Here is a 72,089-nt window from a genome sequence, read left to right as displayed (position 1 = left end):
CGATCAGCCGACATGAACAATGTCGGCTGATCGTTGCTGTCGTTTGTCTTTCAGCATGTTGAAAGAGAAATAACTCATACAGAAGCGATCTGCTGCCATGGCTTCGTGGCAGCTGACCACCACTATCCCCTTTGGGTTGCCCGGACGATCTAGCGATCACCCGGGCAGGCCCCCCCTGCACTTACCCACTCACTGCCGCCACATGTAGGATTTGAGGCAGCAAGCTGGGAATGAGGAACAAACAAGCGCTGACAGCGCTCCTTTGTTCCTCACAGTCGCCCTGTTTAATAGGGGCTTTACTGATAGCATGTGAATGAACCACAGCCACTCCCAACTTATCCCCACAGGGATTAAAGACAAACAGTATCCTCCTCCACTCCAAGACTGGTAAAACAGGCGCAGGTCCAAGTGGTAATAGTTATATAAAATATCATAAAATTTATTAAAAGAATTATGCCAGCGACACAACACGCTTCAAGACCGGTTTGGTCTCTTTATTGAGTATCTTTATTAAGCAGTATTGGCACATACTGAGTGAGGCACATCCTGAGGTAGCGGAGTTTAAATCTCCACCAATCATGTGCAACAAACATGCCCCAAATTTAAGGGAAAAGTTAGTGTAGGCTGCCATAGGACAAAGAAGTGAAACTGCAAGGATTCACTCCCTCCGGCAGTTCCGGACGCAGAGTTCTGATGCTGGCTCATTCCGTGCGCGCCCGCATCAGAACTTCCCACTGCACACTATGGAGCAAGCGGCTGGAGCCACTCCCTCCACAGTGTGCACTGACAGGGTTTTCTACAGCTGCTATTCACTGAATAGCGGCCACAGAAAACTGACATGTCAGTCTTCTACGGTGCTGCTAGGGATCCCGGAGGAGTGTATACTATGTATATACACTCCTGCCAGGATCCCTTCAGCCTGCAGCACTACGTAAGTTCCGTGGAAATCACGGCTGTTGAAACAGCAGCCGTGATTTCCACAGAACTTACGTGGTGTGAACATAGCCTAATTCTGTTATATTACTGCCTTATTGACACTTTGTTAATTGACACTTTTCGTTACAGGCACAAAAAATATGTTAATACGGGTTAATGCAGTCTTCATACACGTGAGACTTTAGGCTGATATTTTGTCAGTCAGATTACTTTGTCTCAAGTTACTGTATTTCATTTCAAGTTGTATTTAAATTTTTGTTATACATATGTATCGCTGTACATCTATTATACTCTATGTTGTATGAAAATGGTTTTCCATTGCATTGATATCATTCTGGGTGACCCCCACCATCTATAAGTGGCCAGATGCAGTATGAAAGTAAGCCCCGGGGCAAATGCCTACACCATTGAGACATCGGTGCTACTTCTATAACTATCCAAAGGATTGTAGGGATATTAATGGAAAGTAAACTCAACTTTAGTGATCAATGCCAGGCAGTGGCTGCCAAGGCTAATAAAATAATGGAATTCATCAAAGAGGTCAGGATGCTGAAGATGAGAACAGTTTTGCCTCTTTATAAATCTGGCCAGATCACATATGGAAAACTGTGTACAGTTTTGGGCACCGGTAAATAAGAAGGACACAGCTGAACTGGAGCGGCTGCAGAAGATTCATTAAGGTAATTGGTGGGGTACAGGACCAGGACAGGTTATCAAGCTTGGTGTTATTTAGTTTAGATTTTTTATTAAGGGTGATATAATCACAATGTACAAATATATGAATGAAGGCCTGTAACCATGACAAGGGGGCATCCTCTACGTCTAGAGAAAAGAAGGTTTCACCAAAAGCAAAGACTCAAAGAATTCTTTACTGTAAGGGCAGTGAGACTATGGAACTCTCTGCCACATGATGATGTTATGGCTGATTCATTAAACAAGTTCAAGAGGAGGCCTGGATTTTTTTCTTGAAAAATATAATATTACGGTAAGATATGGGCATTGGATTTCTGGTCATAGGACGGTGATCTAGGGATCTATTCTGATTGCCATATTTGGAGTCGGGGAAGAACAAGGCCAAAACTTTGCATTGATGGGGTTCTATGAATATGTAAACTACACACACAGTATAAATGTAGAGGAATACATGGTTGAAAACATCTAAATAATTTCCAGGTATGTTCATCAAACAATTGCACACAAATATGTACAGTCAGCAACTCTACTGACAATACCATCAGTAACACACAACATCTGGTGCTGGTAATATATTAAGTATTTCCAGCTCTCCTTTCAATTTGGTTCACCTGGAAGGAATTTAGAGTATATGAACATTTTACTTCCTTTACCCCCTCCTGTTTCCTGTTTCTCTCTTCCCTTGTTCTCTTTCTGTCATTCATGTTACTTGTTGCTGTTTTTCTCTCCTTTTGGACACTAGACATAAATTGCAAAGCTCACGTTATTCTCTACCTCCATGTATACCACTGTTATAACAGAATATATTTTAAGCATGGTGGCATGGTAATTTGTAGGCTCTCGCTTCCCTTATTGAGCTCCCTCCATGGTGAACAGCTATTCAGAACTAGATTGGCAGTATTACTCACACCTGAAATTTCTTTACCTTAGGTGTCTGGCCAATCACTGGACAGCACCCAGTCTTCCCTCCTATACCATGACTTAGGGTCCTATTACACAGACTGATGACGGCCCGATCAATACTATAAACGAGCGCCGATCTCCTAGATTTGTACTCTTTTACTAGTCCTATTAAACGATCCAATAATCGTTTAGCAAAGGCTATACAGACATCGTTAGCAATGTCTGTGCAGCCTTTGCCCAAACAGTTTACAATACCTGTCCACGTTCCTGGTGTTCTCCTGCACTCTGCTTACCCTCCAGTCCCATAAGCTGCAGCTTCAGAGGGGCCTGTCTGAGCTGACAGGCCGCTCAGCCAATCACTAGCCAGGACCACCTTGGCCAGTGATTGGTAGAGCGGCCTGTCAGCTCAGACAGGCCCCTCTGAAGCTGCAGCTTATGGGACCGTGGAGGAAGCAGAAGGCAGGGAACACTGTAAACGTGGACAGATGATGTAAACTGTTTGTTGAATCTTCAGCCATTGGCCGCGCATCGCTATTACATGTGCGGTCGGCAGCCAATGATTTTAGGTCTGGGCCTAAAGAAATGGCTAATCGTTTTTGTAATGGCAATAATCTCTCTGTGTAATAGAGCCCTTAGTATTCATAAATGCACTGAACTAAATAGTTTGGAACTGTGTCGGGGGACAGATTCAAGATTTAATTTAGTGCCCCCCCCCCCCCATCTCCTATGTGACATTTTCTGAGCATTGAGTGTGGATCCTTATTTATGAGACCCACACTGTACCCTCTGAATATATTACTGCCACACACTGTACCCCTGAATATAATACTGCATCACACTGTACCTCTTAATATAATACTGCCATACACTATACCCCTGAATATATTACTGCCACACACTTTACCCCTGAATATAATACTGTCACACACTATACTCCTGAATATAATACTGCCACACACTATACCCCTGAATATAATACTGTCACACACTATACCCCTGAATATAATACTGCATCACACTGTACCTCCGAATATAATACTGCCACACGCTGTACCCCTGAATATTATACTGCCACACACTGTACAACTGAATATAATACTGCCACACACTGTACCCCTGAATATAATACTGCCACACACTGTACCCCTGAATATAATACTGCCACACACTATACCCCTGAATATAATACTGCAACACAATATACCCCTGAATATAATACTGTCACACACTATACCCCTGAATATAATACTGTCACACACTATACCCCTGAATATAATACTGCCACACACTATACCCCTGAATATAATACTGCCACACACTATACCCCTGAATATATTACTGCCACACACTGTACCCCTGAATATAATACTGCCAAACACTGTACCCTTGAATATAATACTGCCACACACTGTACCCCTGAATATAATACTGCCACACACTATACCCCTGAATATAATACTGTCACACACTATACCCCTGAATATAATACTGCCACACACTATACCCCTGAATATAATACTGTCACACACTATACCCCTGAATATAATACTGCATCACACTGTACCTCTGAATATAATACTGCCACACACTGCACCCCTGAATATAATACTGCCACACACTGCACCCCTGAATATAATACTGCCACACACTATACCCCTGAATATAATACTGCCACACACTATACCCTTGAATATAATACTGCCACACACTATACCCCTGAATATAATACTGCATCACACTGTACCTCTGAATACTGCCACACACTGTACCCCTGAATATAATACTGCATAACACTATACCCCTGAATATAATACTGCCACACACTGTACCTCTGAATATAGTACTGCCACACACTATACCTCTGAATATAGTACTGCCACACACTGTACCTCTGAATATAATACTGCCACACACTATACCCTGTGGTTATAGTGCAACACACTATTTTTAATTTACTTCTATTTAAATATCACATGTCTTCCAGTACTTATCAGCTGATGTATGTCCTGCAGAAAGTGGTGTATTCTGGTATGACACAGTACTTTCTGCTCCCACCTCTGTCCAAGAACTGTCCAGAGCAGTAACAAATCCTTACAGAAAACCTTGTCTGCTGTGGACAGTTCCTGACATGGACTTGGTCTGAGAGCACTCTGTCAGACTGGAAAGAAAACACCACTTCCTGCAGGACATACAGCAGCTGATAAGTACTAGAAGGCTTGAGATTTTTAAATAGATGTAAATTCCATATTTGTATAACTTTCTGACACCAGTTGATTTGAGAGGGAAAAAAAATTGTACTTTTCCATGACAAACATAAAGCATTTTATATGCCCATGATTTCTGTAGGTCTGGATAGATCTGTACAGGTTTTCACCGGTGGGGCTCATAGCTTCATAATATCTCCAGGCATGTGTTGTGAAGTCAGTCTGAGTGGATACCTTTCCAGGGTGAGCATATAGGTATGGTAATGTAATTGCGCATGGCTGTAAGTTCTTCCATGGATACGTTTCATGAATTTTTCTTTAAAAAAAAAGTGAACATGGGTTAATGTACTTTTCCACTTAAATCCTATTCGAAATGACATAGTTAACAGCCTACCATTCATTATGTATATACAGACAGCAATGATCCACAGCACGGCACGTATCACATGAAAGGACATAGGAAAACTATTAAAATGTTTTATTTAGATGATCTTTACGTTAAGTTCTGTGGAAAATCCTACAAGGTTGCACGGAGAGCTGTGAAGCCTGTCTAGATAGATATCTAGGAATCTGTTTCAAGTTTTGACTTCTACAACTTGAGCCCGGGCAAATGGACAAGTAAACGCATTGATTAATTCCACCAAAGAGATCCTGACACTATTTGTTCAGCATACACAGGTATAGGTTCTGTATATTTTTCCTGCTCATAGATGGCTTGGATCACCGCTCTTTTAGTTTGACACAAAAGGCCCAAACTGTTATGGTCGGTTGGCAATAAGGTTTCTCTGGTACATAGATGACACATGTTTTTAGTTAGTTGAAAAAGGAAACCTCAGATGCATATGGCTTTAACTTTACCAAATATCACTTTCTTTTTTTTTGTCAGGAAAATGGCTTAGACAGCTGTATCACACAGGTGGTACGCTATGCAGTAAATTATAAAGGGCTTTATAGATGGCTAGAGACGTACGGTCTCCGAACAATTAATTTTACTAGAACAGTTTTGACCCGGGCTCACTTCTGTTTTAATCACTGCAAAAAAGTCTTATCAGTTTCAGATGTGCAGGTGCAAGATGGAGGTTTTTTATATATGGGACACAAAGGATGTGGACAGATAGAGGTAGATAAGCGGAGGTAATGGTGGCGCAAGGTGAAAGCCTCTGAAACATTTAATCAATCAACCTGATCCCATTGAGCAATTGCACATCCTTTCCTATAGTCCTTCCTCCGGTGCAATACGGCTTCTCAAGAGGAATGTAATGAATGAGGTGCAAACACTAAATGAAAAATGATAGTTATGAGTAGAGACAAGCAAACTTTTCAAATATTCCGTTATGCAGGTTCTCCAAACTATCACGTAAACCGAACCTTAAACAAGCAGCAGGCATGATTGCAGGCATTTAGCTGTTTTAGTGCGGTTAACAAAGTTTGGTCGCCTATACTTACCTGTAAGTGCTCCCCCAGTGTCCTTCTTCTTTGGTCTCCAGTGTCCCCCGCAGGCACCAAAATTCCACTTAAGAAATCATTGACTGAGATGGGACAGCTCCACGGCCAATGATTGGCTAAGAGGGTTGGCACTCTCGAGAAAAGAGTGACAGCCCACTTAGCCAATCACTGGCTGTGGAGCTGTCCTGCCTCAGTCAGTGATTGGCTGAGCGGGCTGGAGGCAGATGAAGACTCCTTAGATACGGAGGAGGACATCAGGAGAGTGTGGACAGATAAGCATTTCTTGTTTTTTAGATGTGGGGCCACCTTCTTTACGAACTCATTCTGAACTTTGCAAAAAAGTTTGGTTCAGTTCAGAACAGTTCAGGTTTTGGAAGATTCTGTTTGCTCATCTTTAGTCATGAACATCGCTCCATCATTTGTTTTTTCATTCAGGAATAGAAATGTAAATATTTGTGATTGTGGATTGTGTGTTATCTTAAGGTATGTCCACACTTTCAGGCAGACATGCCACTTCTAAGAGCGGAGAGCGGCGGCAGCGGAGACGAGAAAGCTCTCCCATAGACAGGCTATGGCACACTGAGGCAGGCAGGATTACGCCTGATTTACTTAGTGTGAACATAGCTGTAAATACACCCACAGCTAGTTAGGGCTTGCATCCACCTACCCCATTTGACCAAAATAAATTACCAGATAAAGAGGACATGGGTTGGAATTGTTGGGGAATGTCCCCTGGGCTTTTGAAATTCTTTTATATGAACTACTTATATAGATAATTTAAGAGTAACTCTACTCTAGTTGTCTGTCTGCTGTATTTTTGTCCTTATCAAAGTTGCTTAGTTTCTTAAAGGGTAACTTTTCTTTTTAATCAATAGAAAACATTTAGAATAGACCCATAGAAAACCTCTCCTGCTTAGGTCAGTTCCTGACATGGACAGAGGTGGCAGCAGAGAACACTGTGTCAGACTGGAAATAATAAAACCCGCAAGACATAAAGCGGCTGATAAGTACTGGAGGTTTTTAAATAGAAGTAAATTAAAAATCTATATAAACTTTCTGGCACCAGTAAATGAAAAAAAAAGTTTTGTCGGAGTTGACCTCTCTAATGAAAAAAAAAAAAAAAAAACACCCCACAACATTTAAAGGGGTATTCCTCTCAGGTATATTACATGTTGAATCATCCCCTCTCCTGGAAACTAACAATTCATTCCATACTTGTTTTTAATTTTTCAGTCTCTGTCCCCCAATTCTAAACCTTCTGCTTTCTGCTAAAGAAAACTGTGTGTGAGCTGTTCACTCATCCTCCACTTTGAACCCCCTCCCTTCAGATATGGCTGTGTCCTTGGCTGGCTGTCTCTGCACTCTGTAATGCTGGGAGAGTTATCCTGACGTCAAGTTGCTGGTGACTCCACTGTAATTAACCCTCCTTGCATTACAGAGTGCAAAGAGAGCCGGCCAGGGACACTATTTACATAAGCCGCCTCGGAAGGAAGGAGGGGGTGATGATGGGGTGAACAGCTCATGCACAGTTTTCTGTGTCTTTAGCAGAAAGTAGCAGCTTAGTACTGGGGGAAAAAAGACTGAAAAGATGATAAAAGGTATGGAATGAATTGTTAGTCTCCAGGAGGGGGATGATTCAACTTGTATTTTTCACTTGCGGAATAACCCTTAAAGTACTCCAGAGGTCGCAATTATATACAGTGTCATAATATTTTCAACATAGTGTGAATGAGGCACAAGAGATATGACAAGTATCTCTTTGGGTATAAATGCAGTACAACAAATAGAGAGCTTAGGGTCTAGCAGCTAGAGAAAGCTCATCTCCTCTCTGTAAACAGACTGCTAGCATTTATCATTCTATCTATAGCAAAGGGGAAGGGAATATATATAAAAAATAATATTAATAACGATAGTAGTTCAGTCTAGGATACTGATACTGGTAAGTAAATCCTTGAATGTTTAGGACAATCCGATCCATTGAACGATTATTTCTTTGACGTCCTTATGGTATAATATTGTATTCGTTCCCAGACATACAATGCATTTACAGCTACTGGAACTGACAGTATATTTCACCCACCCGACTGATTGATGAGTAAATGAAACGAATCATCCAATGACAGGGTTACCAGTTCCCCTGTTCCGATACTAGCACAGTCAGTTTATAAATCATTGCTATTTTTGGACACATAAAGACGGTACTATATAATATAATAAAAAAAGACCGGTGACAGATTGCACTATAAATGTATATACTTCTACCAGCCACCTCCCGGGATCGAGAAACGCATAAACATGATAAAGTGACTGCTTGTTAAGTGCAGCAGAGAGGATACAACATGACTGGAAAAAGACATTCAATGCCTATTATGTCAGCCAGGCCTCTGGGCTAACAATAAATGGCTATGGAGAAGAGGGAACTGTAAAGATACACGTATGAATCTGATTATACAAAGTATGGATGGAGTTCTACTATACTGGACGCTGATTTAACGGCAAATGATTAATTTTCCATTATTTAATCAATACCAAATGCTGAGCTCTCTGCAGCTGTGCAACATGAGCTGTGAGATGTAGCTGTGTGCTCCAAATACCAACTCCAAGAGCTCGGCCACACATGCTGGGAAAGGGGAAAGCACTGACCTGGTCCTCAACACAGGACAAATACTAACAAAAGATGAAATGTCACAGGGAATAAAGGTTACAACATAGTGATTAAGGGGTACTCCAGCTAAAATAACCTTCTACAGAAAATTATACACATTTGTAAATTACTTTTATTAAAAAAAAAAAAAATCTTCCAGTACTTATCAGCTGTTGTATGTCCTGCAGGAAGTGGTGTATTCTTTTCAGTCTGCCACAGTGCTCTCTGCTGCCACCTCTGTCCAGAACAGGAGAGGAAAGAAGTAATTTACAAATCTGTATAACTTTCTGAAACCAGTTGATTTGAAAACACTTTATGACTAGAGAATTCTACAATTGTAGCCAATGGCTTATATACCATTAAAGGTTAAGGCTATATTCACACACCCGTAGTGAAGCCCGCACTACAAATGTGCATCTGTAGTGCTCCGTGCTCCACCGAGCACTACATTCACACTTCATTACCCTAGCAATCCGGGCCGCAAAATGCGGTCCGCAATACAGCATGTCCTTTTTTTTGCAGCATGGATCGCGGTCCAGTACACACATACAGACGTACGGACGTGTGAACAGGGCCATTGAATACCATTGGTTCTATGTTCTGTCCGCAATTGCGTGCCCGCAATTGCAGACAGAAAAATGGATGTGTGAATGTAGCCTAACTGTGCAGCTTCTAAAGTGTCTGTGAAGAACGGGAACTTCTATACGCTCTACAAAAAGCTGCATTGTTCTCAGCAAAAGGGGAAGAGAGGGGAATAAGCCTAAAGGCCCTATTACACGAAGTGATTATCAGCCGTTACGGCCGATAATTGCCTCATGTATAGACGACAACGATCAGCCGACATGATCGTTGTCTTTCAACATGTTGAAAGACAAATGACTAAGACAGCAACTATAGGAGCGGCGGTAGGAGACAGCTGCTATCTTCTATGGGCTTCTATGGGCCCCCCCACAGCTCCCCACCCTGGCTCTTACCTGCTTGCTGCTGGCGCGTGTAATAGCAACAGAAGCGAGTGGGTAACGAGGAGCAAGCGAGCGCAGGACAGCACTCGTTTGCTCCTCTGCATCACCCAATGTAATAGGGGCTTAAAGGGGTAGTGCAGCGCTAAGAAATTATTCACAAAATAACACACATTACAAAGTTATACAACTTTGTAATGTATGTTATGTATGTGAATCGCCCCCTTCCCCGTGTTCCCCCACCACCGCACGTGGACCGGGAAGTGTAGTGTACCATACATACCTGATGCGTGTCGCCCCCCGTCCCCGATCTTCTGTCAACTACGTAATCTTCGGGCCGAATTGCTGCAGCCGTCCCTGATGCCGGCCCCCCTCTGCCACGTCATCTATAAATCTAACCTGCTGATATCCCCCTATTGATCAGGAGACGTCAAGGATGAAAGTAAGTCTTTTATGTACTTAGTCTCTCATGCACTTAGTCGTTTACTCCTCAGTCCGATTAGACTGTTTAAAGCACTGCCTCACCCCCATATCGTTGATCTGCCCTCAGCCAGCCCGCCCCTTCTAATGATATTGAATAGAGCGCGTCCTCCTGGGGCGCTGCTGTGAGCGCGGAGCAGTGCTCCTAACAGTTTCCCCGCACTGAGGAGAAACCGACTTGATTTGTCTTACCTGCTAATAGTATCCCTTTAACCAGATAAACCCTAAGTGCTTTTAAAAAAAACTACACCCCCCAGAGGGTGCACAGCTGCACCCCAAGTGTGATTCCAAGAAATACACACCCCACAGGGTGCACAGTTACACCCTAAATGCAATTTCAAATAATACACCCCCCGCAGGGTGCACAGCTGCACCCCAAGTGTGTTTCCAAAAAAACACCCCAACAGGGTGCACAGCTGCCCCTCCATGTGCGTTCCAAAAATAGGTGCACCCCAAGTGCATTTCCAAAAAATACACCCGAGCAGGGTGCTCAGCTACACCCTTAGTACTTTTCCTAAAAAAATATACCCCCACTGGATGCACAGCTGTACCCCAAGTACATTTCCAAAAAAACACACACACACACCCCACAGGGCGCGTAGCAGACTTTTTATACCACCCTGTGTGTTGTAAGCATCTTTCCAGGTGAGTGTCTATAAGGCTATACATTTACCATGTCTGAATGGAGCAAAAGTTGTTTACATCTAGCATACACAGAAAAGTATTCCGTGGTGATGTCATCAAGGCTGTGATGTCACATATAACTGCCAGGCAGGCAGTCAGACACTGTAGTTGTAGCCAGGCAGCCAACCAGGTAGGTAGGTATGTAGGTAACAAGGAAAATGCAGGTAGGTACTGTTCAAACTGTTTAATTTGGACTTTTGGGGGCCAATCTATGCTTTTGCATACCGCTAACATTGTGAGAATTAATCATAGTTTTTTTTTGTTTTTTGTTTTTTTTTAATAGTTAGTTACTTATTTGTAGTTATCTATAGCTAGATAGATAGATAGACAAACAGACAGACTGGCAGGCAGTGAGAGAGAAATAAATGCATTTATGTTGTCCATACATGCCACCGCCAAAGAAACTCAAACATGTATGACGTGTTGTCTGATTTGGCTTGTGTGGCGTCCCCTCAGCGGCCGCTCCCTTATTGCTTCTTGGCTTTTTGGCTAAGATTAAGTGAACTCCCTCTCAATCTCATCTGCCAGTTAACCGGGTCATCTGGTTGGGGCAGCTCCGGCACTGCCAGGCTGGGATTCGGCTTGGCCTCTTCCTTCTCCACCACCGAATGACAGAAAGATGCTGAAGCATCTGGGAAGAAATCTAGAGGCAGCTCCTGCAATACCTCCGGCTCATACACCAAAGAGTCACTGTGGCAGGGGAGGCGTGAGTGGGGGGCGTCCATGAGGATACTTCCATACCTCTCGGCCTGGGGGCACTGGTGTAGAAGTTGAGTCATCAGCCACCAGATTTCTGCAGCGTCCTCTGCCCCATCAGAAGATAGGAAATATGAAAATGTCTTGTTTTCACCTTCTGGTTTGAGGGACTCGAAGTAGTCGGAATCGTAGTGGGCGTCTGCCTGTGGAGGAGGCTGTGTCGCAGGAGGACTTAGCGGCTGCACCAGACTAGCAGCCACAGACTCCAGAGGGGTGTCTGTGCTTGTGGAAGTCGCCGTTGATCAGTGGGGCAGGAAGTTGACAATCTCTGTGAAGGCTTTGGCTGTAGCCGACACCATGTCCTGCTGCTCTCCCTCCGCTGTCTTGTCAGCATCTGGCGTGGAGACGTCACTTCTGGTGGGCGGAAACATTAGGTACATTGAAAGTCTATGGGAGCCAGCCTTTTCCAAGATGGCCACTTCGGTAACGTTGGCGGAAGTGTGCGGCACACTCAGGGGTGACAACTAGAAAATTTTTAGTTCCTCCAGTGGGCGACGCTGTAGGCATGTTCTGGACTTTGGCGGAAACACTGAAATCTTTTACCGCACTTCTGCAGATGGTTTGTTAACCCTTTGCTGTGTTAGTGGCCACTCGGTAGCTCAGCAAGACAACCGAAATAGTTGCACTGACAGTGTAAAGCACACTGAAACAACCTTGGTTGAGGCAACACTTTTTAGGTAAGGGCACGCTTGACAAGGCGGTCAGAGTACATGCAAGTCCAGTAATGTTTTGGGGCAGCAACTTCACTTGGACAGTCTCTTCCCGGTTACCAGGCGTATTGCACCAAAAATTGCACAAAAACTTCACCACACCACAGAGGTAAAAAAAAGGATTATTGTAGGACAGTGATACGCAGCAATGAGGTTTGAATCCTGTTCATGACGCCACTTGCGGCGTAGCAGAGGCATGTTGCCTGTTGGTCAGGGTAGCTTAAGCAGAGGGGAGGGTGCCTGGTATACCACTAATGTGTCTTGCAGAAAGGTATTGCATTTTTTCATTCTAATCTTAGTATATTTCGTCCCTTGAAGGGATGTGTAAACAAAATATACATAAATTAGAATTAGTATTTAATTAGTTTCGGAGCTCTCGGCATCATAATGAAAGATGATGCTGGGAGCTAAGAAAATGTTTAAATATTCACACTTGTTTTGCTATACAGTACAGTAGTATGAATATTTAAACAGCACCCCAACCACAAGGTGCTTGGTCAAGCACTATGCTCGTTCAATGCTATTAACGACAGCAACTCGACTACTCTACGACTTTAAAATCAGGACTCCAGACCTTAGACAGGAAAAACTGAATTTAAATAGGAAGCTAGTTAAGCTAATGACTGCCTTTTATCAGAAAGTTCTAGGCTACTTTAAAAAGATGCTGTCACAAAGGACATGCTGTGTCCACAAGGTGGAAGCATAGAGCACCAAAGTGTGTGTGTGTGTCTAGCTAACTCTTTTGGTACCATCTGTCAACACTTTGTAAAGACAAAGATCACAATCCATAAAATCTGTAAAAAAATATATATATATTTTTTTTAAACTATTTCCTCTTATCACCTGCCCCTTTTTTGCTGATTCGCAAAAAATATGGATTACAGATGCAATATGGATACATTACTGATGTTTTTTTTGCGGATTGCAGACAAAGATTGCAGAATATTGCTGACATCATAAAACTACTGAACGTGTGAATGTAGCCTCACTTCATTATTATGAAGTTCTCCTTGAGGGTGCGTTCACGCGTACAGGATCTGCAGCAAATTTGATGGCGCAGATTTGAATCTGCAGATTCAAAGCAAATCTGCAGCTTCAAATAAGGACAAGGACATGAAGCAAGAAGAAATTAGATGAACCGAAAAAGCGTGACAAGAAATATTATTATCTGCAGGTACCTATGATGTTGGAAAAAGGGCACAGTCTACTAACAAGCTAACCAAAGATACATGGAATCAATAAAATACATAATGCATGTGACAATCATGACGACATTATCTAAACCAATCAGTGTCACTGGTAATTTAGTACTATGCCATATTCACATACACTGGAAGCCATGTGCCCTAGGCTGTTTTTAATTTGTCTATAATTGAAAAGAGCTAAAATTCCTAAGGAGAGAAAGGGGTGCACTGTCACACTTTCACCTCTAGATGGTGCTAAAAGCCCATAATTGTCATTTACTATGGATGAAGCAGATGTGCAGAGATGTTTGGAATTGTGATATCCTATAATAATACCAGTAGTAATAGGGTTACTTAGTGTTTCATGTTATCATGTGGTAGGAGGACTCTGCAATCATATTAGTACAATGAGAGGGAAAGACGTCACCTCCATTGTATACACATCATGTGGTAAGAGCTGCAGCTGTAAGTTGTAAGTAACAACTACCTACGTCTAGCCAAATCGCTGCATCAAAATGTCCCGGCAGCAGAGAGCACCGTGTCATACTGGAAAGAATACACCACTTCCTGCAGGACATACAGCAGCTGATAAGTACTGGAAGACTGGAGATTTTTAAAAAGAAGTGAATTACAAATCTCTGGCACTTTCTGACCCCAGGTGATTTAAAAGAAAATGTTATTGCTGGAGTTCCCCTTTAAACTATTTCAGAGCATCATAATGAATGATAATGCTGTTAGTTCCGAAGTCCGATCCATAGCAAATCATCCGTGCATGAACAGTAAATATGGAATGTGTAAAGGTCTATGGCGATGCATTATGTCAAATAAAAAATATTACAAATGTACAAGCATTTCTTAAAATGTATGGTGTGAGAGCTATAGACTAACTAATCCCCCATGTCTGCCTGCAGCCACAAGAGTGAGTTACAGGGGGGAGTTAATGGTTCCCTCTCTGTCAGTGCTGCTGTATGTAACTATAAGCGCTCATTACGAGCGCTCATAGTTACAGTGCAGGGCGGGCGAGCGGGGGCAGGATAGATGGGTAAGTAAACTAATTACCCATCCAGACTGCGCCCTACTGTCGTTTTTGTTCCGTAGGCCATCGCCTACCCCTGCCTACTCTTTATCCCGACCCTGCACATAATCACCATGATTTACCTGCATGGTGCACTAAGTTAGTGCTCACTATGACGTACAGACATTAATGGTATGATCCCCTCCATTGCTTCACTGACTGGGCTCAGGTCTCTTATACTTACCCCTTCCTGACTGAGGCAGGTAAATGTTTGGGATGTTAAGATGTCACCAGGGCACAACAATGGCAAGGGACTGGGCAGGTGGGTACCATTTAGTTTTTATTTGTAATGCACTCTGACACATATTGGCACACAACAGGGGTTGTACTTACTGAGGAACCTTGGTGAAAGAGATTGTATATACAATATGGACACTATGTAAAGTACTCGAGACTTTGATATAATACTATAACAGCTTTGAGTAAAAAAGGAATTATTTAAAACAAAAAAAAAAAAAAACAATTTCTGGTCAATAAAAGGGGAATTCTATTGGGGAGCTTGCGGTGATTAATTCTGCAAAGTTGGAGACAATTTAGCTATTTCCCTTATCTAGAGGTAGAGGTCAGCCAACATCCAGGCCCATGCCATAAACCTGCATTATAATTTAACATCATGTCACATCATTTACAAGAAGAACGAGTAGTATACAAACTGTTCCACCTGTAAACTTAGCCAAAACTTGGACACCTTGTGGATATACTAATGGATTCATGCATAATCATCTTTACTTTCCGGCTGGGACTTTGCCAACACACCAACAGTACCGATTCTGTCAGGTCAGTAAAGCCAGCAGCACACACTGAAATTACACAGCATCAGATGTAGCAAAAATGCTGCAATATATTATGTATTGATACACATAGTAGTAGTGATAATGTGGAATCCCTTCCCATTAGTGTATTCTATTCAGCAGAATGCAGCAGCTCAGAACTGGGGGAAGGAGACTAAATAGATAATCAAAAGTATGGAATGAATTGTAAGGCTGCATTCCCACGTTCCGCGATCCTGACGGATCACGGAAGTGGAATGCATGTACCGGAGTCCCCCTGCGCCCGGACAACATCTGTAATTAGATGCTGGGAGCGGGGGAGACTGTATTCATAAGCGCCGCGCTGTAGTAACAGCACCGTGCGGCTGATTCATTACAGCACGGCGCTTATGTATACAGTCTCCCCCGCTCCCAGCATCTAATTAGAGATGCTGTCCGGGCGCGGGGGGGCTCCGGTACATGCATTCCACTTCCGTGATCTGTCAGAATCACGGAACGTGGGAATGCAGCCTTAGTCTCACCATGGTATGGAGTGGAATACCCCTTTAAGATGTTTCCAGATGCATCTATGTATGTTATGTGACAGATCTTTGAAGATAGATATAGATGTATTTTTTTTCTAATTACACAGGGAAATCCCCAGTGGTAAAAAAAACAAAAACAAAACAATCCTCATCGCTCCCCAGTCCCTTGCTTTTGCCCTGGTCTCTGGTGGCTGGTTGTGTAAAACAGCACGCCCACCACGGGCAGTGATTGGCCAGCATGTAGAGACAAGAGATGGGGGACAGAGCACACCCTGGACAGCAGCAGCAGGGAATTAGGCAGCTAAATTTCTTTACGGTCATTATGCTCCTGCTCTTTACTAACTTTCATATAATGTACATTCAGTAAGTAAACATCATTCAAATCATATTTTATTTTGTAAATTCTCTTTAGAAAATGTATTTTCTGTTTTCAGAGGCTGAATACAAATCCCCATTCTTTCTATGGCTTATGGAGCAGTAGTATATAGGATTGCACAGAGTCTATTCCCTGTAGACCACTTTGTGCCGGCAGTTACCAGCAGTGCAAAAATCTGGTTTACAAATAGAAACTGGTCCCAGGTTTCTCACAATCTCTCTCCGATTGATTACAATAGCCATCATTTTTCCATCCCATGTGTCATGATATTCTCAGTTCCACACTTCTGTCCATCTTCCCCCATTCTAATAATCAATACTTGCACTGTAATTGTGTGACAAATGACCTCCAATTACTCCCAGCTACGATATATTTAATTGTACCAAACCTACAATGATGGATCTCCTGCCCACCCAATCAATACTGATCTTTTAAAGAACCACTCTCTATTTTAGGGGGATTTGCTTACATGTGTCATGATCTTGCTAACAGCATTATTGGAGACTCATTTATAGTATGCTTATTGTATTGTTATCACCTTAGATTGATGGAAGAAGGAATACTTTGTGCAGACATAAAACATTACGGTAATAGCAGAGATCAGCGCAACTCGAGCCCAATTGCTCGCCATTTGAAGAAGTTTGATGTAGCCCTAGGGAGTCCAGAAAAACATAGATACATCCTATGGCCTATGGCTGTATCCATGTTCTCCTGGACTCCCTAAGGCTGGTACTCCAGAGAGTAAAAGTTTATTATATTATTCTAAAAAAGTTATAACTTTATTAAAGCATACCTGGCAAAAAAATGTGGGGGGAAATCAACAGAGGTTGTGATCACAAGCAGTTTTGCAATATACAGTAATCTTTTTGTTTTTGTTATACATACGGGCAAACTGTGCTCCATGCTCCCCCTGTGCCAATATTTGGTCTTTTCTCTGCTCGGAAAAAAAAAAAAAAAAAAGACCAGACACAGGAAGTCCCAGTCCTTCCTGTCCATCATGCAGGTTGTATATCAACTGAGGGCAAAAAACTTTTTCTATTATTAACTTTTGCCAATTATTAGTTCTGCAGCTTACCAGCAGGCAATGCTTTGTCATGTATCAATTCAGTCAGTATAATGTCACTGTGTGGTTACAGAGGTTTTAGTGCTGTGTGACAGGAGAGCTGACCATACAATGCAAGCCCCCCAGGATTTTCTGCAACTGATGTGGACTTGCAGTAGCTGTACACATGTGCAGAGAGAGACACCTAGTGGCCATATGTATAATCATTTAAATATAGAGGGGGAGAGGAGAATATATTGCAAAACTGCTTGCAATCGCAACTCCGACTTTAAAAATAAATGTAAACTTTTTGTTTTATATATCATTTACTCATATCATATCAATTCTCTCAAATACAAATTTGTTAAAAAAAAAAGAAAAAGGAAAAGAGTCATTGTTATACTCAATGTGGTTCACTTTTATTTACACTTCGTGTCAACTACATAAATTATAAATGGATTTTAGAAGTCAAAATACATTACAGTTATTTACAAACACACGCTTGCCTGCTTTGCCAATTTATGGAATATGCGCCTTCACCTAAGTACCTGGTGTAGGACAGTATCTGTGCAGAGTAAACCAGGGACTACTACTATGCAATTTTCAGTGGTCACATTACCAGGAAATGTTTCATTAGCTATACCTGGTATGGTGACAGACTATCATACCTTTATTTATCATATCATTCTCTCCACAACCTGTCCAGAACCCCTCCAAAGGGGTACTCTGGTGGGAAAAAAATTCTTTCAAATCCCCTGGTGTCAGAAAGTTATATAGATTTATAATTTACTTCTATTTAAAAATTTCCAGTCTTCCAGTACATATCAGCTGCTGTATGTCCTACAGGACCTGGTGTATTCTTTTCAGTCTGACACAGTGCTCTCTGCTGCCACCTCTGTCCATGTCAGGAACTCTCCAGAGCAGCAACAAATACCTACTTAATACAAATCCTCTCCTGCTCTGGGCAGTTCCTGACATGGACAGAGGTGGCAGCAGAGAGCAGCATATCAGACTGGAAAGAATATACCACTTGATGCAGGATTTTTAAATAGAAATCATTTACAAATCTATACAACAGTTCATTTTAAAATAAAACATTTTTCCTTAAAGGGAATAGGTCACTGGGGCACGGGCATTAAGGATTTAGTATGGCTCCTCCAATTCTGTAGAGCCAGAGGAAACAGACTGCACTCATAGCCTTATGCTTTGTCAATCATCGGTCGAAAATATACCTTTACTATTATGCGCCCATATTAGATACTTCCTTGCTGCTCTAACTCCTTCTAGGCCCTAAAAGTCATATTTAGTCAATGAAGCATTACTGGGTTCACTTTACACACAGCATCATAAAAAAAACACATATCACATATAATATTGACCCCTATAATGAAGCCAATACCCTTCATTATATGACATGACGTAGATGTTGGTGTACAGTCCATTTGATAATTATGCCCAAGTCATAACATCACAAAGGATGCAAATACCTATTGTTCTAAATCATAAGACTATATTACACTGATCTGCATCTTCTCTATTGTCATGTCATTGGAGAGCACTGATAGCATGATGTTATTTCCATGCACATAAAGACATCTCAGCCATAAGGAGTATATTATTCAGTAAGGATGGACAGATATCCCACATCAGAGACTGGAAAATAAGTGTCTGATGTGTTTCTCTCCAGGACACAGGCATGTCCTCCTCCTCTAGGGATCCGCTAAATGTATTCATGCAGAGTAGTGTGGAGGTGGCCGGTGTCTCAGCAGCTGCCTGTCAGAAGATTCATTTCCCAGCAGAGGGAGAGGTCTTAAAAACTGATTATGCAAATTCCGACAAATGTCTCCGGAATATCAGAGTGTAAGTCATTGTGTAAATGTGATGTTATAGCGAGCAATAGGAAAACCTAAAATACACAGCAACATCCGTTAGTGCATACACCTTTTATTGAAGCAGATTAAAGCTACAGTCACACGTTCAGTAGTTTTTCGGGACCATATATATGATGTCTGCAATTGTCCGCAATCTGCAAGAAATTCACCACTGTTGCATCCACAATCTGTATTTTTCGCGGATCAGCAAATCGTAATGCATCCGTATTCTTTGCAGATCAGCAAAGAAGGGGTGACCATAGTCAAATAGGTGCGAGTGGTTTAAAAGGATTACTCGCCCCTACTTTTTATGGATTATGGACGTTTCTTCTGCAAAAATTATGGCTGCTCCTATAGTGGAATCTATGCCGCAATTATGGTCCGTACTAAAACTTGTCATTTATTTTTTCTGATGGTGGATCTGTAAAACTAGGAACAGTGTGAACAGCTCAATTGAAATCAACAAGCCCCAAATCTGCAGATCCGCAATTATGAATAAACTTACAGAACATGGGAATGTAGTTTAAAGCTGAGCCTTGTCTCAGGGTGTATTATCCAATCTAGCCACCCCCCAACATTCATTGACTTTGTTAAAAAAATAAAATAAAAAAAAATAAACCATATACCACGTTTTGAGACTGTATACCTATTTTGGTCTGTATCATATAAATAAAGCCCTATAGATGCTTTTAGTACAGGTGCTGGGAAAAGCCCCTGGCATGTGTGCCATAAGGTAACACTTGCACTTGGATAAGCTTCATTCGGCAATGACCTATAGTAAATTATTTCCCTGTAATAAAGGAACTAGGTCATCATCTATAGTCACATAACAGAATTCATGAAGGAGCCCATCCGTATTTCTTGTCTAGTGAAGGCTTCTGCTTCCCCACAAGATATATCTGGAGCTAAATGCGTTAACCCCCTGGCCTTATGATCATCACAAAACACATCCATCAGTTTTACACCCATGTGTATTATCATATATTTATTTTCAGTGTCTAGTTCACCGCTGTTGGCATTCCTATACAGTACATGCACAAACGTAACCTATCCTAACAGTGAAGTGGAAAATTACACTGAAAAAAAAAAAAGTATACAAGGAACTCCAATGTCATGATGCCTCTGCACACTGCAAGGAGAGCTACACGAGGTATAAAAAGGTCTGTTGTCCTTGTCGTCAAAGGACCATCACATCAAAAGAGGAAGACTGGTAAACAGAAGAGATCATTTAAATACAAACCTGCATTATTATTGAGAACACTTACAGTTCATAGCAAAATAGACTTTTTCCTTTACGAGAAACTACAAATGTCTCTTCACAGCAGTTAAAGGGGAACTCCGGTAAAAAAAAAGAAAAAAAAAAAAGATTTAATCCCATTCTACCCCCACCCATAATCTCAGATTGTGTGTAATAGGTTTCTATTAAATGAATTGGTCCATTTGTAAGCAGCACATGCCTCACTGTCTGTCTCCACTCCTCTGTCCTCCCCCTCCCTTCTGAGACAGAGGTCACATGATCTGTCCCTTCTGTTGCCAGGCAAACTGTAACACCTCATCTGTCACCCCGTCCACCACTGACATCAAACAGTGGCCAAAGGCAGGGAAACAGCCTTTCCTGAGTAGTATAGGGGACAGGAGACATTGTTGTTTCATCTCTCTCTCTGTAATCTATATATGTAGATTAATAGATAGATACCGTGTTTACTGTGCAAAGCAGAACCAGATTGAGCCAGTGGTCGGTAGATACTACAAGACGGGCTAGGAGATGGGGCTAGGAGCAGCATAGACAAGTGGAAAAAGTTTCAAACAATCGGTGGGGGATCGGTAAGTGCACCTATATGCTTTTTGTGCATTTAATTTTTTTTTATGGAATAACTGGAGTTCCCCTTAAGCACTGAATCTGTGGCGAGCGCTCGCAGGCCAGTTTATTTATGAAAACATGCATATGTATTTTCCAAAATGTTGGCGCCTCTTTGCAGCCTCTGATGTTTGCAACACAACAGGAGAAATGGTAAAAAGCCTACTTATAAAAATGCATTGATACAAACTGGAAAAGAAAGGGAAAAATATATTGCTTCTTCCCAATATACACTTAGTGCACAACTTGGTGTGTACCAAAAAGGTTCTGTACAGACCTCGTTGCAATAAATAAGAAAAATCACATATACAAGCACATCACAAAAACAAGGAAAGAAAATACTGTAAACGGCTCTATGTACACAAATACTGTTACGCTGTGGCCTATATTCCAGAAATAGGCTTTAGCTCAGGACCATCACATAAATTACTTCCAAAATGAATACTTATATTTGTCCATTGCGTTTACCATCCAGCGGTAAACTGAAGCTTTATACCACTAATCTGCCGCTTAGCATCAATGGGTTAAGGACACCCGGCCAGCGAGTGGTCGTAAGTTTTAGTTTTGTGTTTTTTTTTAGATTTTAGATTACTTTCACTCTTCTCCTGGTTGACCAGCACTGTACTTGGTGATACTTGTAATGTGAAAGAAACAGCTGGCTAGGATTGATAAGCAGGATGTGAAGAATCTATATGCAACTGAAGAAATAAAACTCAGCGCATGGGCGATTGGGAAAACATCAAGTCATTGTCTGTATTAAGCAGGCAAGGCGGACAAGCCGGCTGTGATTCATTTAATCTGCCTGCCCTTGAGCGCTCTTGATTCACGTCCGCTCGGCTGGAAAGCCTCAGCTGCTTGCGATGCGCCCATCATTCAGATCCCACAGCGTGCTCATAAATAATGGCGGCCACTTCATACATTAGACTCTGCCTAAAAGTGCTGACCTAGAAGGAAGAAACAAAAGGAGGGTAAATGGTAGAAAACACAATAAGACGGTGCAAGAAGAGCTGCACTATAGGAATATACACAACAATACTCATTGATATAAACTGAAGACTCCACGCAATGAATCTGACAAATATAAACATTTAATGACACAAACAAGTATATAAAAACAAGTTGAATAATTTAATCATAAATAACAAGTAGAAAAACAAGCATTAGTCACTGAAACGTGCAAATATGTTTTTGGATGTGACTATCCAGAGTAGCAGACATGCACCCTTGATGGATGGACGGCACGGCCTTTGACACGCACCTCAGAGTTTTCCATCTGTCTTTTTCAATGTGATTCTCAGGACTCTCGTTCTCATAGGAAGCCAGATAAAGACCTACAAGCAAGAGGGAAAGTGAGGTGATTAGTTCCAATGATATTAATTCCTATTTATTTCTATGTATCCATCTATGCAAACACACTAAAGGGCCCTATTCTATGGGATGATCATCATTAAAAAAAATTGTTAAATCGTTCGTAATTGAACAATAATCGTTTGGTGGAATAGCAGACAACGAATAAACGACTAATGAGAAAACGTTGATTGTTTGATAGAATTCAGATCTATTTTTTATCATTGATCGTTTTCAAATCGTTTGGACGTTCACAGTAGCGACAACAGGACTACTGCAAGAACAATCATAAGCAACGATCATTGTTTTGTGTAGTTGGGTGAACGATTTCAGGTAGTTTATCTTCGAAAAATCGCTTTGGGGAATAGGACCCATAGGGGGAATTCACACAATTCGTGGACGGTCTATAAATAAGGACGGAGTGCATCGGAACGGCAGCTATGATCATACAGCTGCCTGCCATTAACCGCTTGAACGCTGCAATCTATAACAATTGCAGTGCTTAAGGGAGTCAGAGACAGGAGAAGTACCTGTCACTAAATGGGACCCCCGCCGTAGCATGACTGCGGGGGTCCTGATCACTTTCCCTGACAGGTGGAGGAGTAATACTTACCTCCATCCAGTCAAAACAGTGATCTTCTCATAGTCTCTCTTAGGCAGAGTGCAAACACTGATCAATGCTATGCAATGGCATAGCATTAATCAGTATATGCAATCTAATGATCTAAGTCCTCTAGGGAGAGTTATAAAGTGAAAAAAAACAAGGTTTAAAAAAGAAAAAAAAAAAAAAAGTTCAAATCACCCCATTTCCCATTATACAAATATAAATCTGTAAAAAAAAAAAAAAATCCAACCTAAATACACCACAGCATTTAAAATGGTATGGAGATTATTTTAGCGGAATATAAAACATTCCTAATTGTAAGAGATGTTGCCACAAGCACATACCATCTTCACTGAATATAGGAGCAGTCAGGACATAATGCAGAATTTTCCGATCTTTTTCAAACGGACATTCAACTTGCTTCCAAGCCATAAATTCACTGACTTGCCTCGCCAGCTCCCAAAATTTCTGAAAAGAAAGACGACATGACAAACATCATAAACAATTATGCTTATACATTACAGGGCCATAATGTGCAATACACATGGCGATAAACCAGAGCATTTAAAGGCATTTACCCCACCAAAATTTTCTTATTTTCAGTCAACCGGTGTCAGAAAGTTATATAGGTTTGTAACTTACTGCTATTGAAAAATCTTCAGATTCCCAGTACTTATCAGCTACTGTATGTCCTGCCAGGAACTGGTATGACACAGTGCTCTCTGCTGCCACCTCTGTCTGCGACAGGAACGGTCCTGAGCAGTAACAAATCCCCATTGAAAACCTCTCCTGCTCCAAATAATTGTTGGCATGGACAGAGGTGGCAGCAGAGAACACTGTATCTGACTTGAAAGAATACAGTACTTCCTACAGGACATACAGCAGTTGATAAGTACTGGAAGACTAGAGATTTATGAGGGGGTACACACATAAAAAAAAAAAAAAACGGTATATACCTCAAAATTGACATGACCATTGGGAAGGCGACTGGTACATCCCTCATTCAGAAAGTAGATGTCTTTAATGAGCAAACTGCAGAACGGGATCACAATCTACAGAGAAAAAGACAGACATTAGGAATGATTCCTCCCTAAGGGTTATTAGTTGACATAACTCTTCCTCCTAAGTAAATCATGCACTGGATTTTAATAGCATTATTGACAATTCTGCAGCTATAATTCTAGAATCTAGAAGTAACACAGTGCAAGCTATAAATTGCCTATACACTCCCAGCATCCACATGTTACAGTCAGTAATGTAAACCCAAAAGATCAGCCCCAACAAGAGGGGAGGAGAATTCCTACAGACTAAATTAATACATGGAAATGAACGAAAAATTGTGGATTTGTGATAACGAGATAACAAAAATTCCTGTACTTATGTAGCATCAACATATTCCGCAGTGCTGTACAAAGGTTCTCATTGCTCATACTGGTCTGTCTGTGCGTACCCTCACAATGCAGCGAGTCACTAGTGTGCTCCATCACTGAGCGGCTCTCTTCTTACATGGATAGTAAAGTATTTGGCTGCTCTCCAGTACCGGAATGGATGGACGCAGCAGTTTTGTAATTATAAAACCCATTTTGTAAAGGAGGACACTTTATTTATAAGCAAAACCCAGAGTCGCCAGCTTGACATGCTTGTTAATTTATAAGCTGTGAAGGTAAACAGGTCTATGCTTTATAGGTAGTATTGTCAGCAGAAAAGATGCTGGGTGTCGGGTTTGGTCCCAGCACTTTATATGCATGTCTGAACAATGTGTCCTACATTTACATACTGGTATTCAGCCATTATATAATCTGTGCTAAATGTATCCAATGGAACACTTGCCAAGCTTTGCATTTAAAGGGGAACTCCGGTTAAGATATAACCCTGTTCAATCCCCACTGATAATCTAAGCTTGTGTGTAATAGGTTCCTATTACAGGAATTGGGCAGTTTGTCTGCAGCACATCCTGACTTACACCCTGAAGCTGCTAAATATCCTCAGTGCCTGGTCCACTCCTCTGTCGTCCTCCTCCCTTCTGAGAAAGAGGTCACATGATTTCTCTCTTCTGTTGCCAGGAAAGCTGTACCACTTCATCTGTAACTAACCCCACCCACCAGTGACATCACACAGTCATCACCTGGCAAACAGCAGGGATACAACAGCCTCTCCTGAGTAGTATAGGGGAAAGGAGATACTGTTTCTTTTTCTCTCTCTCTAATCTAGATAGATAGATAGGTGTGTTAACTGTGCAAAGCCAGCAGTGGGCAAATACTACAAGACAGAAGCAGGTACCTGGCAGTTTCTTCTGAGGTGCAATGCATGCTGGGAGATGTAGTTACCCAGCCAGGTGCCATGATGTATAATTTGTAAAAGTTTGAATCTGGGGCTAGGAGCAGTGTAGACTGGTGGGGTGGGCCATTATTATTATTAATAATAATAATAATAATAATAACTTCAATATTTTGGTATGACAATTTTTTTTATCCGAGGTGACCCAATGTATATTGCAGCTCATCCCATTCCCATCACACAAATACCTTTCCTGAATTTATTCTACATGCAGGAAATTACATGCTGGAAAGTTTACAGACGCTCAACAAGCTGAAGTTTCTAATTATATTTCCACAATTGTGGCGCTGAAATTAGAGCAAGACGCTGTTAGGTCACTGTAGCGTTACTGGCACGCTTCATTACAGCTTGTGAATAATGCAGGCTCTACAGCACTCATAACTCAAGGATGCAGAAGCTTGGCTAATGAGCTTGTACCTATTGGTAGTCAGGTCGAGGTTTCTCATCTGCAATGGATGTGTCTGGTTGGAAAATTACGTCAACAAGTGCAACAGCACAAGTTTGATAACTTCATTACATGTGGAAAGTGTTACTCCTCTCTTATTGTACTACTGTATAAAGGACAGATGGTTAGGGCACACTTTAAAGGGGTACTCCAGCAAACAAACAAAAAAAATCTTTCAAATCTGGTTTCAGAAAGTTATATAGATTTGTAATTTACTGCTAATTAAAAGTCTCCAGTCTTACAGTACTTATCAGCTGCTGTATGTCCTACAGAAAGTGGTGTATTATTTCCAGTCTGACACAGTGCTCTCTGCTGCCACCTGTGTCCATGTCAGGAACTGTCCAGAACTGTAGCAAATCCCCATAGAATACCTCTACTGCTTTAGACAGTTACTGACATGGACAGAGGTGGCAGAAGAGAGCACTGTGCCAGACTGGAAAGAATACATCACTTCATGCAGGACATACAGCAGCTGATAAGTACTGGAAAACAGAAGTTAAATTACAAATGTATATAACTTGCTGAAACCAGTTGATTTAATAGATTTTTTTTTTTTTTAAACGGAACACCCCTTTAATTAGATTTTCCAGAATTTTTAAACAGACACAAACAAGAATTTTAGTTGTGTATTATAAAAAGAAGGTTAGAAATGGACAAGTTATATGGAAAATTCACAGTAAACTTTCCCTACCTCCTGGAAGGTGTCTATCAGACGAATTGAAAACAAAATTTATACAACCACTATTCCTTTGAGGTTACAGTACATTAGCGATGTGTATTACCCTGCCTATGTCCACACTATATCCATATGCCACCTGCATGTCCTGTTTGCTGAGCAGTATGGCCGACGTACCTTTTCTCTGTTGCTGTGAGCAGTTAGAGACCTTTGAGCCGCCCCTCGCAGAGCTGTTCTGTAATTGTAAAAATTGCTTGAAGGATCCATTTGATGCTGCAGGACAATAAAAATAAAAGCCAGGATTAACAGGTTGTTGGAATTACAGTAACAAGTGGTGAGAAGCAGGGGGCCGGAAGGAGCTGGGACAAGAGCTGCAGGAGACCGGGGATTTTTTTGACTCAAAAGTTTTATGAAACCAGATAACCTCTTGAATAAAGTCATGGCTGCATCACTTCCAAAGGTGACCAGCTCTGTAGAATTCATATCAAGCTCAGATGATATTTTATTGGGAGACTAGAAAACAGCTTGATCATTCTTTCACTGGTCCATAAAAAAACCACCATGTTCTTTACTACTATAATGCACACATACCTCCAGAATATCAAACTTGGCAGTCTTCACTTTTGCCCATGTTTTTTTCAGCCTTGACACAGGACTCATGTTCATTCCAGCTGTTTCAAGTAGAAAAATAAGTCATATCATATACACTGGTATGTACAAAGTATATAGCATAAGTATTACTTATTTAAAGGGGTACTCCAGCAAAGAAAATTTTCTTTCAAATCAACCGGTGTCAGCTGATTTGAAGCGGCTTCTACTCTTTGTACCAAGGCCTAAGCAGCAAAGTTCAAGCTAAATATATTCAGGGATAAACATAACACCTTGTTCTGAAGCCCGGCCAATATTACAGAATGCCAGAAATTATACTCATCCTTGTCATACAAACAGAATAACTGGAATTGCAGATATTAGAGCCTATTTTTATTAATTCTTAATAATAAAGGAGAATCTATCCTCACCGGCCACTTTATTAGGTACACCTGTCCAACTGCACGTTACCACTTAATTTCTAATCAGCTAAACACATGCCGGCAACTCAGTGCATTTAGGCATGTAGACATGGTCAAGACAATCTCCTGCAGTTCAAACCGAGCATCAGTATGGGGAAGAAAGGTGATTTGAGTGCCTTTGAACGTGGCATGGTTGTTGGTGCCAGAAGGGCTGGTCTGAGTATTTCAGAAACTGCTGATCTACAGGGATTTTCACGCACAACCATCTCTAGGGTTTACAGAGAATGGTCCGAAAAAGAAAAAACATCCAGTGAGCGGCAGTTCTGTGGGCGGAAATGCCTTGTTGATGCCAGAGGTCAGAGGAGAATGGGCAGACTGGTTCGAGCTGATAGAAAGGCAACAGTGACTCAAACAGCCAACCCTGACAACCAAGGTAGGCAGAAGAGCATCTCTGAACGCACAGTACGTCGCACTTTGAGGCAGATGGGCTACAGCAGCAGAAGACCACCCGTTACTAGCATGGTGTACCTAATAAAGTGGCCGGTGAGTGTATATAAACATACATACATAATATATATATATATATATATATATATATATATATATATATATATATATATATATATATATATATATATATATATATATATACACACACACACACACACACAAGATGGTGCCAAAAAGAAAACAACTGGTGTCAAACATATATCATACAGATTTGTAAATTACTTCTATTTAAAAATCTCAAGCCTTCCAGCACTAATCAACTGCTGTATGTCCTGCAGAAAGTGGTGTAATCTCTTTAGTCCTACACAGTGCTCTCTGCTGACACATCTGTCCATGTCAGGAACTGTCGAGAGCAGGAGAGGTTTTCTATGGGGATTTGCCACTGCTCTAGAGAGTTCCTGACAGGTCCAGAGGTGGCAGCAGAGAGCATAGTGTCACACAGGAAAGAAAACACCACTTCACCAGAACATACACCAGATGATAAGTACTGGAAGATTTCATTTGATTAAAAAATTAAAAATACAAGTAAACTACAAATCTGTATAACTTTCTGACACTAGTTGATTTAGAAGATATATTTTTTTTAGTCAGAGTGCCCCTTTAAGAACCCAGGAGCCAAAGGCTTAACACACTTACTAGCTAGCAACAAGGGTCCTAATGATAATCTTTTTGGGGGTTCTTAATACTGGAGGCTATGGATGTCCCTATAGCTGGGGCACTAAAATTTCTGAACTGGTCTGACCACCTCCTGCAGTCTACCACACTTTATCCTAAAGGAGCTTTCGGCCTATTGTGAATACTTACATATGATTGCCATCAGAGAGTTAAAATTTCCAATGTTGAAACACTCCCGAGCTACGTCGATGAAAAACTCAATCATCCTTGCTCTATGCTTCTTCTTAACAGGCTACAGAGAAAGGAGGTAACATTAGTTCTGCAGACTCACCCTAAGGAGAAGATAGTCAGTAGCCTCCCGACCTGGTTCTTACCATGCAGATCTCTGTAGCTACAAGGTAACTAAGCCGGTTGAACCACTCCACATAAGCTTCTAGATTCCGAGTCTTCTTTCGGTCACTGAAACAGTTCTTAAAAAATGAAAAAAAAAGGATCAATTACTCATTGGCCATGTCTTATACTACATCGTAATAGAATGGTGACTAGATGCATTACCTCATTGTTATCTAATGGATCCTTCTGCACAAAGGCTTGCACAAACTCTTCTGGTCCGATATAGCTTAGCCTCTCCTGTAACACAGGCAGCCATATTAATACTACGTCAGATGCACACGTCACTAAGTCATTGCATGTACACGTCACTCACCAGCTCTATGTGGGTTAGCTGCTGAGCCAACGTGTAAGGATCACTACAGACGCTGATGATATCCCGCTGTATGGACTGTGGCTTGCTCTTTAGGATGGCCATACGATCTGCACTTTGGGCGTTGATTTTGGCAATAAGTTCTTCATACTGACTTAATGCTGCTAGCTTCCGAATGAGATTTTGTATGATCTGTTGAACAGTTTTTCTGTACATCTGTGGAAAAATAAAAACACAATGTAAACTGGGCAATAGGCATCGAAAAGTCAATGAACATAAATAGGTGTTCCTCTTAAAGGGGGTACTGTGATAAATTTATTTTCAGATCAACTGTTTATGTAGATTTGTAATTTACTTCTATTTAAAAAAACTCCAGTCTTCCAGTACTTATCAGCAGCTGTATGTTCTGAAGGAAGTGCTGTATTCTTGACAGTCTGGCATAATACTCTCTGCTGCCATCTCTGTCCATGACAGGAACTCTCCAGAGCAGTAGCAATTCCTCATAGAAAATCTCTCCTGCTCTGAACGGTTCCTGACATGGACAGAGGTGGCAGCAGAGAGCACTGTGTCCGACTGGAAAGAATACACCACTTCCTGCAGGACATCCAGCAGCTGATAAGTACTGGAAGACTGGAGATTTTTAAATAAAATAATATTACAAAATCTATATAACTTTTTGACACCAGTTGATTTGAAATAATGTTTTTCCTCTCCGGAATACCCCTTTAAAGTAAACTGAGGAGTGGGGAACAATCTGAAACAAGGGCTTCTTTCCTTTTAGACTGGTGGCTATAACTTGTAGATGAATAGCAATGCAATAACAGATGTGACAGCCTGGTGACACTTTCTTTGTAAAAGTTCTCTCTTCATAGTAAATGTGACACTCTGCCAGCTGGCTTAATCTTACTGAAATAAACACCCTGACCGCTGATGCCCATAGTGAATCATGCAGAAGATATTTTGTTATGGTGCTGGCACTGTTTGTCCCAGCTCAGGAACTCCAGTTCTTTGAACCCTGTATAGGTCCACAGTGTGCTGTCCGCCTGCTTCGCCGCTGGCTTGTTCAGATACAGACAAATAATAACTATGCAGAAAAGGGGAATTTATCAGCACAAATAGCTTTAATGCTGTTTGATCCCATAAGAACAGGCTGCACCGCGAGCGCTTACCCCCAGATTACCAAAAAGACAAAGCCTGTTTTGATAAGAGTTTAATGGTGTAAAAAACATGAGCAGTCACACTGCATTGTATGATAGCATTACTGTCAGACAGCTGTATAGCTATTCACTGGGCTGACGCAGCATTGTGACGCCTGCTGTGCATGTCAGATAATATGCTATATCATCTTATAGTATCTTTGTCTCATTCACTAAATCATTCTATCCTCAATGAAGTATTCCTACACCACATCAGCCACCATCCTTATTGATTGGACTGCAAGAAGTTTATCAATAATACCAGTAAGCCCTCTATGCATGTTAGATTGAGGTCAGTGGATCATGCCACACACTGCTGGATTTACCATAGACCTATTAATTGTAGAGCAATAAGTCATTAGTAAATTGCATCCTTCAAGCATCCACTTCTCTGCTGACAATGCTCTTTGTTATGTAACAAATCAGTCAGTATAATTTCCCTGTGTGGTTTTGGTGCTGTGTGACAGGAGAGCTGACCATACAATGCAAGCACCCCCAGGATTCTCTGCTACTGAATGTGGATAAGCAGCAGATGTACACACGCGCAGTGAAGGGAGACACCTAGTGGCCAGATGTATATCGTTGATTTAAATATAGAAAACTTAAGGAGAATGTCTCTCTTAAATTTTCTTTTATTCTAATCTATTTGCTGACTTTTTTTTTATTAAACTGTTTGTACATTTTTATGGGGGCTGCCATATTGCCTGGGCTGTTCTTAAGTTCAGTTAGACGTTGACAAAAAGGGGCCACCCTGTTGTTTCCCTATTTATGTTCCAATACTCGCAACCGAGTGGGACTCAAGGGGTTATCTATCAGGGTGGTGTGGTGCTCTCCCCATCATGGAGGCACCCCGTGGCAACAGGCTAGAGATATCTGGCTATCCCGTGTTTTGAGACTCGCAACCGAGGCTCCACAGACTCTTGTTTTGCATATTTAAATTTTTGGAGGCATCAGTGGAGACTCTTGAATTTATTCACTGATCTCCTTGAGTTCAGTGATTACTGTGTTTTTTTCTGGGCTGTTCTTAACAGCATTTAGTGACATGCTTTATGGAAAGACTCATGGAAATAGACGGCAATATACAGATTCCAGAGGGGGCTGCTATTGTCTTTTACTGATGTTATCTATATACTGGTGTCACTGTAATGCTGTACAGATCACTTTACAGCAGTATCCTCTTATCACCACACACAACAGGAAGCCTCAGCTTAGTTTTAGCCCCAGTAGTGAGAAGAAAACTGCAAGAATGCCATGAGCAATATGGTAGCTGATGCGTACCTCCTCTCCATGTGTGATGCGGTGTGCTGTGTCTTTTAGATTTCTCATCATCCTTTCATCTCGGAAATCGTAAGGGAAGGTCTCAGTCCACTCGGTCAACAGCTGAAGGATTTTGGGAGCAATCTTCTTCATGTAACTCTGTGGATTCACACATACACATTACCATAAACCTTCTATAACTGTCTGCCAAACACATCCTGGCTTCCCCGTACACAAGAACATTTTTCACAGACTTTGTCACAGGCTTATCTCTCTGAGAACAATGGGGCCTGGAAGTAAAAATCCATCACACCTGACACCATATATTGACTTTACTATAAAATGTATAAAGGCTTTAATAAGCACAGAAGTCAACAGTGCCGGCTCAGTGTAAAAATAAATAACAAACTAAAATACTAATAATATCACAAATAAAATAAATAAAATACATCAATTATAAATACAATAATTATTATGTTCCACATGAAAGACAATGTTTACTGATTTGATGGTGCCACAGTCTATATAAAAGATATACATAAAGATTTAAAACCACCATAATTTGTTGCATTTAGAGAATAAATGATCACCTTGATAGGACCTTTGGGGTCTCTTCTGTTGAGCGAACAGCTTTTTCTTCCCCCTGACCTCCTATTCAGATGTTTATTTAATAGAGGAGAGGAAGACAAGCCCCAACCACAGTGGTTTTTGTAAAGAGACTTTATCAGTAGGTTTCTGCAGCCCTATACAAGGGCAGTATAACATGGTGACAGAAACACTGATCAGAATAATATATTATTTCCTATATTTCCAAGCAGCAGTTCCTCAGATATATGTAGAACGTTGAGCACAGGAAAATAGTCCCGCCCATTGTGTGCACACACAAAATCCTTGATATTCATGAGCACCAGCTCTGTCTGGCTGCAATAGACATCTGTCTGCATATACTGTGTATAGTCAGACAGCTGTCAATCAGCAGCTGGTGGGAAGAGGAAGGCAGCGCTAGGCCTGTGTGCATGAGGAAGAATAACCATATCTTCCATATGACTGCAGAGAACAATGTAATGTAATAAACTGTTCTCACCAGCATCTGTCACTTGTATATGCCGCCCGCAGATAGATTCCCTAATAACACTTTGGGAAATTGCCTTCAGCTGTATGAAGTGAAGTGACATTGTTTTCATCATCAAACCCTGTGAATCTACATAGATGCCAGATAGTAAAACACACAATTCGCCATTGTTTAACCAGTCTGCGACCCCGGAGTTATCTATTACCTTATCAGTTCCTGACTCATGGAGCCTTTGTTGCTCTACACAAACATGACAGACTTTAGCCATTAATTCAAAGGGATGAATGAAAAGGCGAGAACTGAGAAGGAAGGTGAAGATGTAGGTTCTCTAAGGAAAAAGGAAAACAAAAAGCATGTTAATAAGTGTATAAATCTTATCAAAAAACAAACCTGCATCACATGTAAATGTATGCTACAGACTTTACCCAAAATTATTAATGGGGTACTTTTTTATATTTATTTTTGTTTTCCCCAAATCAACTGGTACCAGAAAGTTATGCAGATTTGTAATTTACTTCTATGTAAAAATCTCCAGTCTTCCAGTACTTAGCAGCTGCTGTATGTCCAGCAGGAAGTGGTGTATTCTTTCCAGTCTGAAAGTGCTCTCTGCTGCCACCTCTGTCCATGTCCGGAACCGTCCAGCGCAGTAGAAAATCTCCACAGAAAACCTCTCCTGCTCTGGACAGTTCCTTACATGGTCAGAGGTGGCAGCAGAGAGCACTGTGTCAGACCAGAAAGAATACACCACTTCCTGCAGGACATACAGCAGCTGATAAGAAGTGGAAGATTTTGACATAGAAGTGAATTACAAATCTATATACTGACACCAGTTGATTTGATTTTTTTTTTGCGTTCCCCTTCAAGATGTAGGCACAACATACAGTTACCCTTAATAATTTCTACTTGTATTGAATATCCCAGTTTCACCCAGTCACCTCTACATATAGAGTTTATTACCAATAAAACATAAATAATCACTTTATAAGTGATTTATTGAACAGGAAAGCCACATACGTCAAGCCAAAGTCCCTATCTGTCTCCCGGCTTAACTCTCAGTGTTACAGAAATAGCCTATCTCCATGTTTCCTGTTCTGGAAGTTTCTTATGTCAGCGTCCATGGTGTGAAATTGCATGCTTGACAACAGATTTATTTTCATCCTGCTTCCACTTACATCCGGATAGTAGTCAACGCTGGGCACCAAGTGCTGGATAAGTGCTTCAAGGGATCCAGACAGCAAGTTATTATCTTGATAGTACAGGTCGGAACAACTCTCGTCTTTGGACGGATACAAGTTCCGGTTGAAAGTACCGCTGTCAAACATGGCTACTAAACTTGGAGTCTGTGGCATTCTCTCCTGTGGAACAAAGAATAAAAAGGCATAAACATAAGGAAACTAAATGCCCTCATACTTTTTCTCTAAGAGGTACTCCAGCAAAACTAGTGTAAGAAAGTTATGAAGATATGTAATTTACTTCAATCTAAAAATCTCAAGCCTTCTCAGTACTTATCAGCTGTTGTATGCCCTGCAGGAAGTGTTGTATTTGTGTATTCTTTCAAGTCTGACACAGTGCTCTCTGCTGCCACCTCTGTTCATGTCAGGAGCAGTAGATGGGGATTTGCGAATACTCTGGAGAGGTGGCAGCAGAGAGCACTATGTCAGGCTGGAAAGAATACACCACTTCCTGCAGGACATACAACAGCTGATAAGTACTGGAAGACTTAAGATTTTCAAATAGAAGTCTTTATAATTTTCTGACACCAGCTGATTTGACAGGAAAAAAAAATTTTTTTTGCTGGAGTACACCTTTAAAACTTCTTCTCTGGATCCCTGGAGTTCACAATTTATTTATGATAATAGAAAGAAAAAAAAAATGCCTGAGGCAACTCGACAAAACAAAACCCACATCAATGTGCATTAGCATGTAACCCCCAGCACTTCTTTTTCCCATTTCTATAAGGAACAGATGCAGCCCTGCACCCCCCTTTTATGTCGCTGTTATCTAGCAGCACACTTGGTGGACAATCCCAGAGAGCAGCAGACTGTGCAGACATCTGATCCCAGCACACAGGAGTGAAGGGACAGCCTGCAGTTAGGCACTTTCCTTCCATCTGTACAGCATATCTCTCAACAAAGAATGTCACAATGAGTTCTTGGTGGTGGGGGGGCCAGGGGGGGCTATTAAGTTATTAGTCGGATTCCTGGGGACACACACACTTCTAGCCTCCAGCACCAAAGCCAAACAAAAGACGTATTCAGATCTACTCAAGACAGATACAGCTCAGCGAGTAAACAATCGGAAAGCTCCAAAGTCCGACCGCACAGCAGCCCCCACCCATGACCCCTTTGTATCCACAGCAAACTAATATTTGCATTAAAATAAGGCGAAGGCTCATGGTCATCTAAAGAAAACCTGAAGTTGTGTTCTACATCTGCTGCGAGATGGGGTCTGAATGGAGCAGGGTCCTAATAGTACACGTGTCTCGGCTTAGACGTACCATGATATAATGAGACCAAGTGTTATGGCCAGACACCGATTCAGGGCCAAGAATGTAGCCTAAAACATTAAGAAATAGGACATTCTTCCTGAGATTAGACAGCTGGGGAATTGGGACAGGGCAGCTAAACAGAAGTCTTCTCATTCTCTTAGATGTGAGATTACTTATTACCGCAATAATCCTCCATATATACTGAGGTTAAAGAGGAAGTCCAGCAAAAATATGTTTCTTTCAAGACAACTGGTGTCAGGAAAGTTATATAAATTTGTAATTTACTTCTATTTAAAAAAAAAAAAAACCCAGTCTTCCAGTATTTATCAGCTGCTGTATGTCCAGCAGGAAGTGATATATTCTTTCCAGTCTGACAGATTGCTCTCTGCTGCCACCTCTGTCCATGTCAGGAACTGTCCAGAGCAGAAAAGGTTTTCTATGGGGATTTGCTACTGCTCTGAAAAGTTCCTGACATGGACAGTGGTGGCAGCAGAGAGCACTGTGTCAGACTGAAAAGAATACACCACTTCCTGCAGGACATACAGCAGCTGATAAGTACTGAAAGACTAGAGATTTTTAAATAGAAGTAAATTATAATACTGTAAAGACGAGCGAGCTGGACGAAGTTTGGGTGCGTACAAACCCGAACCATCAACTTTTAAATCTCGCTGTCGGCCTGCTCTTTGGGGAAGGTGGAAATAGCCCAAGTCCCACCTGTAAAACACGGATACGGCCTTCCCCACGGACAGGTAAGACAGCGGGATTCAAAAGCGCAGCAAGTTCCCTTATCAGTAATGTATAAAAAGCATTGGGAAAAATAACATTTCCAAGAAAAGAAAATGCAAGAAATGTATATTGTGCCAAAAATGGTGCCCTGTAGTATATATCATGGGGATAGCTGGCGGGAAGGTCAGCTGTTCCATAGACTTCAAGGCGAAGCAGTTGGCAGCAGTTGCGTGACTATGAAGCGATGAGAGGCCAGACCATGTCACTAAATATTATATGTCTCATGCACAGACATAAATGCTCAGCATACAAATGTCATCTCCGCTCAGAGATATCAGAAAGCAATGCAGTAAATGAGAGCCCCGTAATACACAGCGTCTCCAAGAGTATGTAGGGATACTGGGTCTGCCTGCAAGCAGAATTTACATAAAGCTTACGCAACACAAGGTAAAGCGCTTAGTACAGAGCCGTAATAGAATTAGGAGCCGCTTGTTGGCACTCTGATCTATTATAGGAAGACAGGATAGGTCTCCAGACTTGGATTTTAAGTAGCTTTTAGATGTAATAATCAAGTCAAAGCAATCTGCATTCTTCAGGTTAATAGAAGCCAACACTGTGTCACCCCCGTATGGATAAAGCAGTAACCATCTGACAATGTCATTTATCTTGTTATAGCAAAATACTGGTGATTACCAACTAAGGCCGTCTGTTAAATTATACGGATTTCTGGAAATCCTGATAAATTACGGACCTATAGGATTCTATTGGGCACGGATACCCATCAGGATTTTTCCTAAATGTATCTCTGCCGGAAATAAGCGTTTGGAAAATATAGGACATGTCCGGCCACTGATGGCCCCATAGAACTCTATGAGGGCATCCAGAATTCCAAACAGTTCTGGATGCACATCCCAAATCTGTCCTGAATTCCAGATGCAATGCATGGTAGCCCAGGTCAGTGCCGGTACCCGGGCAAGTGACGTTGGTGCTGAAGCTGGCCCTTTAACTGTACACGCTCCTAATCAGGTGGCATTGGCTACCCGCCCTGTCACTCTTGTGGCTGGAAGCAGCATTATACCTCCGGCTCTCATCCCCCAGGCGTTGCAGCGCACAAGTGATGTCAGTGCGCAGGCAGCACAAGCAGCGTAAAAGAGGCCATCACTGCAGCAGATGAGTAGGATTTTTTTTTTTCCTCCTCTGTTTTATGGTCAGGAAACTCTGATGGTTTTCTAAAGCCTCATGAAAGGCTTCCAGGTCAGTGTTTCCTCCGCAAAAGAAAACTTGATGGCAACTAATACAGCCGTTACTACTACGCCAACCTCTCACCGACCTCGGGTGTCAGCTACTCACCATGTTTGGAAACCTAAAAAAATTCTCCATTAAAAAGTCAGAGCTGACGGTCACTGGTCAGGCTACATGTGCTGATAACCAACAGCATGGACATCCGGCAGCTCTATTACCTATTCCATGTGCAGGTTTGTGTCAGTGAACGTCTCCTGTAGTGGCCATTGCTGGATTACTGCACCTCATTTCCTGCCTATTGTGAAATATGTAAATACCCAGAAGAGATGTGGGAAGCGCTGGCAAACAAGGAAATGAATGGGAAATGCAGATCTGCCTGCTATTCTACAAAGGGCAGGATGGTCATCACCACAGCACCTAGTAATAAAGAAGTGACTTGTGAACACTATACAAAACCTTGTCTACATGCAGCAGTATTGATGGGGAAATGAATCAAATGACAAAAGATCTACGAACAATGCATCAATATACTTGCTTTATAAACTACTATCACTGGCCTGCGGTATATAGATTGGATATGGGGCTACTATACTCCTCCTGTTGGGGAAAGCAGACATGGACCGAAAAGTAAGGTTTTCCTATCTCTTGATGTTCACCGAATCTGTCATAGGTACCTGGAAAAGCTCCAGAGAGGTAACATGCTTATTTGGGGGTAGGGGTAGGCCACATGCACATATCTGTGACATGTTTTTATGGAAATCTGTCAGGGAGCTTCAGGAAACCATCAGTATTTTCTGATTGTAATAAAATGGAATGGAAAACAAAGCCATATACACCTGCTGTGCGGCCGCAGCAGCGCTCCAAGCCAGATTCTCCCTGTAATTTCCTGTACTGCGACTGCACGAGTGACATCACTCATGTGCCGCGATGCTGGGGAGGAGCGGAGTGGCCTCTTATGGCCTCAGATATAATGCTGCCTCCAGGCATTAGAGTGATCGGGTCCTATTCCACAAAGCAATTTTTCGGTGATTAACGATGAGCCATCTCAAACCACCACCCTGGTGAACGACCTGAAATCGTCCACCTAATTACACGGAACAATGTTTGTTACTTATGATTGTTCCTGCGGTCGTCCTGTCGTCGCTACTGTGAACGACGTCTTATAACACAGAATGATGCGTGAACAACTTGCAAATGGTCAACAATAAAAATAGGTCCAAATTCTATCAAGCAACCAACAATTTCTCGTTGGTGGTTTAATCGTTGTCTGCTATTACACAAAGAGGTTATCGCTTAATTACAAACAATCTAACGATTTTTTTTAACAATAACTGTCCCGGGAGCTAAAGTCTCCTCGCCCTGTCAAACATGGCACCCCATTTAACAATATGCGCATACAGTTAAAGGGTCAGACACAGCACCTTGCAGCACTTGCCCATGTGCCGACGCTGGCCAGTGCTCCTGGAATTCTGGCTGGATTCCGGATATACATAGAGAGCTCTCCAGAATTCTGGATGCTCCTATATGGTTCTATTTACCGGAAAATAGGGCAGGATCTATATTTTTGGGCATCAACACCCTTCAGGAAAAAACCTGAAGTGTGTCCATGTCTAATAGAACCCTGTAATCCAGAGATCTATCTGGATTTTCTGATCAGAACAGATTGTCCCAACATGTGCAAGGTGCCTAATTTTAGTTATCAGCTAGCAATCACTTTACAACAGTACATAGTGGCTTTGTATTCATCCCAATATGATCTACCAGTTAAGGGAGGAGGAAACAGAACATTCTATCTAGAATCTGCTGTTACGACACGGCTGAACACACCTGTACAGGTACTGGCAGTTCCTTGCTGGTTCCCTTGGGAAGAAATCAATTGCAAGTGTAAAACGTAATGAACAGGGTATACAAAGGAAGGTTGGTGTTTTTTTTCTGCTGAGGCAAGCGGTTTGCTCACCTCCACCGATAGACTACTGTCTAGACAGGACGAGAGTCACTTTGACAGCACTCACAAACCATTCTCATCGCTCAGCTAGACAACACAATGGTGGCAAAACGTCAGAGCAAAATGTGGTTTGAAGAGAAAAAGCTATTGTGAAAAACTGACGGCGAGAACACATTTGCTTTATAAAAGTTCCAGCAGAGAAGATATTCCCAGTATATATCACCAGCAGACGTGATGACAGCTACTGGAACAACCCATGGGTCGCTGGCAGTGACACCTGGTAACATGACATGTGCATACTTGTGCTATTCCACAAACTCAGCCTGGAAAAATAACATCTAAAAATAACAGCAGACATGTCAAATGTGACACCTCAACGCCAACCTGTGGATGACGCCAATGGCTGACGCTCTTACATGTATCATTATCCATCCACAACAGACTATACTGCTTTAAATGAAAAAGCCAGTGTCCTTTGATGATTGCATGCTTGGATTAAAAAATTATTTACTTATACTGAGAAACGAACAGGTCTTTCACTACAATTTTTCCATTATAATCAATTATAGTAGTTATCAGCTGCTGTACGTCCTGCAGGAAGTTGTATATTCTTTCCAGTCTGACAGTGCTCATGTCAGGAATTGTCCAGAGCAGTAGCAAATCCCTAAAGAAAACCTCTCCTGCTCTGGACAGTTCCTGTCATGGACAGAGGTGGCAGCAGAGAGCGCTGTGTCAGACTGGAAAGAATACACCACCTCCTGCAGAATATACAGCAACTGATAAGTACTGGAAGACAGGAGATTTTTAAATATAAAATGTATAACTTTCTGGTACCAGTTGATTTGAAGGGGGAAAAAAAACTAACTCACCGGAGTTCCCCTCTAACACTGACACTCCATTGACACACCATCTGCTACTATTTGTTCTTTGTTACACTAGTTATGCTCCAAGAAAGCTGCCATCTATCAGAACGTGTCAGGAAATTAAAAGTCACAACTCCCCTTCCGCATACGGATTTACCCATATGGGCTTGTCACTTCCAATCTGTCCTAGTCCCCCCTACATATGTGCCCGAGACTTACCACATCCGTCCATACATTAGGGATTTCAGATAGACATGTGGTTCATGGTTGGTCTGTGAACGTTGTCACCTTACATGATGATTACTGTCATTACCGCCATTAGCTGTGTATTACAGACTGATACTAATGGACATAATGTATGTTTGTATAGAAGTCTTGTTGGTTTCCTCCAGACACTGGCCTGTGTATATGATAACCAAGCACCTCCAAATCTAGGTCACGGCAGAATCTTGCCGACAGGCAATCAGAATCAGACTGACAGGCCAGCATACAATGCAACCAAGACAAGGTCTATGTACAAGTGTAAGCTTTTTAGGCAGAGCTGATTTTCCAGCAGAGTGGCCAGGGCCCGGACGTCTCTCACAGACACTTCTTTATTAATTAGACACATGCTGACAGATGGGTCATAAAACATTGATGTCCCTATTCTGCACCACTAAAGTGCTTGTCAGCTGCTGATCATATGCACCATCAGAGCACAAAGAGGGGCCCCCTATGGACTTTTACACTTTTTCCAATTTGTTATATGGCCTTTTGAAATCTACAGCCTAGAGATCAGGGATGAGGAACCTTCATCCCTCCAGCTGTGGCAAAACTACAATTCCCATCATGCTTGGACAGCCGTAGCTTTAGCTTCGGCTGTCCAAGCATGATGGGAATTGTAGTTTTGCCACAGCTGGAGGGCCGAAGGTTGCCCATCCCTGGCATAGATCATTCACACTCAGTCCTTGAATGTATGAAACACACAGCTTAATAGGGCGACAGATACACATGAAGATCCACCGGCAATGTCCACCTCCTCCAGCTGTGTCTATAGAAGTGTGCAGCAAATATAGGGCATGTGCCCATCCTACAGCTCTACAAGTACACAGGGTACATAGAGCACAGGACGCCACGCCGCGTCTATTGTAACCAAATCCTCATTTCATTTTACACATTACCTACCTAGAATTACCTGACCTAACTAGAGATGAGCGAACCGGGATCGGGTTCGAGTCGATCCGAACCCGAACGTTCGAAGTTTAATAAAGCTCTAAGGTTGTCTGGAAAACATGGATACAGCCAATGACTATATCTATGTTTTCCACATAGCCTTCGGGCTTTATCCAACTTCAGCAGTCACCGCTAATCAAATGCCGAAAGTTCGGGTTCGGATGGACTCAAGCATGCTCCAGGTTCGCTCATCTCTAGGCAAAGTGGCCAGGAATGCCCTGTGATATTATATCTTAAAGGGGTTGTCCACTCATCGCTGATAATTAAACATGCTGCTGGAAACTTTTTTTTTTTTTTCTTTCAAATCAACTGAAAGTTATACAGATGTGTATTTTACTTTTATTTAAAAATCTCAAGTCTTCTACTACTTATCTGCTGTATATCCTGCAGGAAGTGGTGTATTCTTTCCAGCCTGACACAGTGCTCTCTGCTGCCACTTCTGTCCATGTCAGGAACTGTCTAGAGCAGTAGAAAATCCCCATATAAAAATAAACTTCTGCTCTGAACATGGACAGAGGTAGCAGCAGAAAGCACCATGTCTGCTGCTGTATGTCCTGCAGAAAGTGGTGCTTTCTGCTGCCACCTTTGTTCATGTCCAGAGCAGGAGAAGTTTATTTTTATATGGGGATTTGCTACTGTTCTAGACAGTTCCTGTCACAGACAGAGGTGTCAGCAGAGAGCACTGTGTCAGGCTGGAAAGAATACACCACTTCTTGCAGGACATACAGCAGCTGATACGTACTGGAAGACTGGTGATTTGTAAATAAAATTTGATTCCCTAGTGGCTGCCCTAGGGAGTCCTTGAAAACATGAACAGAGCCATATACTTCTAAAGGAGGGTGTTCAGCATCAGTAGTTGTAAAAACTATGGAGGAAATGTATCATTCAGTCTAATAACTGCAATTTTTTCTGTGTGCCTTCATTTATTGCAGGGTTTTTTTTTTGGTGTACTATAGGAAGTCTCCATGTGAAATACTAAGCACTATACAAGTCCCAGGCTGAGCGGGCACTATAGAGGCTCTAGCACAAGCCTGTTTGCAGCTTATGGGATGTACAGCATTAGGGGATTTACTCTTGATTATGTTTGCATTGGATTAGTTTCATGGGTCATGATGTATCCTAGCAGAGCGGCTTCTGTAACATCGCTGTTTATCCTGCATTGAATTAATCCTTTCCAAGAGAAACGTGCACAGCAGTTACACCGGAATCTTCTAGAAAAAAAGGAGCTGACCCCTATAAAGTAGATGATAAATGTTTCTGTGTATCTACTGGTTTGATTTTATTATATCATCATTCCTCCCTGAATATACTAGCGCCATAAAATTTGGCATTCAATAATAAAGTGGCCACTGGGTGGCGCTGTCTCATTGTGGTTAATACACCAACACAGCAAACCTACAGAATGTTTCCAATAGAAAACAATTGTTACTTTTACATAATACTTGTATTATTGCCACAATAAACAATAAAAAAAAAAAATTGTAAACTTAAGTTGAATAATTCTAAGAACCGTAAGATGAATGATCTGAATACTATGGTGTACAATAGTGTGCCAGACTGGGATTGATTGTTCTGTCCTCACTGGTAATACTGGTTTGACATTATGTTACAGTAGCGTTAATAAACTGATCACAAAATATTTTTAGACCAGTCTGGAATGATGCAACAAATAAGTATCTGCCCAAACAGGTTGATTCAGCCCAGGAGAGGATTACGGCGTTGTTCACACAACACGACACTCTTTGCTTATTTTTATTTTTGTTTCAACCAAAACTATAAGTCACCCTACAAAGAGCAGTGGCGGCGTTCCTGAGGGGTCACATGGGGGTAAGGTTTTTGCCTCATGCAGGGACCACACACATTTAGGGTATGTTCACAGGCTTGGGGGGGAACACATGGATTTCGACATCAAATCTGCTGTGATTTCTGCTTCAAAATCCACAGTTTCCCATTGATTCCAGTGGACGACATGAGAGAGCACAGAAGAAGTGACATAGCCCTTTTTCTGTTTAGTCCCCCCTTGAAGCTTCCAATGAAAGCAATGGCATGCTGGTGACATGCCCCATTACACTGACTAAAGTTTGCAGAGTACCAGAAATTTCTCCAAAAAAAAAAAAACACTAAAAACTTGTGGGCCTAATAAGCTTCAGAAAAACGGCCTTAAAGGGGTACTCCATTGGAAAAAAAAATCAACTGGTGTCAGAAATTTAAGCAGATTTGTAAACTCTCAAGTCTCTTAGTACTTATCAGCTGCTGTATGTCCAGCAGGAAGTGGTGTATTCTTTCCAGTCTGATATGCTGCTCTCTGCTGCCACCTCTGTCTAAGTCAGGAACTGTCCAGAGTAGTTGTAAATAGAAATAGAAAACCTCTATAGTTCTGCACAGTTCCTGTCATAGACAGAGGTAGCAGCACTGTGCCAGACTGGAAAAAATACACCACTTCCTGCAGGATATACAGCAGCTGATAGGTACTGGAAGACTGGAGATTTTTTTTAAATAGAAATAAAATTACAAATCTATATAACTTTTGGACACCCGTTCATTTAAAAGAAGAAATTTAGCTGATTTGCTGTGGATTTTGCATCCAGATACACAGCAGAATACTGTACAATGGCAGCAAAGCAGATGAGATCTCTCCAAAAGATTCCAAAATAAAACCTAACACCAGAAATGTCCATAAAGACTGCACTGTGTGGACAGGGCCTAACACTAGAAATCACTTTAAGGGACACAAATCATTACGTACGGTCGCTTTACTACATACAATCCTCCGGCTAAACAAACAGCTATTATTTCCACTAGTCGGATGGTTTTCCAAGCGCTCCCCCAAGACTCATTTATTTGAAATCCTCAGAGAGGCTTCAGAGCTGCGCTCACCCTGAGGGGTCGGGCTCTAATGGAGATTAACAACAAGGGAAGAAAGTCCTAGTGTTTGTGGTGAGATGCAATTACCAAATCCATTCGGCTGCCTAGAAGTATTCAGAGGTGACTTCACCAGCCCCGACCTTCCTGTATACAGTCCGGTCACCAGTCCTCTGACCCCGACCACTCACTCCACACAACCAAGACTGGGGGCCCTAGTGTTCATTCATTGATTCATCAGATTTTATACTCTCGCCCATACATGAGCAGCAGTAACCAGATCTGGCAGCTACTTCTCCCCCATTGCTCTAGGGAGACATCATGCACCTTAGGTCACGTAGGTTAAAATGGGAATAGAGACTGATTACTTGCTTCATACAGCTGTATGGCCGCCATTAACCCCATCTTTCTTACCAGTTTAAAGGGGTACATCCACCACAACAACCTACAGCATGCTGATTTCTGTAAATGACAACAGGACTCTGACCAACGTGACCCAGACTCATGCCCAGAAAGAAGGTGCCACTGTATCACCTGGGACCTGGCCCTGAGCTAGATCTCTGCTTACATACATTATGCTGGGAGGTGACGCTCCTGGTTACCATATTAAAGGATTTTGTATAGAAGGAGCACCATCACTGTACCCGGCTGCAATGCACCTTCTAGCAAAGCAATGGGAAAGTAAACAGTGCCATGTTATTAACCCTGCAGTAGTAGTAGTAGTACTCAGCTACCCATTGACCTCTGCCTGGTTCTCATGCCTAAATATAGAAGCCAGTAAATAAATGTCCTAGTGGTGCGGAGCGGTGGCATCCTGGCTGGCATCTCACCACAGTACACAGTGTACCCGCTGGGTACAGAAACAATACCACAATCCCACCTCATCTCTAGGAATAGCTCACCCAGTGACATGGACTGCACACATATAACACACACACACACACACACACACACACACACACACACAAAACAGTACCCAGGGACATGCACTGCGCACACACACACATATATATATATTTTACACATATACACACCAATACCCAGTGAGATGCACTGCACACACATATATATATATATATATATATATATATATATATATCACACCTCCACCCAGTGACATTTACTGCACACTTTGTATATATATACACATACACCAATACCCAGTGAGATGCACAGCACACTATACACACTATATATATATATATATATATATACACACACATACACACACATATATATGCACAGCACACTATACACACACATATATATATATATATATATATATATATATATATATACACACACACATATATATGCACAGCACACTATACACACATTATATATACACACATATATATGCACAGCACACTATACACACATTATATATACACACATATATATGCACAGCACACTATACACACATTATATATACACACATATATATGCACAGCACACTATACACACAGCTATGCCGGTCACAGTCAGTGATGCAGCATCCCCCCCATGCAGCTGATGTCACCACAGATCACACACAGGGCACTGGCACAGCTATATATAGGCGGCTGCTGCCCAGTATAGGAATGTAGCGTACTCACTGCACCCTGTATACAGGACAGGACACATATACAGGGCATATATATATAATTACATATACACACTATACTAATACTACCTGTCAATCAGGATGGGTAATCGATCTCCAACAGAAAGTTCACTTTATATTCATCCGACCACCAACGTATCCATGTAAGGAGCCGGTACTCAGCGACTAGTAATCCTCAGTCAGTGCAGGTATATACAGTCCGGGGTATATACAGTGCAAGGTATATAGGATACGGCTAGTCCGGTGATAGGTCCACACACCCGGCCGGTCAGCCCGCACTCCGCTCATACACACACTGCCCGCCGCTCCAATGTGCACTTGTTTCTCGCTTTCAAAGTTTCCTCCTCCTCCCGCACTGAGCTCCGTGTCTCCTCCTCCTCCTCCCGCACTGAGCTCCGTGTCTCCTCCTCCTCCCGCCTCTCCTTCCCAGACCTGTACATAGTGAATCTTCCAGCCTCCTCCTCTCCCTCCCCCTCCTCCTCTCCTCACAGTTGTGGCCTCGGGGCAGCGGGGGAGACCGGGCTGATGGCTGCAGGAGATGGTGATACTGGCGGCTGCTGACAGGGAGGTCACTGGCATCAGAAGCGGCCTGTGCATTCCTGCTGCTTCTCTTCTCTATATACTCTGACCAGTATGGAGCCCAGCTGTATCCCAGTATATACTCTGACCAGTATGGAGCCCAACTCTATCCCAGTATAGATGAACTGATCACTATGGAGCCCAGCTCTATCCCAGTATAGAGACACTAATCACTATGGAGCCCAGCCCTATCCCAGTATGGAGACACTTATCACTATGGAGCCCAGCCCTATCCCAGTATAGATGAACTGATCACTATGGAGCCCAGCCCTATCCCAGTATAGATGAACTGACCAGTATGGAGCCCAGCTCTATCCCAGTATAGAGACACTAATCACTATGGAGCCCAGCTCTATCCCAGTATGGAGACACTAATCACTATGGAGCCCAGCCCTATCCCAGTATGGAGACACTTATCACTATGGAGCCCAGCCCTATCCCAGTATAGATGAACTGATCACTATGGAGCCCAGCTCTATCCCAGTATAGAGACATTGATCACTATGGAGCCCAGCCCTATCCCAGTATAGATGAACTGATCACTATGGAGCCCAGCTCTATCCCAGTATAGATACACTGTTCACTACAAAGCCCAGCCCTATCCCAGTATAGATGAACTGATCAGTATTTAGCCCAGCCCTATCCCAGTATAGAGACACTGATCACTATGGAGCCCAGCTCAAAATTCGATTTAAATAGACAGTGATGCTCAAAAATTCGATCGAATATCGATACCCATTGAAGTTAATAGTAGATAAATGCTCGTTTCTTGGAAACGTAAATTCGACCACTTGGCGGTCACCAAGTCCACAATGACATCTCAGACATTGATTCAAACACCTCTGGAATACAACTGGGACAGCAGGGGAAGTATGTCTGGGTGCATCTAACACGCCAAAGTCGCATCATTACGCCACTATCACAGCCTTTCAACAGTAAACTCCAAAAACAATATAACCTTGCTTTAAAGTGGGAAAAAATACAAGGAAACCTTCTTTCCTCTACATTAGCATGGACAGAAAGTCAAATTGTAAGCAAGAGAAAGATTTTCCTGCACCCCTTTAAATTAAGTTGCCTATGACAGCGACAGATGGCATAGGCAAGGGGGAAACAGCACCCACCGCTAACTGTCATTGTGTGTGTGTGTTTGTGTGACGTGGTCACACACGTCCTACACATAAAAGGAGTGTGGGTCTCATGGAAACCATGTAAAAATTAAATTTGAGGCCCTTGAGGTTAGCCCACAATAATTAATTGAGTTTGAGGGCCTTGAGGTGAGCCTACCAAAAATCAAGTTACGGGTCCTTGAGTGAGGTGAGCCCTTGAAAAATTGATTGACAAGCCATTGAGGTGAGACCTCCAAAAATTGGGTTACAGGCCCTTGAGTGAGGTAAGCCCTCCAAAAATTGAGTTTGAGGCCCTTGAGTGAGGTGAGCCCACACTCAAGGGTTACTTATAAATTTGTAGAGGTAATGCTGTATAAATAACAATAGTCTTCCTAAGAGGCCATGGAATTTTAATGTGCACACTTTTAATTTTAACCAGTATATATCTAGGAGAGAGCAAGTGTTGTAGCTTTGGTGAACCAGGGTATATTTATGAAAGCGCTGAACCACCAAGTTGAAAGTAGGGCCCAGGCATTGCTTGTGGTGAAGTTGGAGATGGAGGAGGGGTCAGTACAGCAGAACAGGGAAACAGCACTCCAACGTATACCCATTTTTAGAGGCTTTTTATTTTTTAAATAATTGACATTAAAATTTTAATTGAATTTGAAATTAAAGATTAAAAAAACAATTGAGTTTTAAATTAAATCTAAAAATGAATTTGAAATTGACAATACTGTGATCCTGGTAAAACAGCAAGATCCTGATCCAAAGGTTTAATGGGAAAATTTTGCCCCACACCTTGATGGAGACCCTTCTATTAATGCATTAGTGCAATAAAGGCTGGTGGTCACCCTTTTTTCCTTTGTTAAGTAGTGCAGAGCGCCTAAACTTGCCCTCTATAATTAGGATTTAACAGCAAATAACTCAACACAGACATATTCTGTATCATTATCAGCTTTCACGTATGGCCATGACAGAGTTTTTTTTTTTTTGTTTTTTTGATAAGTAGCACAGAACACCAAAACTGGTGGAACCGGGGAACCTATTCTAGAGAATTATCAGCTCCCTGCCATTCTGTCTGAGTAGCTGATCTGCTGGTAGCCAGCCTATTCACTGTATGGATGGAGCTATATGCTGTGCTGTTTAGTAGCACTAGGAAGGGCTTTTGGGGTCTTGCCTGCCGAAAGTCACCTAAATCCTAACTGTCCCTACTCCAAGATCTCTCCCTCACTAGGTTCAAGATGGGAGCAGGAGCTAAGTTCTTATAGTTTAGGTCACATGAGTAAGCCAGCCAATCAATGTAGACACTGTTCTCACAATGCTTCCATGCTTCTAGCCCCCCTGCATGGTTATTGGCTAGAAAAAAGAGCCAGGGAAGGTGGGAGGAGAATCAAATTTTTACTGCGTTTTCGATCAGATATTCAATCGAAAAGGAATATATTGAATATCACTATGGTGCCCAGCCCTATCCCAGTATAGATACACTGATCACTACGGGGCCCAGCTCAATCCCAGTTTAGATACACTGATTACTATGAAGCCCAGCTCTATCCCAGTAAAGATACACTGTTCACTACGGAGCCCAGCTCTATCCCAGTATAGATACACTGATTACTATGAAACCCAACTCTATCCCAGTATAAATACACTGTTCACCAAGGAGCCCAGCTCTATCCCAATATAGATACACTGATTACTATGGAGCCAAGCTGTATCACAGTATAGATACGCTGATCACTATGCTGCCCAGCTCTATCCCAGTATAGATACACTGATCACTATCGTGCCCAGCTCTATCCCAGTATAGATACACTGATCACTATCGTGCCCAGCTCTATCCCAGTATAGATACACTGATCACTATGGTGCCCAGCTCTATCCCAGTATAGATACACTGATCACTACGGAGCCCAGCTCTATCCCAGTATAGATACACTGATTACTATGAAACCCAACTCTATCCCAGTATAAATACACTGTTCACCAAGGAGCCCAGCTCTATCCCAATATAGATACACTGATTACTATGGAGCCAAGCTGTATCACAGTATAGATACGCTGATCACTATGCTGCCCAGCTCTATCCCAGTATAGATACACTGATCACTATGGTGCCCAGCTCTATCCCAGTATAGATACACTGATTACTATGAAACCCAACTCTATCCCAGTATAAATACACTGTTCACCAAGGAGCCCAGCTCTATCCCAATATAGATACACTGATTACTATGGAGCCAAGCTGTATCACAGTATAGATACGCTGATCACTATGCTGCCCAGCTCTATCCCAGTATAGATACACTGATCACTATGGTGCCCAGCTCTATCCCAGTATAGATACACTGATCACTATCGTGCCCAGCTCTATCCCAGTATAGATACGCTGATCACTATGCTGCCCAGCTCTATCCCAGTATAGATACACTGATCACTATCGTGCCCAGCTCTATCCCAGTATAGATACACTGATCACTATCGTGCCCAGCTCTATCCCAGTATAGATACACTGATCACTATGGTGCCCAGCTCTATCCCAGTATAGATACACTGATCACTATGGTGCCCAGCTCTATCCCAGTATAGATACACTGATCACTATGGTGCCCAGCTCTATCCCAGTATAGATACACTGATCACTATCGTGCCCAGCTCTATCCCAGTATAGATACACTGATCACTATGGTGCCCAGCTCTATCCCAGTATAGATACACTGATCACTATGGTGCCCAGCTCTATCCCAGTATAGATACACTGATCACTATGGTGCCCAGCTCTATCCCAGTAAAGATTTACTGATCACTATGAAACTCAGTACAGATATGTTGTTTACATACAGTGATCACTATAGAGCCAATTGCAGAAAAAAAGAAGTTGCACACAAATGCATTAGTTTTTTTCATCGTTTTTTTTTGCAAAAAACGGATGACAAAAATGGATTGCAAAAACGCAATCGCAAAACTCGCTACTACAGACCATATTCAGATTCCCCCTGAGATGGGTGAGGCCTCTGTTTACATGCATACTTGGGGAGAAATCTCTGCACATAGCAACTGTGCACATAGAAGTCCCATGTATGAGGTATGCTCAGCTTACGGACCCTCATGATCACCAATATATATATATATATACATATATATATATATATTGTAGACATGTCACAGGAGATGTGTTCGAGGGGGTGTACATCTCACCTAGGCTGATGCATAGTGTGAGATGGTGAGTCCAGGAGGGATCTGTTGCTCAGCAGTGTTATGCTGCTGAGTTATTATTTATTTTTACCGGGCCTGGATTTACATGGAATGGCAGGTAGGTTTTGGTAGTGGGACTTGCCATTCCCTCCCCCCGATCCAGTTTGGGTTTTGCCATCAGGTGAGCAATCAGCCTGAGAAGGTAAGAGCTCCACAGAGATGCAGGTGGGAGCTCTCTCAGCCAGGAGTGAACAGCCTGCATGCTGTTTGGTGAGAGCTGGGAAGACAGCCGCTGCTGGGGCCTGTTCACACCCCGCAATACTGCCGACTGAAGTGTCAGAGAGGTAACCTGCTGTGTTAGTTAGCGCCCAGACGGGCAAGACCTTTTTGTTTTGTTCTTAAAGCACAGTGTTGCTATATTTCTGTTATGGACGGTTTATGCTGCAAATAAACGCCAAGCTGTTATTTTACAAGTCCAAGTCTGCTGTGAACTGTGTCCAAACACACCATCCCCCGGGAAGATCCCTACAATTGGTGCTGCGGAGCGGGCAAAACGGTTGCTAGGGGCAACGGTGTGCATCAACTTGGCTACAGCTGCTTATGTCCTGGGTGAAGGCTGCGGCTTCACTCCAAAAACAGACAAGCAACATGGAGGAGATGATGAAGCAGTTAATGCAAGTGAATATGCAGCAACAACAGGCTCTGACAGACGCTAACCTACGCCATGAGCAGGCTAATCGGCAGCAACAACAGGCTCTGACAGACGCTAACCTACGCCATGAGCAAGCATTGGCCGCACAACAACAGGCATTGGCCGCACAACAACAGGCTCAGGCAGCCGCTAAACAGGATCAGGCAGCTGCTAATCTGCGCCATGAACAGACAATGGCTGCACATCAGCAAGCAATGGCTCAACAACAGAGACTTATTGAGCACCTGATAGCAAAGCAAGAGGCGTCTGCAGGTGCTAATCCCCAGCTGGTGGCAGCAGCCGCGCCAGAGACTTTGTCTGTAAGAAGAGCTGTGCAGCGTGCGCTGCAAAAGATGACTGCTGATGACGATGTTGAGGCCTACTTAACCGTCTTTGAGCGTGTGGCTGAGCGAGAAAAGTTACCCTCCACTGAGTGGGCAGAGGTCATTGCTCCCTATTTAACAGGCGAACCTCAAAAGGCCTACTATGACCTCAGTGAGCAAGAGGTCAAGGACTATGCTCGGCTAAAAGCAGAGATACTCGCCCGACTAGGAGTTACTGCTGCTGTCCGTGCCCGGAGGGTCCGCAACTGGAGCTACAGTCTGGACAAGTCAGCGAGGTCCCAGATGTACGACCTGATTCATCTGGCAAGAAAATGGTTGGAGCCAGACACTTCTACTCCTGCCCAGATCCTAGAGAGGGTCGTGATGGATCGCTACCTCCGTGCACTTCCTGCTGATCTGCAACGCTTGGTGGGACAAGGCGACCCTAAGAGTGCCGACGAACTTGTCAACCTTGTGGAGAGGTTCCAGGCGACTGAGGACTACCTCCGTGATGTTCCTGCAGCACCGTCACCTCCCCGGAGTGCCAGACCTGTGCCTTCAGCTGGTAAGAGACTTCCATCTATTGGGGGAGTGTGGAGGGGTGCTGATAGAGGGAAGAGCGCTCAGGAGGTGTCTCAGGGGCAAAAGACTGGTGGGGGTCCCCGGTGGCTAAGTGGCCTTAAAAAGGACTCCCTGCCAAAGAGACCAGGCCCTATCCAGTGCTGGAGATGCCATGAGACGGGACATATGTCTGCCCATTGCCCTCTTACCACTGAGCCCATGGAGTGTGACGCTAGCCGGCGTCAGTCGCTATTTGCGGAGCCGTCTTTTGTTGCAGTCACTGGACTAGAGACTGAACCACAAGTCTGCAACATTACTGTCAATGACTTCCCTGTTAAGGCGTTGCTGGACTCAGGAAGCCTTGTCACCCTGGTGCATGCCAGCCTGGTGGCTGGGGACTTTGTGCCAGCAAGACATATGAGTGTGGTGTGCATACATGGCGATACAAAGGTTTACCCTATAGTACTGGCTAATGTCGGGACTGAACTAGGCGCTGTACAGTATGAAGTGGGTGTGGTTAAAAACCTTATGCATAATGTAATATTGGGGCGTGATTTTCCATTGTTCTGGGCTCTATGGGGAAAACAACAATCCCCTGAAAGGAGTGAGGAGACCCCTAAGTCTATTGCATTACCCCCGGTAAATGATAAAATTGTACAGGATGAAAGTGATGCTTTTCCTTTGCAGGTCCTGGCTGGTGAGGAAGAGTCTCCTCCCACTGCGCAGAATGTTCCAGACTTAGAGGTGTCTAGGGATAATTTTGGTTCTGCACAATTACAGGACCCCACTCTCAAAAATGCGAGAGAGCAGGTCACTGTTATGAATGGGGTACCTCAGGAACCAGAAGCTGAGAGAAAGTTTCCACATTTTTCTATGGCTAATGATCTCTACTATAGAGTCACTAAAATTAATGATGAGGTGGTGGAACAGCTTCTGGTGCCTAAGTCGTACCGGCGTCAGGTACTCGACATGGCCCATAGTCATGTCCTTGGGGGCCACTTGGGGACAGATAAAACACAGGAGAGAGTCCTCCAGAGGTTTTATTGGCCTGCGATTTATGCTGACATAAAAAAATACTGTGAGTCGTGCCCCACATGTCAGCTTAGCGCTCCAGTGTCGCATTTCCGCAGTCCTTTGGTCCCACTCCCCATCATAGAGGTACCTTTTGACCGGATCGCAATGGACTTGGTGGGTCCCATTGTAAAGTCAGCTAGGGGTCACCAGTACATTCTAGTTGTGTTAGACTACGCGACCCGCTATCCTGAGGCTGTACCCCTAAGAAACACTGCATCTAAAACAATTGCACGGGAATTGTTTTATATGTTTTCCAGGGTGGGGATCCCCAAAGAAATCTTGACCGACCAAGGTACCCCATTTGTGTCAAAGGTAATGAAAGAGCTATGCAAACTGTTTAAAATCTCACACCTTCGTACCTCTGTATATCACCCACAGACAGACGGGTTAGTGGAGAGGTTTAATAAAACCCTGAAACATATGTTAAAAAAAGTGGTGGAAAAGGATGGTCGTGATTGGGATCACTTACTACCTTACCTGATGTTTTCTATTAGGGAAGTACCCCAAGCGTCCACAGGGTTCTCTCCCTTCGAATTAGTCTATGGTCGTCACCCTAGGGGTTTGTTGGATATAGCGAAAGAGACATGGGAAAGTGAGTCCACCCCATACAAGAGTGTTATAGAGCATGTAGCACAAATGCAGGACCGTATAGCCACTGTAATGCCCCTAGTAAGGGAACACCTCCAGAGGGCGCAAGAGGGCCAAAGCAGAATTTACAATCGTTCTGCAAGAATCAGGACATTTAGCCCAGGTTGACCGGGTACTCATACTTGTTCCCACGGTAGAAAGCAAATTCCTTAGCAAAGTGGCAGGGTCCCTATGAAATTGTAGAGAAGATCAGTGAGGTCAACTACAAGGTACACCAACCAGGTAGAAGGAAGCCTTTCCAAGTTTATCACATAAACTTGATCAAGCCCTGGAAAGACAGGGAATCCTTGGTGGCGACAAAGCCTGTTGGTCATCTGTCACCACCAATCCCTCCGGTCAGGATTGGTGACACCCTATCAGTGTCCCAGAAGCAGGAAGCTAAGGAATTCCTGCAGAAAAATAAAGACAAGTTTTCTGACCTCCCAGGGCGTACGCATCTCATTAGTCATCATGTGGAAACTGAGCCTAGAAGCAGAGTAAACCTTAAGCCCTACAGGATACCAGAAGCACGGAGGGAGGCGGTATCATCCGAGGTAAAACGTATGCTTGACCTAGGAGTCATTGAGGTGTCCCAGAGCGAGTGGTCCAGCCCGATTGTGTTAATCCCAAAGCCCAATGGAACTTGGAGGTTCTGTAATGACTTTAGAAAGTTAAATGAGATCTCCAAGTTCGATGCCTACCCCATGCCCAGGGTAGATGAGTTGATAGAAAGGATGGGTAATGCCAGGTACATAACTACCCTCGATCTCACTAAGGGCTACTGGCAGATCCCACTCACTCCTGAGGATAGAGAGAAGACTGCATTCTCCACCCCTGATGGGCTCTTCCAATACGTAGTGATGCCATTCGGGTTACATGGAGCCCCTGCCACTTTTCAGAGGTTGATGGACCTGATTCTGCGACCACATCGTGATTACTCCGCTGCCTACCTTGATGATGTGGTCATTTTTAGCCCTGATTGGGAAAGTCACCTCTGTAAGGTCCAGGCGGTGTTAGATGCCATAAGTGATGCAGGGTTAACCATCAATGCAGAGAAGTGTGCACTAGCCTTAGAGGAGGCCAAATACTTGGGCTACATTATTGGAAGGGGGTTAGTGAAACCACAACTAAATAAAATTGAGGCAATACAGAATTGGCCTCAACCCCTCACAAAGAAACAGGTCAGAGCTTTCCTGGGTATTACGGGCTATTACCGAAGGTTTGTGCCAAATTTTGCTTCAGTTGCAGCCCCACTAACTGACCTGACAAAGGGTGCGAAGTCCGCAATGGTGACATGGACTCCAGAGGCTGAGAAGGCTTTTCAAAGCCTTAAGTCTGCCCTGTGCCAACAGCCTGTGCTAGTTACCCCTGACTTTAGGCGAGAGTTTCTAGTACAGACAGACGCCTCTAATACAGGGTTAGGTGCCGTCCTCTCACAGGTCGTGAATGGCGAGGAGCACCCGGTGATGTACTTGAGTAGGAAGCTATCCCCGGCCGAGAAAAACTACGCCATTGTGGAGCGAGAGTGTCTGGCAGTGAAGTGGGCCCTAGAGTCCCTGAGGTACTACTTGCTAGGCAGGAAATTCAAGTTAGTGACAGACCATGCCCCCCTAACATGGATGAAAATAAACAAGGAGAAGAATGCAAGGGTGACTAGATGGTTTCTGTCCCTACAAAACTTCAATTTCACTGTGGAACACCGGCCAGGGAAATTACAGGCGAATGCTGACGCCCTATCAAGGGTACACTGTCTGTGGGGACAAAACGCTCAGCCCTCCGGTCTGAAAAAGAGGGGGGGGATATGTAGACATGTCACAGGAGATGTGTTCGAGGGGGTGTACATCTCACCTAGGCTGATGCATAGTGTGAGATGGTGAGTCCAGGAGGGATCTGTTGCTCAGCAGTGTTATGCTGCTGAGTTATTATTTATTTTTACCGGGCCTGGATTTACATGGAATGGCAGGTAGGTTTTGGTAGTGGGACTTGCCATTCCCTCCCCCCGATCCAGTTTGGGTTTTGCCATCAGGTGAGCAATCAGCCTGAGAAGGTAAGAGCTCCACAGAGATGCAGGTGGGAGCTCTCTCAGCCAGGAGTGAACAGCCTGCATGCTGTTTGGTGAGAGCTGGGAAGACAGCCGCTGCTGGGGCCTGTTCACACCCCGCAATACTGCCGACTGAAGTGTCAGAGAGGTAACCTGCTGTGTTAGTTAGCGCCCAGACGGGCAAGACCTTTTTGTTTTGTTCTTAAAGCACAGTGTTGCTATATTTCTGTTATGGACGGTTTATGCTGCAAATAAACGCCAAGCTGTTATTTTACAAGTCCAAGTCTGCTGTGAACTGTGTCCAAACACACCATCCCCCGGGAAGATCCCTACAATATATATATACATACACTGTGGGTGGTTGTGAAGAGGTTAATAGTCCAGACGATTCCGCACGCAGCAATACAAAGTATTTGAATTTTCTATTTTACATCACATCGATCAATTAGATCAGTGCTCTGCTGGTAAAGTCCACCACACCTTATTGTATTGAAAATACAGATGTATTTTGACCTAAGAATTAAGACTGAACATAGCCAGATAATCCATGCAATAATCTTTTCATCCCTAAGCATCGTATTAGCTCACCCAAAAGATCTATATCTTTTAGATAGATATAGATATCTTTTGTGGTTCTAATCTATTTGATTGATACACGTGAACCCTATTTTAGAGACAATGGGGGAGATTTATCAAACATGGTGTAAAGTGAAACTGGCTCAGTTGCCCCTAGCAACCAATCAGATTCCATCTTTCATTTCCCAAAGAGTCTGTGAGGAATGAAAAGTGGAATCTGATTGGTTGCTAGGGGCAACTGAGCCAGTTTTATTTAAACCATGTTTGATAAATCTCCCCCTTAGTCTATATTTCCACCTGCCTATAAAGTAACATAATATTCTTATGCTGTTACCTGCCTATTAATACTCTTCTTTTCTTGCTAATTATTCTGACTTTCAGAATAGTCTGATGTTTTGTAGTATTTGTACAACTTTGTATGACTTAGCATAAGATTTCAAGAAAATGTTATTTTTATGATTCACAATGCTTTCAAAATTAATAAGCATATTGAAACATAAAACCTCTACTGTTTTGGACAGTTCCTGACATGGACAGAGGTGGCAGCAGAGATCACAGTGTCATACTGGAAAGAATACACCACCTCCTGCAGGACATACAGCAGCTGACATCAGTTCATTTGAAAGGAAAAAAAAATTCTCTGGAGTACCCCCTTTAGGGTGCCTTCACACACCGGATCCGCAGCAGATTTCACGCTGCGGATTCACAGCTAAATCCACTGCGGATCCAGTGCCAGTTCATCCCTATGAGGATACATACTCATGCGGGTGGGATGACATCCCACTGCGGGTATGCAAGGTAATCCCCACCGACCAGAGCATACATCACCTGCTCTGCACTCTGGCTTGCTTCAGAGGTTCTTGGCTTGACGTCCTGCTCAGCCAATCAGTGGCTGCGGCGGAGCAACCCCAGTTGCGAGTATGTATTCTCATAGGGATGAACTGGCACTTGTCCGCAGCGGATTTTGTGGTGAATTTGCTGCGGATCTGGTGTGTGTGAAGTCACCCTTAATAGTTTTCATTTACATGCAGTGAAAAATGCATATACACATATACATGATATACTATTAGGATAATAGGAGAGGTCTTTATACCTAGCATTCCATCTTCTAGAATCTAGACTTTAAGCCTTACTGAAATGTTTAGCCAAAACCCAGACATCCTCATTCAAATTCTTCCTTAACTAACCTATGACCTTATGGTGACAAAGGTCAAGTCAGGAACACCAAAAACAAATATGGACACTGGTTGTGTCATTCCTGGCTGACAGTTTGACAAATCCTACAAATGAGTTGTCACTGAGCTCTGGATTTATAAAGAACTTCACACTTAGGCTATGTTCACACTCAGTATTTTTGCTCAGTATTTTGGTCAGTATTTTCCAACCAAAAGCAGGAGTGCATTGGAAACACAGAAAAGCTATGTTGAAATTTAGTGGATGGCCGTCATTTAATGGCAAATAATTACCATTATTTCAAAACAACGGCCATTCTTTTAACCCTTAGAGGACCCAGGGCGTATAGTTACGCCATGGAAGTCTGTCCCCAGACAACCTAGGGCGTAACTGTACGCCCTGTGTGTTTCTCCGGCTATGAAGCGTGCTCCGGAGCGAAGCGCGCTTCATAGCAGGTGGGGGCCGGCTGCAATCAGCAGCCGGGACCTCACCGATAATGACACGCTGCAGCGATTGCGCTGCCGTGTGTCATTAACTCCTTAAAAGCCGCGATCGCGGCACGACCGCGGCGTTTAAGTGTAAGTGACAGGGGGAGTCCCCTGTCACTTACCGATCGGGACCCCCGCAGTGTGACTGCGGGGGTCCCGATCGGTAAAACGGACCGCCGGAGGTCTCTTACCTGCCTCCGTGCAGTCTGATCGGCGATCTGCTGCACTAAGCCTGCACAGGCAGGCTCAATGAGCAGATCGCCGATAACACTGATCAATGCTATGCCTATGCCTATCACCCCCCTTTCCCATTATATAAATAAAACATATAAAAATAAATAAACATATAATATACCGTAGCGTGCGTAATTGTCCAATCTATTAAAATATTACAAGCGTCATTGCGAACGGAGAATGGCGTACACGAAAAGAGGGAAAAAAGTGCGCGGATTACCGATTTTATGTTACATTATATATAAAAAAAAATTAATAAAAAGTGATCAAAACGTCCGATCTTCACAAATATGGTATTAATAAAAACTAGAGATCATGGCGGAAAAAATGACACCCCATACAGCCCTGTAGGTGAAAAAATAAAACCGTTATAAGCGTCACAATAGGCCCATTTTATTTATAATTAATTGCCAAAAAAAAGGATTTCATTTAAAAAAAAATATATAACATTAGAGAATCTGTGTAAACCTGCATATGGTTGTGTTCGGACTGACCTATAGAATTGTATAATGTCGCTTTTACCATATAGTGCATTACGTAGACACAGGAACCCCCCAAACGTTACCATATTGCATTCTTTTTTACGATTTCACCTATTTATATCTTCATAAATAATATATTTGGAATTGCATCATACATGTTATGGTAAAATGAAAGACGCCATTACAAAGTACAACTATTCCTGTAAAAAACAAGCACTTACATGGCTTGTAGATAGAAAACTGAAAGTGCTAGAGCTCTTAGAAGAGGAGGAGGGAAAAAAGAAAACACTAAGATCAAAATTTGCGCGGTCCACTGGGTCATTTTGGGCCTGGTCCTCAAAGGGTTAAAATAACGATAACTATTTGCTATTAAATGGCGGCCATCCACTCAATTTCAACAGTGTGAACAGAGCCTTTCTGTGTTTCCAATCCACTCCTGGTTTTGGTTGAAAAATACTGACCAAAGTACTGAGCAAAAATACTGTGTGAGAACATCGCCTAAATCTTTAGTTCATACCATAAATCAGGCGGAAGATGTTCGATCACCGTGTATTGCCAAGTGCTGTCTAGGATTGTCAGATATAGTAGTGAGGAGAAAAGCAGAAAACTTTCTAACATCTTGTTGTATCAAACTTGTAGCAATCTCCAGTCTTCCAGTACTTATCGGCTTCTGTATGTCCTGCAGGAAATGGTGTATTATTTCCAGTTTGGAGAGCAGGAGAGGTTTTCTATGGGGGATTTGCTACTGCTCTGGACAGTTCCTAACATCGACAGAGGTAGCAACAGAGAGCACTGTGTCAGACTAGAGAGAATAAACCACTTCCTGCAGGACATGCAGCAGCTGATAAATACTGGTTGATTTCAAAGAATTTTTTTTGTGAACTACAACTTTAACTGCAGACAATGGCTATGTTCACATGTTGTTTTTTCTTTTTTAACATTTTGTCCGTTATTTTGAGTTCCATATAATGAGAGTCACATTTTGGGTGCCTGTCATGACGGCTGTTTTTACATTATTCTCGTTTAGTCCCTTTTGGATGTGGCTCTTTTTTGAAGGTCCATTGAATTTAATAAAAAAAACGATAAAAAAAAAAAAAAATGTGTGTGAACAACTAAAGAAAATGTCAATTGTTTGAAAAACAATTATCATGAACATTAGTTTGGTGCCTACAGACAACATCCTTTATTTTATACACTGTGTGCATTGGGCGGCCATCATTCTATTGACGTCAATAAAAAAGCAACAATAATGGACATTATTTTAGGCCGCATTCACATGTTCCATGATCTGCCCGAAACATGGACGTGAAACGCATGTAACAGACTCTATTCGAAAACAGTCAAATCTTTTTTTTTTTTTTTTACTTTGGGCTTCGCATCCAAAATGCTGCCTGACAGCCGGCAGTAATCACTATATGTATGCTAAATCATTTTCACATTGACAGATCCTCATTTATTTTGACAGCTGACAGCTTTCACTTGAATATGTATTAAGACATTAAAAAGCATGGCCGACTTTTAAGAACACAACATCATGCAGTACAAGCGGATCTAGGCTAAAGAGGACTGTCAGTGCATGCTGATGGTAACACTTATAATAAGGGGCAGGAAACATGTTGTGTTCTCACCTCCCTGTATTTTCAGTCTGCAAGCAATTAAAGTGGTAAGCAACCTGTTTAATGGCCATAAGGCCCAGCACTAGGTAAATGTCTAAATGTTACATTTCCCAGACCTGGGCCTGTGTGTTATGGTCAGCCACAAGGTTTGGTTTAGTTTTAATCACCATTTTGCCCTTTAATTATAGAGGAGTTTCAGGACTAGATGAAATTGAGAACAGAAAGGCTGTGCGCCAGGCTTCCTGTCATTTTCAAGTGTAATATGTCTTTACAAGAAAATACAGAATACAGACTATTAGGCCATGTTCACACACTGTTATTTTCAGCCGTTATTTTCAGTCTCAAATGATTTGCATTGAAGTCTAGGGAAACAATGGCCGTTAGTTCACACAATGCATAGAATAACGACCGTTGTTCGCACGGCAGTCAAATTAATGTTCAGGACATTTATTCGCTGTTATTTTAAGTTGTTCACACGTAGATTTTTTTTTGCCCGTCTTTTCAACAAAATTCAATGGACCTTTAAAATAACAACTGTTCACTGTTTGATAACCTTAATCTTTAAAGGTAACCATGACAAATATTTAGACTTTTTATGTAATCATAATCAGCTATATTTATGTTTTATGTTAATGTATTACACGGCCCAAATTTGTAAGCGAGCGCCAATGTGTTAGATTAGTGCTCACTTGTAAAGCCAATTACACAGCTCAATGATTGTGCAGTCCTTTCTTTATATAGAAAATAAACACTATACTTACCTCTCTAGGCTCCCATGGTGTCCTGCTGACTTTCCCATTCATCGCATCTTCCCACTTATCTCAAGAACTCTTTGAAGAGTGACAGGCCGCTCAGCCAGTCGCTGACTGAGACGGGACAACGCCACAGTTGAGCAGCCTGTCACTAGAGACAGATTCAGAAGCTTCAACGGCAGCTGTGGTGAGTGAAGAACGCAGGTAAAAGGCAGCAGGATACTGCGGGAGCATGGAGAGGTAAGTACAATGTTTATTATTTTCTCTATTACATGGAGTTATATGCGATCGGCGGCTGATCATTTTTAAACTTTCTAAAAGACAATGATCAGTCGATGATCGGCCTATTGTTGATCATTGTCTTTATTACACAAAGCAGTGTCTGTCTGATTCAGCAGATAATCGCTCTGTGTAATAGGGCCCCTAATCTATAGCACTTCCATGTTGCAGAGAAATTATAGATTTACAACTGGGTGGTGATCAGTGCTATGTGCCAGGTCAATGTAAATTGTCCACTGTGTGGTTTTCCACCAGATTGATTTTCCAATGATTCATAGATCATTTTTGTATACTGGTAAAGACTAGAGATGAGCATATCTGGAGCATGCTCAGGGTCGCCCAAACCCAAGCATGCAGCATTTGATTACCAGTGGCCGAAAAAGTTGGATGCAGCCCTAAGACTGCCCGGAAAGCTGGAAAACATGGATACAGTCTATGGCCTATGGCTGTTTTCATGCTTTCCAGGCATTCATAGGGCTGCATTCATTATCTGCAGGTGAAGTTGAAAAAGCAATATTTTTAATTTGAGAGGCTTAGTTTTTACTTGTCACCATGTGATAAAACAGACATGTTATCTATATTCTTCAGATCAAAACTATTACAATGATAATGAATTTATGTACCTTTTTTAACTACTTTTAAAAAAATAAATGAGTTTAACATTGGCCTATTCTAACCCCTTTAACATTTGTATCTTTCAGTCTGTAGGCAGTGTGAGAGGCCTAGCAGAGGGGAGCCAATCTGAGCTACTGCACCACCAATGTAATGCAGCTGATAGCAGCCAGAAGCTGCTGGGTTTGGAGTGGACTGGAGTCCTAAGTTCGCTCTATACCCCCTTAAAGGAGAAGTCTGGAGAAAATGTTATTAAAGTATTGTATTGCCCCCCAAATTTATACAAATTACCAATATATACTTATTATGGGAAATGCTTATAAAGTGCTTTTTTCCCTGCACTTACTACTGCATCAGGTCTTCACTTCCTGGATAAAATAATGATGTCACGACTCATGACCCGACTCCCAGAGCTGTGCGGGCTTTGGCTGCTGGAGAGGATGATGGCAGAGGGATGCACAGTGTACCTCCAGCGCCCTGTGTCCCTCAGTGTCCCCTGCCATCATCCTCTCCAGCAGCCACAGCCTGCACAGCTCTGGGAATCGGGTTGTGACATCACCATTTTATCCAGGCAGTGAAGCCTTAATGCAGTAGTGAGTGCAGGGAAAAAGCACTTTATAAGCATTTCCCATAATAAGTGTATATTGGTGATTTGTATAAGTTTTGGGGGGCAATACAATACTTTCATAAAAATTTTCGCCGGACTACTTAAAATCCTTCTGCTTGCCCTGGCATCACAAGTACACTTGTACACTTGAACTAACAGAATTGACTTTGTTGTAGTCATTAACAGATCCTACATTATCCACACTAGACTCTATACAAAGACTAGTGAATAGGGCTTGGAGTTGCAGTATTGGGTAGAGAGAAGCATTGTATAAGTAAAAAATATCTGGCCACATTGTTACACTTAGTTTCTGGGGTCAGACCTCACGACCAGGACGCTTTATAAGAGTTGACGTGCAGTAACAATTAGTTACTTATTACAGATGCCGAGAGGTAAAGATGTGCTGATTGAATTATCTCACGTACCTGTGAACAGTAATGTACTCGTATTGTTCTCAATACACAGGGACAAATACCTAAACTTGCTCAATTCAATGAATTGGTTTCTTTGTTTCTGTAACGCCAACCACTGGTATTCTTAAATGTTTATTAAAATACCATCGAACCTCATTGATAAATTATCTCTGTGGTTTGAATCATTGTACTACAATAGGTCTTGATGGGTTTAGAGAAAGGATGCGTGTATTTGCTCAAGGTATTGTTTCATCCGTGTTATCTTATTCCCTGCCTATCTATTATATGCTGACTATATTAGATAACATTTGGGGGGTTTGTTTGATCAACCTGTGACCCAAAGACTGTCTACTGTTAATGTGGAATTACAGTGAACGCTTAACAATGATTTTAGGTTTAGCTCAAAAGATGCGATCAACGACACACAAACGATTTTTTAATCATTGCCAAAAGGATTATTATTTAAATTTGAACAGTACAAGGCTACGTTCACATGCAGCAAAACTAGTGGAATTCCGTGGCGGAATTGTCCGCCGCGGAATGCCGTTAGCCTCCCTCTCATAATGGGAGTCTATGGGAGGCGTGCGCTGCTGCTCTCCCCGCGCTGAAGAATGAACATGTTCATTCGTCAGCGAAGAGAGACGCTGTAAGAACAGCAGTGCGTGCCTCCCATAGACTCACATTATGAGAGGGAGGCTAATTCCGCTAGTTTTGCTACGTGTGAACATAGCCTAACTATTTTCTGCATGTTAATAGCCATGTGTGATAGGGTCCTTAGTTTAGACCAACTGTTGGTTTGCTTAACCCCTTCATGTCAGTCATACGGCTATATATGTTCCTACTGCCAATGCCCCATGCAGTAGGAATGTATATATATATATATATATCACGCATCTGGCTCTTCCGGCCGCAACGTCACGGCCCAGCTTAGCAATTGCCCGCTCAGTCCCAGTCCCTGATTGGCTGAGAGAGCAGTCACTCAGCTGGGGACATAACATTGCAGCTAGCAGAGCTGCAGGACCCCGTCTGCTGTGAACAGAACCTCAGCGAGGTACGAGGAGGGGGGAGTTTACTTGCTTATTATTTTCTTGTTGACAATTGGTTCCAGACCCCAAAATATTTTTTTTATTCTGAATAACATGTAAAACAAACATTTATAAACAGCTGAATACGTCAGATTATAAATTACTGTACAGTATAGCAATCAGCATGTAGAGTATAATATATAGTATGTGCATAAACCTGGAAAAACAGCAGCAGTTTGTAGATACAGGATGGAGCTGCAAATCCCCATAATGCAGTAGTGTAGTACATAAGGCTAGAATAGAGAAGCAGGGCTGCTGTCAAAGCTCTGTGTGGTCACATGACCGCAATGGGGAAGGGGTGTGTTCAGCATGAACCAATCAGGAAGTGAGAATCACAGAGTGGTGCAGGAGGACAGTGACAGAAACTTTTCTATACAGTAGTGTGAATGGCTGAGTGTAAGTGCAGACACATTATAGCAGGAATAGAGATGGTGGGAAACACAAGGGCTGACAGAGACTGCAGGGAGCATACACTTATAATCAGGGCAGATGTGGGCACAGTATAGCAGCACTTTTTGTCCAGGAAGAGATGGGTTACAGCTATGAAGAGATTACTCCACAGTCCTGTCCCCTGATGTAAGCTCCAGCCTGAATCTGCTATGATTTGCTATGATTTGGGAGGTGAGGGAGACTTCTTTGGTCAGAGAACAGTGCTGTGGACCCCGCTATGCAGACCATCCCCCTCCCCTACTATGCAGACCACCCCCCCCCCCCCCACCCAGTACAGGGAGCTCTTAAATCAAAGCAATGCTCTTAAAGCAAGTCAAAATTTTGAAAAACTGCGAGCTCTTCTTGCAAAACGCTTTTAATCCAAGTTACTCTTAAACCAAGGCACCACTGTGTATGGGGTTTCAGTCTCTGGGTGTAAATGAGAATTCTTTTTGACAGCAGATTTTGAAGGTGCTAAGAAATTAAAGCACAGTGATTATAAGAAAGCTGGATAACATTAAATAGAAGAACCCCATAATTTTCAAGCAGGATTATAAGGTTTCCTAATTTGATACGCCCCTCCTTTCCCGCCACACTCACACGCCAAGCACTTAGGCACTTAGACCTGTAGAATGCAGGCATTGGTTAGTGACTGGTTCACCCACCCTAATGGTGCGTTTACACGTAACGATTATCATGCGAATTTGCGCGATAACGATCGAATTCGAACGATAATCGTACGTGTAAACGCAGCAAACGATCAAACGACGAACAAGAAATCGTTCATTTTGATCTTACAACATGTTATCAAATCGTCGTTCGCAAAAAATTAGCAGATCTTTCCGTGTAAACAGTCGTTCGCCGATTTAACCAATGTGTGAGATAGGCTTGAGCGATCGCGAAACGATCGCAAAGAGAATTTTCCGTACGATATATCGTACCGTTTAAACGCTGATCGTTATGGAAAAAAAATTGTTACTCCGACATCGTTAATCGTACGATCGGGCCAATTATCGTTTCGTGTAAACGCACCTTTACCTGCACTGCCCTATTTATAATTATGACCATAGTAACAAAGAAGCACTTTTAAAATTATTATTACTATTTATCAATACAATATAATGTGATAGAATAGTTTACTCTCTCCTAAGATGGATAATTCCTGGGAATCCAAGACCTAAATGCTCATCACCTTTATTTCCCAGTGCATTTTGTGGTCTATTAAGTATCTAGAATGCTAACAGTGTATTGTATACCAGTAACTGGAAGCTCTTCTTACTGGAACTCCACAATTTCCCCAGAAAATATTTAGCTAAGATCTAAACTATGAGGGCTGCTGTCCAGACTCCCACGCTACATAAAAAAGAATCACTTATAGACTTCTGAATGCAGCCATTTGTTCCCCGTCCAAGACTCCTGGAGCCTAAAGCAAAGCGCCATGAAACTGATCATGAACAGAATATCCACTTTCACTATGTTGTATTACAAGACATCTTTCCCTAGGCCATCTATTTTGATTGTATTTCTCTTTTTGGTTGATTAAACTAATATTAAACATTTCAATCACATACGTGTTCTGTTCAACCTTTTGTGTACACATCAATGTACTTAAAGGGAATCTAGCAGCAGATTAGATCCAATAGGGCAGGGGATCTGGAGTGTGGCTATAGATTTATTTTGAAGGTCTGCTGCTGTTTTACTGATTATTGGGATTTTTTCTCTCCCTGATCTTCTCCAGATCTTTCAGGTTTCGGGGCTGTCACTGGGCAACATTGAGTTTTAGTTCCCTCCAGCAATTTTCTATTGGGTTCAGGTGCAGAGACTGGGTAGGTCACTCTAAGGCTATGTTCACACTTTGTACGATTCCGGATACATTTCGTACGCCGGCGTACATGTGCGGCTGGAACTACGGGCGTGGGAAAAATCGGCATGCGGCCGGATGCATACGAACCGCGAACATGCGCCCGTAGTAGAGTTATGCTTCCCTAGCTTGTTTCGAAGCGATCTGAAACAGGTCATTTACTTGGAAATCTTCGCCCAGCCCAATAAAACACACAGAACCTTTTGGTTCGAAAAATCAAGTTCAATTTGGCTGAAATAAGTACTTCGTACGGGACCGCAAGGAAATCCACGGCCATGAGTTGGAACAGTTGCGTCCTCAAACAATGGTCTTGTTCATTTTTCACGGCGCCGTATACAATCCGGCCGTAAGCTCATACGTAGTGTGCATTGTGCGGGCGTATATCGTATACTTTTCAAGCGAACACATCAACCTCAAAACTATGTGCGTGTATACGCGGTTCGCACTACGGCCGGAAATATACGTAGTGTGAACATAGCCTAATGGTGCATTTACACAGACAGATTTATCAGGCAGATTTTGAAAGCCAAAGCCAGGAATGGATTTGAAAAGAGGATAGATCTCAGTCTTTCCTTTATGACCTGATCCCTGATTATAGTCTGTTCCTGGTTTGGGCTTTAAAGATCTGTCAGATAAATCTGTCTGTGTAAACGCACCATACGGGTCCATTTACACAGAAAGATTATCTGACAGATTATCTGACAAAGATTTGAAGCCAAAGCCAGAAACAGACTATAAACAGAGATCAGGTTATAAAGAAAAGCCTGAGATTTCTTCTCTTTTAAAATCCATTCCTGGCTTTGGCTTCAAATCTTTGGCAGATAATCTGTCAGATAATCTTTCTGTGTAAATGGACTCTTATGGTGCGTTTACACAGAGAGATTTATCTGACCAATTTTGGAAGCCAAAGCCAGGAATGAATTTGAATAGAGGAGAAATCACAATCTTTCCTATATGGCCTGTTCTCTGTTTATAGTCTGTTCCTGGTTTTGGCTTAAAAAATCTGTCAGATAAATCTGTCTGTGTAAACGCAGCATTAGTTGCCCTGGCTGTGTTTCGGGTCATTGTCATGCTGAAAGACCCAGCCACTACTTAGGGCCCTATTCCACCGGACAATTATCGTTCAGATTATCGTTAAATCGTTCAAATCAAAACGATAATCGTTCGTTTGACTAGCAGTTATTGACTAACGACCGAACAAGAAATCATTGATCGTTCAATAAGACCTGGACCTATTTTTATCGTTGCTCGTTCGCAAATCGTTCGCATTGAATAAGACATCGTTCGTTCGGTCGTTCGCAGTAGTGACGAACGCAATAGCGGCAACAAGAAGACGACCGCAAGAACGATCATAAGTAACGATTATCTTTCCATGTAAATGGGCGAACGATTTCAGGTCTTTCGTAATAGCGGTCATTTAAATCGTTTATCGTTAACGATTATGCGAATCTTTCCCTAGGCCATCTATTTTGATTGTATTTCTCTTTTTGGTTGATTAAACTAATATTAAACATTTCAATCACATACGTGTTCTGTTCAACCTTTTGTGTACACATCAATGTACTTAAAGGGAATCTAGCAGCAGATTAGATCCAATAGGGCAGGGGATCTGGAGTGTGGCTATAGATTTATTTTGAAGGTCTGCTGCTGTTTTACTGATTATTGGGATTTTTTCTCCCCCTGTTCTTCTCCAGATCTTTCGGGTTTCGGGGCTGTCACTGGGCAACATTGAGTTTTAGCTCCCTCCAGCAATTTTCTATTGGGTTCAGGTGCAGAGACTGGCTAGGTCACTCTAAGGCTATGTTCACACTTTGTACGATTCTGGACGCATTTCGTACGCCGCCGTACATGTGCGGCTGAAACTATGGGCGTGGGAAAAATCGACATACGGCCGGATGCGTACGAACCGCGAACATGCGCCCGTAGTAGAGTTATACTTCCCTAGCTTGTTTCGAAGCGATCTGAAACAGGTCGTTTACTTGAAAAATCTTCGCCCAGCCCAATAAAACACACAGAACCTTTTGGATCGAAAAATCAAGTTCAATTTGGCTGAAATAAGTACTTCGTGCGGGACCGCATGGAAATCCACGGCCATGAGTTGGAACAGTTGCGTCCTCAAACAATGGTCTTGTTCTTTTTTCACAGCGCCGTATACGATCCGGTCGTAAGTTCATAGAAATCTTTGATCGTTCAATAAGACCTGGACCTATTTTTGTCGTTGCTCGTTCGCAAATCGTTCGCATTGAATAAGACATCGTTCGTTCGGTCGTTCGCAGTAGTGACGAACGCAATAGCGGCGACAAGAAGACGACCGCAAGAACGATCATAAGTAACGATTATGTTTCCATGTAAATGGGCGAACGATTTCAGGTCTTTCGTAATAGCGGTCATTTGGATCGTTTATCGTTAACGATTATGTGAACGATAATTGTCACATGAAACATTATAATCAATGCTCTTACTGAGGGAAGGAGGTTATTTAAAAAATTGCACCGTCCTATGTGTCTCCATGGAGACACTAAGCCACAATATCCCTCGGCAAGCACATTGAACGCACACACTGAACATAACGGGAACAAAACATATTGATGCATTTATGCAGGTACTTTCCAGTCTGATGACAGCAAAGGGGATCATAGGTGAACACAAGGCTATAAGTTATTCAAATGAAAGCCATAAGGATTGTTACTAGAGATGAGCGCAACTGGAGCATGCTGAAGCATCTAAGCATCTCAAGGGTAAGAGAACTATCAAGATGATATTTTATGAATGCAACTCTGTGATGTATTAACTATTAAAAATAGTTTCACTCCTTAAAGGGGTTGTCCAGCAAAAATCTTTTTCTTTCAAATCAACAGGTGTCAGAAAGTTATATAGATTTGTAATTTACTTCTATTATCAAATTTGTTTGTCTTCCCATACTTATCAGCTGCTGTATGTCCTGCAGGAAATGTTGTTTTATTTTTAGTCTGACACACTGCTCTCTGCTAACATGTCTGGCAGAGACAGGAACTGTCCAGAGCAGGAGATGTTTTCCATGGGGATTCCCATTGAAAGCCTCTCCTCTAGAGAGTTCCTGTCTTGACCAGAGGTGGCAGCAGAGAGCAGTGTGTCAGACTGAAAGTAAAACATTTCCTGCAGGACATATAGTAGCTAATAAGTACTGGAAGACTTGAGATATTTTAATTGAAGTAAATTACAAATCTATATAACTTTCTGACACCTGTTGATTTGAAAGAAAAAGATTTTTCACTGGACAACCCCTTTAACCCCTTGCCTCTGCAGCCTGTTTTGGCCTTAATGCCCAGGGCCTATTTTTCAAATCTGACCTGTCTCTCTTTATGCAGTGATAACTCTGTGATGCTTTTAATTATCGCACTTATTCTGAGATAGTTTTTTTATGACATATTCCTCTTTATGTTTGTGGTATACTTTGGTTGATACACTTTTACTTTTGTAAGGAAAAAAAAAAAAACACATTTGAAAATTTGAAAAATGTATGTTTCTTTATATTTAAAATTCTCTTGTTCTAAGAAAAATACATAAACTAATTTTAATTACTGCAACATCTACAACATGTCTGCTTTATGGTTACGTCATTTGGTGAATGTCCTTTTACTTGTTAGGATGTTAGAGGGCTTCAAAATTTTGCAGTGATTTTTCACATTTTCAGGAAAATTTCAAATTCTGATTTTATTAGGGACCAGTTCAATTCTGAAGTGGATTTGTGGAGCCTGTATGTTAGTTACCCCCATAAATCTCTACATGGTAAAAACGGCACCCCTCAAAGTATTCAAAGCAGCATTTCATAAGTTTTCGCAGAAAGTTGGGGGAAAATGTTAAAATTTAAAATTTTGGGGCAGATATTCTATTTTAATCCATTTTTCCCTCTAATACAGCAAGTACTAACTGAGTAATGGAACTCACTATTTATTCTCCTTATTCCAATGTTTCTAGAAATCCCCCATATGTGGCCCCAGTGCGTCACCTGACTAAAGTGTGTGTGTGTGTGTGTGGGGGGGGGGGGGGGGGTCGGAGGTAACAACAGTGACATGTTAAGAAACTTGATGTATATTCTATTGACACTGACATGTTTTTTTGCATTGTATTCCAACGTGCTTAGTCTTTACTTTTTACTCTAAATGAAAACATTTTTGCTGAGGCAGAAACGGTTTCTTAGTTTGTCTGTCAAGGTTAAAACTGGGATTTGAAATGAAGGGGTTGGGGATCACAGCATAGTTTCTAGAACTAAAAAAAACTTAATGAAATCTGAGAATATATTATATCCCTCGAGATTTGACTTGTGCATTCGGACCTATGCTAAACGCCAGTCATGTGATGCTGAACAAATTATAAGCAGACGCAATAAACTATGCACGCTAGAATAACATGGTGATTATATACATAGCACTAAAGATTACATGTTTCTAAGTGTATGTTCACACGCGATGGAGTCTCGCAATAAAGGACAGCTTGGCGACAATGAATTACTGCAATGAAATGATGCACGTGTGAACACAACCTAAGACACTCTACTGTAATATACAAAAATTTTTTTCCTGTTATGTAATATGTGTTGAAAAATAACAGCAAATGTATTTGCAAAATGATTTAATTAGTTCCATATCATAACCCAAGGTTCCATAGTGTTAGACATCCAGGCCATTACCAGTGGAGAAGTAAGGGCCCTATTACACGGGATGATTATCATATTGTTCGATTTTAAACAATAATCGTTTGTATGTGGTTGATCACAATTTTTGAGCGGAACCTAAAACCATTGTTAATTGTTCATTAACCGTTTGCTGTAATTCCTTATTTGTTTGACAATTGTTCACTAATCGCTCAGTGTAATATCACAATGTTCGTTCATTTGCTGGGATCAGGTGGAGTCAGGGGCGGACTGGGCCACCGGGGGACCGGGGAAACCCCCGGTGGGCCCCAAGCAGGAGTAGGTCCCGCCCCCCAGTCAGGGAGCACGGTCCCCCCGCATCGGGGGCCCCCGTGCTCCGGGGGGCCCACTCAGCCGCCGATAACTGGCCGGCACCTTCCCTTCCTTGTGATCGCAAGCTTGCGATCACAAAGGTGCTGCCGCCGCCGCCGCCCCGACAGATGAGCAGCTGCTGGTCCCGGCAGCGTCATCACCACTGAGCTCTGTGCGCGGTGCGGCTGCTAGGACTTCCGGTTCACGTAGCGCATACCGGAAGTCCCAGCCGCTGCGGCGCGCACGGAGCTCAGTGTTGATGGCGCTGACCAGGAGCTGCTCGTCTGTCGGGGAACAGAGGAGAAGAGACCAACGACGGGGGAGCGTGTTGACAGGTGAGTTGAGTTTCGGTTTTGTTTTTTTTTATCATAGGGGGGAGATGGACAACATGAGGGGGGTGGGGGAGACATGGACAACATGAGGGGGGTGGGGGAGAGATGGACAACATGAGGGGGGTGGGGGAGAGATGGACAACA

General features: G+C 42.4%; 1 protein-coding gene across 1 annotated transcript; it reads right to left on the bottom strand.

Moving 5' to 3' along the window:
• Positions 1-17,780: 17,780 nt before the first annotated feature.
• On the bottom strand, positions 17,781-46,162 carry RASGEF1B (RasGEF domain family member 1B). The gene is made up of 14 exons (XM_069978096.1): positions 45,898-46,162; positions 34,060-34,242; positions 33,093-33,215; positions 31,837-31,974; positions 29,366-29,578; positions 29,215-29,289; positions 29,034-29,129; positions 28,849-28,951; positions 27,116-27,195; positions 26,702-26,797; positions 24,023-24,118; positions 23,411-23,534; positions 22,374-22,446; positions 17,781-22,059 (listed from the first exon to the last, which is right to left on the bottom strand). Exons 2-14 carry the CDS (start codon positions 34,234-34,236, stop codon positions 22,035-22,037), a joined length of 1,419 nt encoding a protein of 472 aa, XP_069834197.1. The 5' UTR covers positions 34,237-34,242; positions 45,898-46,162; the 3' UTR covers positions 17,781-22,034.
• Positions 46,163-72,089: the final 25,927 nt, after the last annotated feature.

Source organism: Dendropsophus ebraccatus, chromosome 7 (genome assembly GCF_027789765.1).
Source record: "Dendropsophus ebraccatus isolate aDenEbr1 chromosome 7, aDenEbr1.pat, whole genome shotgun sequence".
Classification (NCBI taxonomy): domain Eukaryota; kingdom Metazoa; phylum Chordata; class Amphibia; order Anura; family Hylidae; genus Dendropsophus; species Dendropsophus ebraccatus.
This window is presented reverse-complemented; position numbering and strand designations above follow the sequence as displayed.

What these genes read in the sequence shown, in the direction of transcription:
- RASGEF1B (XM_069978096.1), bottom strand. Translation starts at nt 34,236, where the DNA reads ATGCCACAGACTCCAAGTTTAGTAGCCATGTTTGACAGCGGTACTTTC. An exon ending in CCAAGTTTGATATTCTGGAG is followed by an intron (nt 26,798 to 27,115) that starts GTATGTGTGCAT and finishes ATTGTCCTGCAG; the next exon opens with CATCAAATGGATCCTTCAAG. An exon ending in ATGGTCATGTCAATTTTGAG is followed by an intron (nt 23,535 to 24,022) that starts GTATATACCGTT and finishes CTTTCTTTTCAG; the next exon opens with AAATTTTGGGAGCTGGCGAG.